General features: G+C 43.5%; 1 protein-coding gene across 1 annotated transcript; it reads left to right on the top strand.

Annotated features, from left to right (window-relative positions):
• Positions 1 to 5,228: 5,228 nt before the first annotated feature.
• NEDD9 (neural precursor cell expressed, developmentally down-regulated 9) lies at positions 5,229 to 50,856 on the top strand. Its single transcript, XM_068557501.1, has 7 exons — positions 5,229 to 5,396; positions 23,784 to 24,230; positions 42,165 to 42,266; positions 42,752 to 42,853; positions 43,654 to 44,898; positions 46,257 to 46,346; positions 48,553 to 50,856. The coding sequence occupies exons 1-7, from the start codon at positions 5,385 to 5,387 to the stop codon at positions 49,060 to 49,062; spliced, it is 2,508 nt and encodes an 835-aa protein (XP_068413602.1). The 5' UTR covers positions 5,229 to 5,384; the 3' UTR covers positions 49,063 to 50,856.
• The last annotated feature ends 21,233 nt before the right edge of the window (positions 50,857 to 72,089 follow it).

Genomic DNA, 72,089 nt, shown 5'->3' on the forward strand with positions numbered 1-72,089 from the left:
TTTTTTTTGAAATTGGTATCGAACTAAAAATGGTAAAACATGGCTCTAGAGTGGGTATTTCTATGTTGTTTCTCTGTGGCTGTGGCAGAATCTATACTTATCTGAACTCAGGGATGGATACATCTTGCACTCTTCTGGAGCATGAGTCAGCAAACTTGTTCCATGGAGGACCAGATAATACATTTTTTCGGCTTTTCAGTGTTTAACCACCTCTGTCGCAGCTGCTCAAGTCTGCTGGTGCGGCTCACAGACAACGTGTAAATGAATGGGTGCGCCTGTTCCAATAAAACTTTATTTATAGACATCTCATGAAATATTATCCTTCTTTAGATTTTGTTCCAACCATTTAAAAATGTAAAAGCTATTCTTAGCTCGTAGGTCATATAAAAACAGGCGGCCCACAAGCCGTAGTTATCTGACTGACCTGTGTCCAAGAGCCAGGACTGGCAACAGGCCTTGAGCTGGTTCTGAAGAGGTCCATCCTAGCTCCAGGTCTAATAAATGTAAACAGCACTCCCGCCCTCAACCACGAGTTTCCCCACTGCCTTCCTAAGCAACAGGCAGAACCTCAAGATTACACAAGTCCTTTGAAGATGCGCGGGTCCTCTTACTCATTCATTCAGAAAGCATTTAAGCTTCTATAAGGTATAAGCCTGCAGGGCACACAGAGTTGAACAAGATACCAGCTCACCTGGAAGCTGGGGAAACAGACATCAACAAATCATCATGATACAATGTGGTGAGCCTTAGGCTAGGGCCCTGGTCCGAGTACAATAGGGGCATAGTACAGGGAAGGAGGGATTCGTTCTGAAAAGACGAGGTGGGCAGGGTTGGGGGTGTAGACAAGGAAGCACAAAAGAGTGAGTGTTGGCACTGGGCTTGATAACAGAAGAGTGAAAGGAGGACATTCTGGGCAGAAGGACCCGTCCGTGCAAAGTCAGGACTGTACAAGCGTCTTGGATTCAGTGAGTTCGCCCCTCCACCGTGCCCCAATGTGTGGCTACAGTGTGGGATGTGGGTTGCGAGGGGAGGTGAGATGAGGCCAAAAAGCGAGGGTGGGATCCGATTATAGTCCAGCCCAAAGCGTGTGGATCCTGTTTTTAAGGCATTGGAGTGTTCCTGGAGGTCTTTAAACATAGTAGTAACGTGATCAGCTCTGTATTCCAGAAACTAAGCAGGTAGCAATGTGGAACATAGACCAGAACAAGGAGAAATTTCAAGCAGGGTAACTAAAAGGAATGGCTGGAATAAATCAGACAGGAGATACAGAGGACTGACCTAAAGCACTGTCTGTGGTTAGCATCTAACCTGGTGGCCCCCGGGCAGGGCACCCCCAGAGCAGCAGCTCCGTCCTCTCTACCAGGGGCTGGACTGGATGATTCCCAAGGTTGCTTCCTGCCCTCGCAGGCTCTGACTTTCCCCTTCACTCTCAGCGAGCGGCCACATGGGCTCCTCCGAAGTTGTGGATGGAAGAATCTCTTCCCTCTAGCATCCTCTCTGATTTTTTGCTGTATCCACACCAGTGCCCAGTGGCAGCTGGAAAATGGTTTGGATGGCCTCTGTGCCATTTCCCTTCCTCCGGCCTGCACGGGCGTCTGGGGAGGCCGAGAGAGTGCCGCCGAGCACAGGCTAGTGTCCGAGCCCTGGGGTCCTGACCCATTTTATGAGGCCACCCATGGGAGCATTAGGGTGGCTACATAAACCAATCGACAGTGTTTATATAGCACAGTTTAAATGGTATCTTTTCATCCGGAAGGTCAGGTGATAGATGCGGGGGGGTGGTGCTGCTTCTGTATTCATGGAGAGCATTTGTGTTTCCCCAAAGGGTTCTGAAGGAAACACAGCAGATGACGCTAATAAAGTAACAGCTATCAGCATTATGTCAGCTTCATTAAGAAAGAGCTCAATATTTTTTAACTAGTAGTCTACTGTCCCTGAGTGTTTAAACAAACCAAGGGTAAAAACAGAGAAATAGATCATATCATTCCCTGCTCAAAACGTTCCCATGACTTCCTGTCACACTCAGGAGCAAATCCAAACAGCTGCCACCTCCCTGTCTCCCTCCGTCCCCTGGGTACCCCTCTCTCCCTCCGTCCCCTGGGTACCCCTCTCTGGGCATCCTGTTCTTAAATACACCAAGCTCACTTGTATCTCGGGCCCTTCCCATGGGTCACTTCCTCTGTCTGGAACGTTCTTTCCCCAGATCTTTGAGTGGTTCCCTCATGTTGTTCAGATTCCTGCTTCAATATTACCTCCTTAGAGGGGCTTACGTGACCACTCGCTCTAAAATAAGACTCTCCTCACCCACCTTGGTCTGTTTTCCTCTAGCAATTTTTCCTGCTTAATTTTTCTTCATGGCATCTACCACACCAAAACTGTACTATATATTCCTTTAATTATTGTCCTCCACTCCTACTAGACTGTAAGCTTTGTGAGGGTAAGACCTTTAACTGGGCTGTTGTTGTATTCTCCCTACCTAGAACAGCCGTGGCACGTGGTTGGTTCTGAATTGATATTTGTTAAATTAGAAAGCTGCCCGGTGAGAGGATGGCACAGAGATGGGGGCATTCCTCCATCTTTTTCTGAATGCCCACCACACTTATAATATCAATAATAGTCTAATAGTGATAATAGTTATAATTAACATGATAATTTAAAATTAATTTATATCATATAACAATATTATAATGATATAGGATGTTAATGTTATATGATATAGTAATAAAATAATGTATAATAAATTTAATATTAAAATAATAATAATGTAATAATACTAATAAGCCATCATTTACTAAGGTCTTACTATGTGCCAAATACTATTAACTTCTATCCACATTAGCTCATTTAATCCTCATTATAACGCTAGCAGGTTGATATTATTGTCTATTTTACACTTCAGGACACCAAAATTAGGAAGTTAGAAATTTGTTGAGATTCTAACACACGTTTACCTGACTCCAACACCCTCATGCTTTTCTCTATATTACTAACAATTACAACGAGCCAAACCACCTTGAAATAAACTTCAGGTAGGTTTTCAGGTATATTCTGTACAGGACAGAAACAGGAAAGTAGGAGAGCCACGTGGTGTGAATTAAGCCTTTACCTAGAGAAAGAAAAAGCCCTAGCATATGCTTTGGGAAACTCGTTGAAAGCATTAAAAAGGGGTGAGATAGTGTTCACTATTCAGTGGTACTCATCAAACAAAACAGAAGGCGGATTCAGCTTTACTGCTTAGGAAGCCAAAGGAATGTTATCTAGATCTCCTGGAGGCCACAAGACTCATCTTACAGATGAGAAGGCCTTTGACTTATCCAGGCAGACACCAAAAACAATTTCCTGCCAGCTAGACTCTCACATAAGTCTGTGGGACCCTTAGGAAGATCCTTGCAGTGTAATATGTCGCATGCTTAACGTGTATTCAGAAGGACCTTGCAAAATCACTCAGGCTCATTTTCACTCTAAGGCTAAATGAGGGAAAGAGGTAGAGTGGAGGTCCCAAACCTTGTGTCAACCTCACTATGACCACCTTGGTCGGGGCGGCAGGGTCCTGTCCAGGGAATAGGTGCCACATTAAACTGTGATCTAAACTCTGAGCCCTGTATCCGGAAACCACTTTTGTAGGACAGTTGCTCTCCTGTTCTTTCTGCTTAGATCATAAAAGTAGAATTTTTTTTTAATAAATTTATTTATTTTTTGTTTTGCTTTTTTTTTTTTATTTTTGGCTGCATTGGGTCTTCGTTGCTGTGCGCGGGCTTCTCATTGCCGTGGCTTCTCTTGTTGCGGAGCACGGGCTCTAGGTGCGCGGGCTTCAGTAGTTGTGGCTCACGGGCTCTAGAGCACAGGCTCAGTAGTTGTGGCGCACGGGCTGCGTTGCTCCGCGGCACGTGGGATCTTCCCGGACCAGGGCTCGAACCCGTGTCCTCTGCATTGGCAGGTGGATTCTTAACCACTGCGTCACCAGGGAAGCCCCATAAAAGTAGAATTTTAATCCATTGGGAATTGGGAAGGAAAAAAAAATCAAACTGATTCTGATCCAACCCAGTCAGGAGAAAAAGGCTGATTTTTCCATCCAAGTCGTGTAGTCTGGTAGGAGTCCTTCCCATTCGGGGACAGCTATTGTCTGCACTCACCGAGTCTCAATCCTGAGGTCCCATGAAACGGAATTTTCCCCTCACTGCTCCATCCCTCAGAAGAGTTGCTGAAGGTGACCATTTCTGTTCTCTCCGGGGTGATCCTCTCTCTCTATAGAAAGCATGAAGTTGAACCAAATGTTCTGTGCTTCACTGGGAAAAGACTGAGTTTTTTACATTAGGCTCGTCAAACAGTGGGCATTTTTTGTTCCCTGGATAATAAGTGTTGGTGTGTTAATGGGTCATCTTCAAGAGAGAGGTCAGAAGGAAAAACTGCAGTGTTCAAAGCTGGAGCTAGAAACGCCAGCCATCAAAGAACACAGTACTTGGTGAACAGTGATGATGTATAGGGCGTGCACTGGCCAGCCCCATCTAAGAGGTCACAGCTAACCTTTATCCTCAGCAAAACCAGAGAAGGTCTCTGAATGTGGCTGACACTCAACTCTGTGAGGCCCTCGTGAGAAGCCGGCCAGGGAACCCCTGGTGCCTGAGCTACCAAGTTCCTTTTCACTGAGGGAGAATTGTATTCTGGCTCCTTGCAGACTGACATTGCAAGTACTTTGAACATTGAAAAGAACAAAAAAAGCAAACAGCCGCAAGAAAGGGGAGGGGAGGGAGGAGAGAAAGAGAGAGAGAGATATCAGCAGGGGTAGTTAGTAAAAAGGGGCCCGGAGACAGAAAACCTTTTGTTCCCCGAGTTTGTTTCATGTCGAGATTGTGAGGTGAACGGCTTTGAAATGAAATGGGTTTATGAAGGAGTTGCTAGGTCACAGGAAGCGCGACTGTCAGACTGCTTTCTGAATTCCATTTCTTTAAAATTTGGGTTAAACTTAAAAAGAATTTATCTCCTTTTCCAGGGGTTTTGGGGGTGGGGGTGGAGTAAGGTTCGGGAAGGTTCCTGACTTTATTTTCCACCCTTTCTGACAATGTAAAAAGAAATGATCACATTACAAGTTCTTTGTCAGTTTTCAGGAGTTAAGGGTGGGCGGAGCGTCCGTATTACCTTGGCCCACTAGCCAATGGCGGGGCGGTATGCAAATGAGCTCCGTGCTTGGCCTGCCTCAATCAAAACAGTGAGCTCAGAGGCTCGGCGGGCGTAGCGGTGCCGGAGCTCCGCGCTGCGCTGACAACTGGCTGCAGCCGGGCCGTTCTCACTTTCATTTAGCCCAGCGCTCGATGGAGGGGCGGACACGCCAGTGCTTAATGCAGTCTAACTAGTGTAGGAAAACGCCTCAATTCACCGCTGCCGAGATGAAGTATAAGGTAAGAGAGTGCCTTTTACAGAAGGTTTCCGTGTGTGTGTGTGTGTGTGTGTGTCCGTGTGTCCTCTGCAGGACAGCTCCTCTGCAGGGACCCCTACTGTTCCCGATTGTGTTCTGTTCTGAGATGGGTCTCAGTCACTGGGCTTGGCATACAAGCAGGCAGGCAGAGATCCAGCCTCTAAGACCCACGCCGGGAGCTCACAGCACACCCGGTCCACCTCCCCTGAAAGTCTGGCGGAGCTGCAGTGGCCACTGTAGATCAGAGGGTGTCTTAACTCCAAGCGGAGCGCGCCTTAGCTCAGCACTCCGCGCCCGGGCCTGGCCGCCACTGTCCCGGGAGACGTAGTAAGAGAGGAATCAGAACTGCTGAGCCTCTCAGCCTGGCTCTTCAAGCAGTTTTCAGCCTTTGCTTTAAAGCGTTTGCTTCGAGAAGCAGTTTGCCATATGTACTTTTAAGTGGGAGAAGTTCAAAGCCCCAGGTACCCTTATACAGCTGATGATGGAGAATTTTGACATCCGTAAATGACATTGGATTCAGAACCAATGAGTACTTGCCATTTCTTGAAAACACTTTCATTGGCGTTTGAATGGACTGAGGGTCTGAAGGCTCCAGCGAGCTTATCGTCCCTGAAACTCATAGTAGTGTCAGACACTCAGCAGCATATTTTCCCATGCATTTCGCACCTTTGTGTGTTTATTCTCGGCAAAAGGATTATAACTTATTTAGAATATCCCCTTTTGTCTAAGTTGCCCCCATCTAACCAGGCAAGCAGCTTCCAGAGGCCCTATTCAGAGCAGACTGCAAGGGATTGGATATGAATTTTGCTTGGAGGATGAATACGTGTGTTTTAGAATAGATACAGTACCAGTGCGTTTAAACAAACATGCTGTTATTAAAACGCGTTTAGGCAAGGTGGTTATGCTTTGGGATTGGCAATTTGAATTACCTGTCTGACCTTCAAGATTGTGCTAGCTGAGAGCTACTTTGCTTTCTTTCCAAATTACCTAGGTTCTGGCTCATCCTTTTTTAATGTGAGGTTGTAAATACTCAGTTCTGGCTAATAGCCACTGGCTAACCTCAGTGATAAACCTGTTATTCAAAAGCTGTAAATCTTGTTCAGTAGCTCTAAATCTAACTGTTGAAAGTCTCTATTGTGATGCATGAGTTATAGTTCTCCTTGGAAAGGTTAGAACTCTCTGAAGGCAGAGGTATCAGTTATCACTGTACTATCAGCTTTCCATTTTCTACCTCAATAGGAGAGATCAGGGGAATGGATAATCCTGAAGATTCTTAATATTTTTGACTTTAGGATGCACCCAGAAACAAATCCTTCTACCTGGCAGGAAAGCTCTCTTTCTTGAAATGGTTCACCCGTATTTCCACAGTTCCCTTATTTTGAACAGTGATAGGATATCATAATGTCCTATCACCAGATATTACTTAGCCTTCAGTGAATCTTTGCCCCTCTTCTGCCTATTGTGAATGCCTTTAGTTTCATAAAAACCAGCTTGAAGGGGAAAAAAAGAGAAAATACGTTCCTACATTTATTATTGGAAAGTATACATGGCTGTTTTTAACGTTGAGTGCCGCAATCTGGGAAGTGACAAAAGTGACAAAGTCTAAAGTCACTTTTATTCAGTGACCTCATCATGTTTAGTTTTACTTTTGTGGAAAGAAAACATCATGGCAGCTGATGCTGTGAACTGTGGTTGCCATTCATGGGGAAAACCTGCCTCTCTGCCGGGTCTTACCAGTGTCGAACACCCTGCCAAGTGTTGTAAATGTATGATTTTTATTAGCTTGTGCACATCTTCACCATCAAAACTACTGACTTCCCCAACTAACCAAATGACAGATTGACACCTTGTGGTGACTATAAAAGGAACCAATAGCTGAAGCAATCTACTTTCCCTTTCTTATAAAGCCTATTTTCTCTCAAGTTAATAATGGACTTTATTTCAGGAGAGGATTTTGTAATTTTAAGTAGAGGAGGTGGCACAAAGGTAGACGAGTGATAAATAACATTTCTTAAGACTCACCATGACAATACAGGATTCCATATTTAAATCTCCAATTAACTCCATGAGGTGGTGTTAATACTTTATACTCATTTTCAAATGTGGAAATTGTGGCAAAGAGAGGCTAAGTAATTTATCCAAAGCCACACAGCTAAAAAGTGGCAGACCTGGGATTTGAACCAAGGTGGTCTGGCTCCAGAACTTGTGACTTTAAACCACTGTTAAAGAAAGAACTCTCTGTGACCTCCCTAAAATGTGCTGTGTGACTGGTGTTTTCTTCTCCCAGGAAGTTTAAGACTCTATGTCATCTACAGTATTCCTGCACATCAAGGTAACGACTATATAAAAGACCTTTCATGCTTATTGAATAAATCATAAGAACTCAAAAAAAAGTACTCCTGCAGAATAGATTCTTTTTTTTTGTTTTTTAAGACAGTAACTCTACAAAGCAAAGTGAAATGCATGTTTGGTAGTGGTGTTTAATTCGAGCCACTTAGGTAGTAAAACCAGATAATTATTAGATTGTAAAATCCTGGAGTCAGGAATTACCTTCTAGACACTATATTGCTCTAAACACTATAAATTTAGCACAGTCAGACTTAAAAATGCTCACTGAGAGATTTATAATCCAGCCACTCTTAAGATTTTTTTTATATAAATTTATTTATTTATTATTTTTGGCTGCGTTGGGTCATTGTTGCTGTGCTCAGGCTTTCTCTAGTTGCGACGAGGTGGGGGCTACTCTTCGTTACGGTGCGCGGGCTTCTCATTGCAGTGGCTTCTCTTGTTGCTGAGCACGGGCTCTAGGCACACAGGCTTCAGTAGTTGTGGCGCACGGGCTTAGTTGCTCCACGGGCATGTGGGATCTTCCTGGACCAGGGCTCGAACCTGTGTCCCCTGCATTGGCAGGCAGATTCTTAACCACTGAGCCACCAGGGAAGTCCCTAAGATTTTTTTTTTTAACCAGATTATCTGGTTTGGCTACTTCAGGGACCATAACTAGAGAACAACCAAGCCTCCACTCATTTTGAGCTTTTACACGCAGCTCCAGCTCAGCCGGCTTATACTTACGGTAATCTTGAGCACTGTGGAATGCAAGCTATTACTCTGGTGAATTTTTTTTGGTTAGCCTATATCTAGTCTATTTTGATTGCACTGTATGTATTTCTGTTTGTTCACAGAAAGGGTGCAGTCACTCTCATATGCACGTAAAGTTCCATTTCTTTTTAAAGGATTCCGTCTGAGGTTCTCTGACAGTAAATTGCGGGGGACTTCATTTATCAAGAATTTTCCCCAAGCTCCTCGGAACATACACAGCATGTTCTGGCTACTGGGGTTGGGGGCTATGCCTCGGTGGCCGTGGCTTGCTCGGGGAAGGCTTCCCTCCTGAGGGTCTGGGGGTGGGTTATCGCTGCTGTCTGCCAGGAGGGTAATTGGAGGGTGGGTGCACAGCTGTGTTTGAGCAGAGGCCCGAGGCCCCACCCACTTTGTGCAGGCCCAGGCCTGGTCAGTGCCCCACGGGCCCCGCCTGTTTGATCTCTAATAGCTGAGCAGCTTCTGTGGCTAGGCCAAATTTCTGTACCCTGTGTGCCTACATTAAAATGCTAAATTACTTATCTAGTCTGCCATTCAGCAAACTCATTCATGAATGTTCCGATTGAACGTTAGAGCAGGTAGAGCTTAGAACACAAGTAAGAAAACTGCATTCTGAAATTCAGATTCGTGCGTCGTGAATGAACATGGTAAAGTAGGTTAGGGAAACCAGGAAGTGTGTACTATGAAAAGCTTTCTAGGGGACTTGGAAAATATTTTTATTTTCTCAAGGTGGCTTGAGAACATGTGATCGAGTGTCTTTGATTTAGTCGGCATGGTCATTTATAATCTATATAATTTCTGATTCTTTCCTGGCTTCAACATTTTGGTTTTAAATTTTTTATTCTCTTCTAAATGATGTGTTGCACACCCTCCAAATGAGGGACTCCTGCCCCCTGCCTCCTTTTTAAATCTTATGTGAGATCTATGCATTTAAAAGCACCAAAAGATGCTTTGAAAAAATTATTTGGTTACGTATTTACTTCTTAACTGAGCAAACCCATTTTCAGAGCTAAACGATTTACCTATACAGAGATCAGAGTCTTTGTAGAGCTGAAGATGTTCTGAGAACACCGATCTAGCAGGTTGCACAGTAACGAAGATTCCTTCAGCATCCTTTCCTTGCTGGAATATACATCAGTCCTCTTCTGAGAATTCATCAGTGGCTTCTACTCTGTGCCCCCCACTTCTAAAAAAACTTCCTCTCCACTTTTCAAGCCTCTTTGCCAATTCCGTCCCCTTTCATGCCCTTATGACCTCATCATCTCTCATTTTTTTCATTCAGGCATTCTTTATGCTTCTCTAATACCGACTTCTGTAGGGCTTGCCTCCCCACCTACACAGACGTGACACACTTAAAGCACATTCTGTACCCCCTACCTCCCTCCTCTCTTTGGACTCTGCTATGGGAAATCTTGGTCCCTTGCTGCTCCCGTTCATTTGCCCCTGTCTCTTTGTGCCTACGTGACTTGGTTCGTCTGTCACTTCCCACGAGTCAAGCCTCCTCATCCATCCACAGTATAAAAGAATCAGAAGCCTAAACCTTTGTCTCCCTGACTGTCCTATAATCCCTACAATAGGCTTTCTGTTTCTCACCTCTGCCCTACTCTGTTAGCACTACCTTACTCATTAACCTCTTTCAATCAAATCACTATCTAAATGATACCTGGAACTCACATAGGTTGCCCACTGGGGCTGTCCAGTTTTAGGTAAGCCCCACTGAATACGAGAGACTCACCCTCTATTTGTATGTAGAAGCAGATTGACAGACGAGCTCCTTGAATAAAAAGTATGATCCAGGATCTGCTGTGGCCTTGGGGGTGGGAGGCGGAGGTAGGGACTTGGTCTTCTGTGTTCTTGCAGTAGAGACAAGATAGAATATGAGGTTTGGGGAAAGGCATTTCTGTTTCCTGTGACTTGATGCTCTGTAACCTTGGGCAAGTTAAGCTCTCTGAGCCTCAGTTTTCTTATCTGTAAAATAGGGATAATAACTGCCTCATAGGATTGTTCTAAAGCCTAAGCAAGACATTTTCCATGGTAAGGTATTTACCATGGCTCCTGCATAATGGAAGTAGACAATGCTAGTCGGCCCCAGCTCTCCTTATATAAGTAGGTGCCCAATAGATGTTGAAAGGATAGTGTGGACTCAAGACTTGGTGACAGGATTATGTCAAAACCCCAGTCACTAGGTTAAGATAATCGAGTATTATTGAATATTCCATGGGCCTGGAGATGTCTTGCAGAAATGCAGATGGAAGACATAGGGATTTACCAGTACACCTCTGTCCCCACTTGCTAATATTTTAATGACTTGGCATCTTCATTGTTATTAATAAGATTTGATATTCCTGAAATTATAGGACCTTGCTCACAGTAGGTACTCAACAAACATTGAATTGAATGTTGAATTACATATAATACTTACACAAATAGCCGTTAAAAGAGTCTCGCTGTATGGCATAGTGGATTTTGTTTCAAATCCCACTTTTGTTACTTCCTAACAGTATAATTTTAGGCAAGCTACTTCAGGTCTCCATTTCCTCATTTATAAAATGGCAGTAATAGTACCTGTCTCATCAGATAGTTGTAAGGATATAATATATGAAAATCATCTGTTTCTAGTACATAATAGGCATTTTTAAATGGCAGGTATTATATGATACACCGTAAGATACATATAATATATATACTCAGATATATAGGTGCAGAAGCATTATATACATAAAAATGTAAGAGGAAACCTTTGCTGCAATTGTTTATCCACAACAAAAATAGTACCGAGGGAAAGAGAAAGTCATGACTGTAAAAAATCAAAGGTGACATGCCCAGGAGGTGAGTGGGGCTCAGGGAAACCATATCCCTAGCCTACTGCCATCAGTTAAGAGTGATGGAGATGTAAAGTAAGAGGTGTTGGTGATATATTTTTAGATCATTTTAGGGTTAGAAAGAAACTTAAACAAATTGGTTTGAAATCCCAGCCCCTGGGACCACGGAATTACTCTGCAGTAACATATAGACTTAATTACCAAGCCTCCTTGCCAAGATAAACAAAACGGGGCCACTGGGAAGAAATCCTCTATTTCCAACTTAAAATGAAGAGAATAGCTACCAGTTACCTAGGCAATGGATGACTGCAAAGAGTATGGGCATGGAAAAGGGACGAAAAACACACAAAAAAAACCCTGTTTATACTTTGTCAGCAACACCCCCTCTGTCTTATTTACTTTGAACATTCCAATCATCCCCCTGAGGGAATTCTTACTAGTTAATGAGGACTCCGCAGGCCTGGGGAACATTACAGCTTAGCTGCAAAAGACTGTCTTCCTGAGGAATCTTCATTTTAAGATAAATGCCTTATTGGTGACCTTTTCCACCCTCCACTGGAAAGAGTGATTCAGAAGGTAGACAATGTGATCTAGGTGAATTGAGGCATGTGCTTTGAGGAAGATGGAACAGGCACTCCAGAAAATACGAGTAGTGATGGTGTGTGACCGTGATTTTTCATGGTTGAGATGGAGGGTGGGACAGCTGATCATGGAGATAATGAAATTGCCGGTGGAATGTTTTCAAATACATATACTTGGGCCTCATCATGGACTACTAGATACAGGTTTATTCTTTTAAAAAAAAAATGGCTAGTCCCTTTCCCTCAACCTCTTCCCCAATCAGTTTAGCACATTAATTGTGCTAAATGGTATTTAGGTAGGTGGTGCATGAGCCTTATTCAAAGGCTGTCATTCATATGGAGGCATCTTATTTCTTTGCAGATCTTGGTGTGTATGTTGCAAACGAGAATTCCTCCTGGTAGTTCTAATATGTCAAGGTAATAGTTATAAGATGTTACCAAAAATGTTCCTTATGTGGAATGTTGATGTTTATGATTACCAGAAATAAAGACTGATCAACCATGAATATGTAAAAGTGCAAGCACTGCACAAAAACGTTTGATAGCTCATTTTGAATTTAATTCCTTTCTTTACTCTTTGTGTGTGGGCAGGGCGGGGGTGTGTGTGGGAGGGTGTTATTTGTGAAACTCAGTAGAAAGTTGCAACCACCAAAAGGCATAAATGGTTATGATTTGAACCAGATCTTTCTATTTAATTAAAGCAATATTTATTTAGACAGTATGATATGTCATTAATATTTTTCCTAATTTATGTTAGTTATGCTGTCTCTTGTATGAATTAGCCTTAATCTCATTGATTTGTGGTAGTCAGTTTGTTGCCCTTAATTTAGCACCTCACTCCCACAGAAGATGGGGCTGACTCAGGACTCAGCCTTCTCTGTCCCCAGGCTCTGTGCTCTACTGAAAGACTGAGCTGGGATTCCAACCCCAGCCCCCAGTAACCATAACAAGCAACGCCAGCCACTGGGAAGTCAGGAAAGTGGACTTGTAGACACTCCAGCCTTCTAACAGGACATGTCAGTGATCTGTCCATGAGTTTGTTGTTACTGTTTTTTGTTTGTTGTCATTAATCATCCATGGTATGACTTAGAGTTAGCAGGAAATGGCTTGAATGGACCAGCAAGTGCTGCAGAGCCATCACAACAGCATTGGTAGAGCAAAATTTTGAAGTCTTTTTTCCCTTGAGTGCTCCTCTGGGTTAGAACTTCCATGTTATTCTCTGATTCTCCAATCTTTTCCACTCAGAGCTAAGTTCCATGAGCATCCCCTTAAATGGGGGGGAGGGTAAAGGAAGGGGGGGATGGGAACACCGTCAGCCCAATGGCATTCACCGTGAAGCTGGACTGCTCGACAGTCTCACAGAGGCCAGGATGCCCTTGGAATAGATCTCGTTTCCTTATGAAGATCGTCTTGTCAATGAGAGAACAGTCCATTGACTAAACCTAAGATTCTTATCAGTAGTTACCTTTTTTTCTCCCAAATCCTAAATTCAGCCAAGGCAGATCCATTAGCAAGATATGTACTTGGATGCCTATCTTTTATTTTTAGTTTAAAATATATATCATTTCTGTAGGTATGTATCCATGTTTCACAGACCCAAAAATGGGACAGATGGTCTGACAATGGGAAGGATATTTGAAACGGGGACCGTCTTGGAAAGTTTAGGAACACATGGTCGTTCTAGACAGTCAACACGAGCTGCTTCAGAGATCAATCAGCCGTCAAAGGCATTATCCCTTTTGCCTTATGCCAGCCTTTTATCTAACTTGTTTTCAGCTTCTTGTCAGGAAATTATCTAAGAGGCTTTTTTAAAGTGGATTCCGGCAAATTTTTCATATTTACCTGTAAAAAATACTTACCACGCGACATTTGCTTGTAAATAATGAGGCAGTCCTTTTCTTTCTCCTTGCAGGAGTAGGAATCTTTAGCAATGAAGGAAAGCCCATTTTGAAATACGGACTGTGCAGAGAACACCTGAGGGCGCTAGGCAGCGAGGGGGGATTGTGTTTCAATTGCTCTTGTTGAAACCTGGCAGGATAGCTCCGTGCCTCACAGCCTGCAGCGTCTGTATCAAGCCTCCTACCTCCCTTATTAAGATCTTAATTACAGATGCAGCTTACTTCATTGCTGGAGGGAAAGAATTTAGTTTCTCTGAACTGTGTCTGTTTTTTGGTGTGGCAGGTGTAATCATGATGAGATCATTTCTGGTTTGTTTTCTTTCCCCGGAGGAATTTTTTTTTTTGAGGGGGAGGAGTACAGTTCTTAAGACACAACTTCATGAGCTCATAATAGCGCAGTAATCATAACTGTGCTTTGATTTTACAGAGACCCTTTCTTCCCCATTTTGCAAATGGGGAAACAGGCGTAAAAGGCAGTGCTTTCATTGTCATTAGTCTTACAAGATGAGGACCAAGATTAGACTCTATTAATTTAACAGTGTCATGTCCATCCCTCTATCTGGGGTTTCTCCACCTCAGCACTATTGACATTTAGGACTGGATAATTCTTGGTAGTGGGGACTGTCCCTTGCATTGCAGGATGTTTAGCAGCGTCCCTGGCCTCTACCCACTAGATGCCAGTAACACACACACACACAGTGTGACAACCATAAATGTCTCTGAACATTGCCAAATATCACCTGGGGGGACAAAATCCCCCCTAGTGAAGAATCACTGGTATAATCTCCCCTACTTCCTTCTGCTTAAAAATAATTACCTTACTGGTTTTATGTAATAGAAGCACAAAAATACAATCATAAAGCTGCTTGCCATAATTTTATCATGACCGAGGTTGGGCTTAATGTTAACAGTTCCTAACCAAAAGGAAGCTTCCTCTTCTACGCTTAGCGCGAATTTGTTCAAGTGAATACCACAAAATACTAAGAAGCATAGTGTCTCACTAGGTCACGTATAAACCATCAGACCATCGCGAAGGCAACCTGAATTCTCTGAAGTCTTCCTTTGGCTTTATTTTCCTAATAGTCCTCCTATTTTATATAAAATATATAAATATATAAAATAGCTTTCTTCAGGGCCCAGTTCTAAATGCATGTTCCATTAATAATGGGCCTTGAAGAAAACTCTTTTATTCTCATAAACTGCTGTAGCATATGTACCTGCAGGAGCTTGTCTATATCCCCAGCCACTAAACAATTTCATCAGTTTCATTTTGAGGTTTTCTTCTCCTCCATTTGCTTCTGCCATCTTTCCTCTCTCTTCTAGCTGAGAAGCTGCAGCTTCTAAAAATTCTTTCTTGGTACTTCCCTGGTGGTGCAGTGGATAGGACTCCACGCTCCCAATGCAGGGGGCCTGGGTTCGATCCCTGGTCAGGGAACTAGATCCCACATGCATGCCACAGCTACGAGTTCGCATGCTGCAACTAGGGAGCCTGCCTGCTGCAACTAAGACCCGGTGCAACCAAATAAATAAATATTAAAAATTCTTTCTTGAGGCAACTCTGCAACTGCAGTGCTGACAGTATATGATTGTACACACCCTCTCAGCCAAGTGTGCGAATCCATTTTTTAAAACTCTTTGAGGACCTCACAAGTTAAGTAGGATAATAGCAATCAGGCACCGAACCTAGTTGAGGGGTCATCTAGAAGAGTTCCAGCGAGGGGTGACGTCCAAGTTACATCAGCTGGGTTCTGGCTGGGAGGCAGATGAGGGTTGCTAGTATGTGTACATATTGGCATTCGTGGGTTTAGATATAACTTCATACCTTGGGGGTTGCATACCTTGATGTAGAAAGATAAGATATATGGGAATGTAAAAATAGGAAGATCTTTCCCTTCTTTCAGATACTTTATTAGATGTTAGAACTTATGTGTTTTGACTGTTGAGAAATAATACAGTTTTTGGAATATACTGTAATATTTGTGGGCTAGAGTCTCCTACTCCTTTATAACTTAATTCTCATTTCACTTCCCCAAGTACCTGGATGTTAGAGGGATTTGTCTAGACAGGCAAATAGAAGTGATTTGATGCTAATACTGTAATGTTGGCTGAAATCCAGATGGTTGTTTTACCATTAATAAACCTATCTTTTGGGTGAGTGGGTGTCAGGCCTTCATCATTATATGGCGCCTGTCAGATTTATCTAGGGACAGATCCTGAAAAGCGTTTGTGCCTGCCCCGTGTTTTTGATCCTTTGCCAATACACTATGCTTAAATCTATCAAAACCAGGCAACCTGGGACAAATGCTTATAAATTCTGAGGCTTAATAGCAGCATTACTAAATTCTAAGATGGAGAAGGTTCTCAGGAAGCATACCCTAGTCCAGTGGAAAAAAATCCTAGATTAAGAAGGGAACCAGATGCTAGTTCTGGCTCTGCTGCTGATGTAATAAGAGACCCTCTGGGCTGTAGAACAAGAAGACTGGGTGAGAGTGATCCCTGGGATCCCTTCGTAGTGTAATATTCTAGCCTAGTCGGTCTGGTCAAGCCATGGGTGACTTCTGGTTCTAAGTATCCACAGAAACCTAGGTGTTCTCCCACCTTCTTTCAGACCCTCAGGAGTTACTCAAGAAAACCCCAAAGACCACAGAATTGTGGAGAATTGATTTCTTAAAGACATATGTATTATTTATGATCATCAGAGTTGTGAGGAAAAACTAATTTATTTTTCTCACATACTATTAGCAATCAAATCCATCCTCCGCAAACGGCCAAGAAGCAATAGAAGTTGGCTGTGAGGTCACACATACGTGTGTACACGCACATAAAGAGGATGCCATGGCTAATGTTCACAGAGCTGGACCATCTTAGAGGATGTGAGGACTTGGGGCAAAGTAAATGACATGAATATTTAGAGAGAGTCCAAGATACTCATGTAAGCTTTATAACCACCATAGGGGTTTAGAAGCACTTTCCAGAAAATGAAAATCATTGGCTGAAATGTGGTCCAGGTGCTAAAGGGCCCTTTGGTGGCACGTGTTGGACACACCTCCCCAGGGGTCAGGAAGTATGCCTGGGAACCTCACAGGATGTCACACTGCCTTTCTGTGGCTAGTTCAGATCACATAATGAAAAGTGTGTCAGATTGCAATGGACAAATATTGCTGAGAAAAAACTTGGATGTGCTCTGCATCATATCTTCTAACTCCTAAACCTAAAAGCCTAGTGTCTACTACTTAACAATCTCCAGAGGATTCAACTCTTTAAAAAATTCACCATTCCAGATATCCAGTGTAAACCAAGTATTCCAAGAATCAAAATCCAGACACTTGTAGATATCCGTGTTTTCTGACTATGGCTGTGTCCTTCTCTGGGGAAATCCCGCATCCCCCTGTATCCTAAAGATGAGGGTAGGAGGAAGCCAAAGGGGTTGGATGGCCCTCAGACGGAAGCTGATTTTGTTTTAATTGAAGTAGATTTGATTTGCAATATTGTGTTAGTTTCAGACGTACAGCAAAGTGATTCGGTCATACATATATATATGTATATATCTATATTCTTTTTTTTGATTCTTTTCCATTATAGTTTATTACAAAACACTATATTCAAAATCTTGTAACAAACTATAATGGAAAAGACCTAAGCTGATTTTTGTCGGCAGACAAATGTAAAAACACAGACTCATTTCTTTCTCTTCCCCAGTGTGTCCTGAGACTGACCCTGCTGACGCTCATCCCTCAGCCACTTCCTTTGGGACCGATTTTCTTGACAATGGCCATTTCCTTCTTTACTGTGTGTGTGTCCATGTGTGTCCCTGCCAGAGTCCAGGGCTAAAGTTTGGGGGGTTGGGTACAGGAAAGCCACATTGTTGAGAATGTGGCAGCCCTGAGGCTTGGCAGGAGCTCCTGCATGATAAATATAGAATGAAGTAAAATAATAAGAGGAAGCTGGGCCATTGATGATGCTATCAGTCCGGTGGGGGAGGGGGGGGTGACACACCAGACATTGTGTCTCATTTTTCTTCAAACAGCAGCATGAATGGTCATAGAAATTATGTCACACACCTCTCTGTATTTGGAATAGCAGATAGTTTCCCTGGCAATAGGAGTAATAAGCTTTCTTGACATTTTGATAGTAGTGGGGGGAAAAAAAAGGACAGGGAAGAGCAGGGTGGTGTGGAAATGATCATGTGACCTGGAGCTGTCTTTACTTGCTGTAATACTGCACAGCATTTTCTTTCCAGTCCTTGGGCATAGCCTGGGAACCAGGAACTGCAGAACCCAAACGTTCTGGCAAAGCATGAATGGTGCTCAGTCATCTACCGCCAGATGTAGGTTGCTACACGAAAGGGAGAAAAGGCTCTTACAGAGACCATTGTATTTAATCAGACGGGGATGGCTGGCTCCTCTTGGCCTTCCTGTTTGCTCAGTGGTTGTGGCACTAGATGCAGGCTCCCCATCTACGTCATCATCCTGTTTTAACAGGGAGGGACGGGCCCTTTCCTGCTCGCCGTCTCCCACGTTCTCTGGCCGTGAGGCTTAGGTGACTTGGACATGCCATTTATCTTTCTGGTTCTGTTAGTTGATCTTCCCATGTCCATTTGAAAATTTCAACCGAATATCTTGCTGACATCTCTAGAAAACCATTTCACCCTCTCTGTAGAGAACCAGGAAATCAGAGTCCAGAATCCATTTCAATTTAGCAAACACTTAATGAGTGTGTATTTTGTTTCACACACTGGTTCTGAAAATGCCAAAGAAAGAACAGCTTCCCTGAACTTAAGGAGTTCCCAGTCTTGAATGGGACGGTACAAGTCGTACTATAAGAAATACTATCACAGAGAACTAGAAAGGAAAACAATGAGATAGATTTTGGGAAGAGAACTCTTCTGGTGATGTGGAAGATGAGTTTGGAGGTGGGAAGAGGCTGAACGCAGGAAAACCAGTTGGGTAGCAATTGTCATACCTTCCCCCCGCCCCCCCCAAAAAAAGTTGCTGAGGACCTGAGCGAGGAGTGGCAGTGAGGAAGAAAAGCCAGGTCCCAGCTGACCAAGGTTCAGGTTGTGAAGTGACTCAGCAAACCTCTGAGGCTCTGATCTTGGGCGGCCTTATGCGTGCTCTTAACTGAGAGAGATCAGGAGAAAGGGGTTTTGCACTTGTTGAGTGAGAGGTGAAGATGATACTCATTAGACAACTGGAAATATAGGACTGGAGAGCAGAGGAAATATCGAGGCTGGAGCTGTGGATCTGAGTGTTACCTGCGTGTTTAGATGCCATCGGCATGGATGAGATGTCCTGTAGAGAGCAAACTCAGAGACGAGAGATCCCTTTGGAACGTGATCACTAAAGGGACAGGAAAAGAAATTAGTCTGTGAAGGAGGAGGAAGGTGAGCGGTCATGAGAACAAGGGAAGAGGGAGGACCGGACGTGGAATCATGGAAGCCGAGGACAGTTTCTTCTCAAAGATCGGGGTGGGGTCAATGCTAGAGGCTGCTACAATTAGGATCCCTCAAATAAGATTTGCGACTCTAAATGCAGATTTCCCATCCTAATTAGAACCACAGCTTTTGTAGCACATGCCTCTGACTTTATTCAGTACCGTCCTAATTCTGGAGCTGGAGACAAGAGGCCCGTGTTCTTAGCTCTGTGACCTTCTAGCCAGCTGACTTGGCAAATCATTAACTTCTTGGGCCTCATTTTTCTCATTTGTAAAGTGAACGAGTTGAAGTGTAATTGTTTGAAGTGCCTCTGGCTTTCAAGTTCTATGACCCAACTGTTTTGGTGCTTTGCCAAGCTCTAGCTGCATTTCTAACTGCCAGCCTCTGGAGGCTCACCATCCAGCTGGATATAGAATTACATAGCTCTCTTATCTTTCCTTGACGTGTTTCTGTGTTGACCTTTCCTGCCCTGGAGATAAATATCCCAGGGAGGGTGGGAGAAGGAGTAGGTCTTGAATAGACAAACTGCCTCTCCTGGGTTTTCGTAAGATGTTCAGATAATCACCTTCTGACTTTGTGGCCTTAAGGAATCACAACTCTGCCCTGAAGGAAAGGGTCCCTCCACCTAGTCCTAGCCAGAGAAATTAACTCTTGATCTGCCTGTGCACTTCTGAATGAGACGGTTTGTGTGTTCTGGTTGAAGTTAATTTTGCTGTTAGCTCCTTACTAAGCTCTTGCCTCAACACACCAAGTATTTTCAAAAGCCAAGCTCTTTACCCGTGTTATTCCGTACTTTCTGATGGATTGTACTCTTCTGGAATCTAATGAGATTTATCCATAATTTGTCCAGTAATAATAATAATAATAATATAATATTAATAATATAATATTAATAATATTGTGATAATATTAATATAATGATATAGCATTAAAATTAATATAATTAATTATATATAATTATAATAATATAATGCTATATCATTATAATTAATATAATTAATTATATAATAATACTAATATTATATATTATATTAATATAATTAATTATATAATAATACCGATATTATTATATATTATATTAATATAATTGCTGATTATATTAATATAATATATAATAATATTATTAATTACATTTGTAATTTATTATTATTATTATTATTATTTTGTCTCAATGTCTCTTGAATGCAACCAGTAGTTTCATTATTGTTGTTTATAGGCAAATACTCAACAAGAGGTTGCAGTGACCAGAACTCATTATTAATTCAGAGAAGTACTGCTTCAAGATACAGTTCTCCTGAAGTGTAATTGTGAGCAAGAGAAATATCAGATGTGTATAAAAATATATATAAAAACAACATTAGAATAGGCCCAACCTTTGATTGAGAACTGTGGAGGTAATCTGCTAGGGAGCTTAAGATCAAAGCACCATCAGCACATTAAATAAATAGTCATATCTTCCCAAGTCTCCCGTGATGTTAAAGTACTTGACTTGAATTAACTCCCTGAATCCTCAGTGCAAACCCATGGCATAGGTATGCTTTCCTCATTCTCATTTTACAGATGAGGAAGTTAAGGTGCCAAGGGGAGAAGTAACCTGCCCACGTCACACAGCCAGGACCCCAAACCCCAGGAACTGAGTTATTCCATAGACATGACAAAAAGAATTGTCACCTTCAGAGCTTTACTGTAAAATGGAACGGAGCCCAGTTAGGAGGACATTGTGTAGCAGAGCTAAGGAGGCTTAGAGTTCTGGAAAGAGAACTGAGCCAAGAGACCACAGTTCTCTTCCCATCTCTGACTCCACCGGTGTGGCCTTGGGCAGATGATAAACCGCCCCCCCACCCCAGATCTGTTTCCTCATCTGTAAAACAGGGAGGTCAGGCCCAGGTGTTCTCTGAAGGTCTCAGGATCCGTAACCTCCTGTGTGGGAGAGTGGCTGGCTGTAGACATTGGCTCCCTGTAGCTGGCACAGATATTAAATAACTTATTCCCATTCACCCGAGGCTGAGAATAACTCTCAGCATGTGAGGTGTCAAGCTGGCACCGGGTGCTTCCACTAGCAGCCATGCCAAGCTCTCTGAATCCCAATCTCTGGGAGTGGTGGGGAGGACAGCTAGTCAGAAATCACCTTGTGATCATCTTGTGCATCCACAAGAGGCTCTCCAGGTTTTCCTGGAGAAGCAGCTCTGGAGGCCCGTCTAGAAACAGTGTGCTGCTTAGCTGGTGGTGGGAAGGTCACTGGGACAGGAGATAAAGAACATCCAGAACAGCCTTCGTACAGGGATTTCGATCCGCCTGAGTCGGGCATGGTCTGGGGCTCTACTTCAGTGCTTGACGGAGCTCCGTGGACGTGACCCAACTCCGAATGCCTGGAGTTCATGTATGCTGATGAGGTCTGTGGTCCTTCATCTTCTACTGTTTTCTGTTTCTTTTCTTTCCCTTCTTGGTAGCCAATATAATCGCACAGCTCTCCACCCTCGGCTCCCACAGGACTGGTCCCACCCCCATCACTTCTGATTTCACCTCAGGGCCTCCTTACCAGCCATTCCCAGTTGTTGAATGGGCCCCAGAGAAAGGGATGGAGACCAGAGCTGTCAGCTCCCCTCCTGCTCTATCATCACAGTACAACTTGGGTGGAGTAATTTCCTTCTGATCATTTAGGTACAAAGGACCAGCATCTTGTCTTCTTCAACTCGATGACTTTTCTTTCAATAACGGAACACCCAAACGATGGAAGAAGAGAAACAAGGGATTTTAGGATTAGGACACATCCTTAACTGGTTCCTCAAACCAGGATACAGTGCTGTATGGTTTTACCTTTCAGTATGTGGACGCTTAATTGTTAGAAGGAACACAAAGCTTCCTAGAATAGAGATACTAAGTAAAACGTTCACCTGGAACATGAGGCCCTCAGTATCCCTTTAGCTTCCCTTACTGCTCACCTGTCCACACCATAGACTTCCTGGATCAGAAAACTGTCAAGAACAAGGACGTCAACCTTATTCTTAAGGAGCATCTCCAGGCTTCCTGGGCGCTGAGCTCTAGGGCTTTATCTCCTTTCCTCACTCACTAAGAGGACTGTGGCTAACAGTAAAAGTAGGAGCCCCCCCCAGCTGCTGACTGGGGGCAGACCCTCCCATGGCACAGCGCCTGCACAGCAGAGAACCAGCCCACTGTGCGAGCCCCGCGGTTACGGGGCGGAGTACAGGGGGAGATGATTAACGGATGTCAGTGATAAAGGAATGAAAAGCATGAAGCTGAAAGATCGAATCCACATTTTCAGAGAGGAAAACAGGGGGCAGAAGTCCAAACAACAACAGCCCCAAGTGCCACGAATGTGGAGTCACAGCACACTCCGTCCAGTCAGCGGTCTTTTCTCCCACAAGTGACCATCATCACAGTGACACCTAGTGTGCCCCAACTTTCTAGCGAGGCACTAGAGAGATCACTTTGAGTTTTCTGACGGCTTGCTATGAATTTACAACATTCCCCGACTCCTCTGTGTGCCGGGAAGGAGCAGGCGTGGGGTGATGGCTGCCATCGTGCTGCGAAACGTGACTGATGCCAAGAAATGAAATCTTTGGAGCCTTTGAAAGGCTTCCAAGAATGTCAGCATGTACTGCCTGCCCGCTCTCTGCTGAATGCCTACTTTGGCTGTCTGCTTAGTACTGAAAGTGCCAGACAGGCCTTCACACAAAGAGAGAAAGTGTTTGGGGCCCATGAAAGGGGAAAGCAGAGCCTTTCCGATGTGAATGGTGAGATTCAAGAAGTAGGAAATAAAGTGGCAGGGTGAGGAGGGGCCCTCAGGAAAGGTAGGAATAAAAGACCAAAGAGGAAGAGATTACGTATCTATCTACCTACGCGGGGTAACTTCTTTGTAGCTCCCCACGATCAAATCTGGAGATGTAGACTACCATCACACTACATTCCGTGCTTGATTATCATGGAAAGATCACTTGCTTGTAGATTCTCCCCGTATCCAAGGACCTCTTGATCAACTGAGAATAAGAATTTTTAAGCCCTGCCAAGGCAGAGATCAGTGTACCTCTGTTTCCATTTTAACACTGAATATCAATGCCATTTGTGCTGTTTGTTATTGGGGATTTTCTTTGACTCGTTTTACCTCCAATATATTACCGAAATAAGAGATGTCTGTTGTAGTGCATCTGAATATCTTGGAATTTTTTATTCCTTCGACTGGGTTTAAGAAAGAAAGAGGAATGTTTTGTAGAATGAACCGTTCTCTAACCCTTAGCCATGCTACTCATAACTCCCTGGGCACAGCGTGTACTGCTGGAAGAAAGCTCTCTGTGGCGTTCTGAGCTTTTCCAGGGAGGCGGTCTGATGTCATTGGTGGCAGACACAGTATGTATGGATCTGTCTTCTGTCTGCACCATCTGTTTTTCTCCTTACAGGCTATTGTTCAGATTCTTCTCTTCTCTCCAGGAAGTGTGCCTCTCCATAAGAGCATGGGCTTTAGGTGTTAAAGGGACTGAGCTACTATTCTAATGTGAGTTCCCTCTGTTCTTTCCTTCCTAGAATCTTATGGCAAGGGCCTTATACGACAATGTCCCAGAGTGTGCTGAGGAGCTGGCCTTTCGCAAGGGAGACATCCTGACTGTCATAGAGCAGAACACAGGAGGACTGGAAGGGTGGTGGCTCTGCTCCTTACACGGTCGGCAAGGCATTGTCCCAGGCAACCGGGTGAAGCTTCTGATTGGCCCCGTGCAGGAGACCTCCTCCAGTCAGGACCCGCCGACTTCTGGACTGATGCACCAGCCCTTTGGCCAACAGAAGCTCTATCAAATGCCAAACCCCCAGGGCGCCCCTCGAGACACCATCTACCAAGTGCCACCTTCCTACCAAAATCAGGGAATTTACCAAGTACCCACTGGCCACGGTGCCCAGGAACAAGATGTGTATCAAGTCCCACCATCAGTGCAGAGAGGCATGGTGGGGGCTAATGGTCCCCACTTAAGTAAAAAGGTGAGTGAACAACAGACTGGATTTTTGTTCTTACTTAATTTTTTCCACTGCACTCAAAGCGTGTGTGTGTGTGTGTGTGTGTGTGTGTGTGTGTGTGTGTGTGTTCGCGCTCCTAAAATAAGAACTTGGAGCTTCCAAGAAGTACATCAGAGAAGTAAGTATATCTTCCAAGAAGTAAGAATATCTAAGTACACTAGCTTGGGTATTATTTTTCCATTCATTGGTCAGCAAAATGCCCACCCTGTGCCAGGTACTGTTGATCCGTCGCCATTATGGGTTCCCGAGCCATGCCAGGCCATAGTGTGTCATCAAGTGTTTGTCTCCAAATTTCTGATAGACCTCCTTCTAGACCTGGACTCTGCACTCAGTTTCCAGTCTTTTCTCTTTCTCCCTTGAGTGGTACAAGGCACCACATTTTGCACAAGCACAATGAGGCAGCAAGGACTCTTCTTTCACCAAAAGCTGAATCATGACCCCACTGGCCTGGCTGCACAAAGAACCCACCAGAAGTAGAGGCAGCAAGGAAGGTGGGAGTGGGTCATGCCAACCAACTTGTTCTGGAGAGTTGTCAGCTTCAAGGGTGACTCATTTAAAACACAGACTAGTGAATTTAGAAAAGAGCCATCCTCTTGTCCTTCGAGTCATTCCTATAATAATACCTGAGGTCGTGGGTGAATATAGTGGGGCTAGGGTATTTAGGAAGGCATCATGTCAAAAAAAAAAAAAAAAAGGAAGGCCCTCTTCAGCACTCTATATAATTCCACGTGCCGTAACAATTTGAGATAAGTAGAAAACCGATTTAATTTCAAGCATCTAGTATATTTTCAATGCTTGTGATACAGTGATGAATTCAAGAGTGAATCTAGCCTCCATGATACTTAGGCTGTAGTAAGGAGACATAAGCAGACACTGAATGTCAGGTGGGGAATTGTACTGTGAAGAAAATGATACCAGTGAACTTGTGGAGGGTAATAGCCAACACAAAGGTGATGTTCTTGGAAGCATTGCAGGGGAGGGCTTTTCTCTTCGGTTTGCTGGCAAATTCCAAGGGCCTACAATGGGTCCAGTGAGGTTTGGTATTAAGAAGGGGCTAATTTAACAGAGTAAGAAAAGATCCCTGAATCACAAGAGGAAAGATACAGTTGGACGCCAGAAAGAGCTTGTTGATGCTTAGAACATGACGTACACATGTGCCCTGCCTTGCGAAAACCTAATACAGAGTTTGAATTTACAGTCCCAAGTAGATTATGGAATATCTATTTGCGTGATAATGGAATCCTCTGTTGGAAAAAAAAAAAGGAGGAGGTGAGTTACTGTCGGATTCCTTAAATAACAAAGCCACGAATGTATTTTCAAATCACCTTTTATACAAAACCTGTGTTTTACAAAACACTGCTCAAGAGCACAGGTGTTACATAAGCTGAGTGTATAAACATTAGGAGGGATTCCTCAAGAAGTTAACAGTTTTCCGACTTGTATTGCCTGGAACAGTGATCCCTGTCTGGGGGTCATAGACTGCGCCCGTGACCTTTCAAAGTCCTTCTTACCCCAGGGATTTTAGATTCAAAGGGAGAGTCAAACCAGGCCTCTATCTCCAGAGCGAAAAAGAACAGTTGAAAGGTGTGACTATAAATAAATAACTTCTCTCATTCTTAGCCCTGGTTGTGTGCATCTTAAAAATAGCCCTCCCTCATCGGAGCTGGTGTGAGGCAGACAGGGGAGGCCAGCACAGGGAATGCTTGGCTGAAAGGTGGTGGGGTCTGAGCTTTCATCACAGTTTATTTTGGCAGGAAGGTGACATGTTTTTCTTTTTAGACTCTACCTTTTTAGTTCCAAGTCTGAAAAGTCTAAAACTTCGGACTTCTTCCCATGTCATTTGCTATAACTGTACTGCAGGTTTGTTCCTGGACCCTTGATCCATTTAGAGGGGAGAGAGTTTGACACACCTTCCCTTGGATGGAGGTTGGAGTGCCGGGGTTACCATTGGGCACTTGAACTCAGTGTTTTTGTTTTTGTTTTTAATTCTAAAATCAGTGGAAGGTTTTATGTTTAGCAAGAGGTAGGTGGTTCCTGTAGGGGGAAGCCAGCTTCCAGAAGGGCGCTCTGCCAGCCCTTCCAGGGGATGCCACAGACCTGGAGGAGGCTTGACCAGAGCTCAGGGGTAGGCAGTGCCCCGAGTGCTGAGCTTCGAGCCGTCGGGGTCTGAGGTGGTAACGTGGTGAGGCACGAGGGGACGGTCCTGGCTCTTCCCTGCCAAACACCGTGTTCTCTAGGACACCTGACCTCACCCTGAGTCATCTCAGTGCCCCTGGGTCTCAGGCTGCCGCCTCTATCCTGTCCACTGGACCATTGGCTCATGCCCCATGGGAGTGGGTGTGCCCTCTTCTTTCCTTTCCTCTCCCTCTCTTCCTTCTTTCCTTCCTTTCTCTCTCTCTCCCACACCCTTTTTTGCTTTCTTTCTCTCTCCCCCTTTCTTTCTTCCCTCCTTCCTTCCTTCCTTCCTTTGTAGTGGAGATGGCTTGGCTGCTGACAGGTGATTTTAACCTTCTGAGTAAAAACAACTGCTTTAAAAACTTCCATCAACATCTCCCTCTGTGAGGTTTCTGACTCAAGACCTTCTGAATGGGTGAGAATCATACTAATGACTTAAGCCAAGGCTCCAAGGGTTAATCTCAGTACAGGGGGGATCCGGCAGGGTTTTTTTTGAGTTCTCATTGTAGTAGTTTTGCTGACTTACTAAATAGCCCCATACCCATTTTTCTCTTTTAATTTCCCATCTGTAAAATGATGGTGAACCCAGAACTGGACACTCCTGGTAGCTTACGTCATAGTCCTTAAAAGCTATTAAAGGAGAGAAAGAGGAGGCGGTAGAATCTTGTTCTGAATCACTAAAGTGTGGTTCTAAAATTTTAGGGAACATAAGAATCACCCAGAGAGCTAGAGAAGGTGAGTTGAGATGCAGATTCCCAGGCCTCCCCCAGATTCTAGCCCCAGGGCCGGGGAATCTGCATTTTAGTAAGCTCCTGGGATGGTTCTGGGGGAGATGGTCCAGCACTGCACTTTGAGAAGCATTGTTACAGGGCCATGAAAGGGGTTGGATATGTTCCAATCTGTGATTCGGGACTTTCCACAGTTAAAGATTCCCTTGATGTTGCTACAGACTGTGGGCTTCAGAAGTTTTATCCACCACAGTTTTTTCTACTAATGAATCACATAGGGGGAAAAAAGACAGTGAATTCTGCCTTGTATCACTCCAACTTTGCTGTCTGGGAAACTCCAGCCCCCACCCACCTTCTTGCATCCCATCCACGTAAAATGAGATTCATCACTTATTAAATCAGTGGTTAGAGAGAGAAAGAAAATCATATAATCTCCACCCTTTCCTGAAACAAGAAGACAGCATGAGGATTGTGAAAAGAGCCTGGGCTCTGGGGTGAGGTCGACTCCTGGTTCTGTTTCTTTGGTAGCTGTTAATCCCTTGGCAAGTAACTGAACTTCTTTAGACTTCAGTTTCCTCATCTGTCAAATGGGAATAATCATAGCTATCTCCTAGGGTTGCTGTGAGAATTCAATGAAACACAGTATAGAAAGGACCTGGCACAGAGTTTTGCAAAGCAGGGGCTTAAAAAAATTAGTGCCCCTTGCTTTGTTTTTCTTTCCTTTCTCAGAGTTTATTTGGAACTGATCAGCCCTGTTTGTGTTTCATACGCTGCACTGAATAGGCAACTACTTTATTGCTAGCATATATGCTGTTCTCTTTGAGTGTGTGGCTCTCTCTTTGGTTCTCCAGAAATTTTGTACAGGGTGGAAAGAACTCTCAAAGTTATCTGGAAACCATATACACTGACACCTTGACTTAATTTCATTGGTCTTTTTCACTCTGGGTTTTGTGTGCAGGGCCGTTTTATCCATTAGGCATTGTGGGCAGAATGCCGGAGGTCTACGAGAACATTGGAGCACTGAATAAAAAGTCTTGGCTCCGAAATATGAAACACAAAAACTGCAAAATAGAAATTAATAAACGTTTAGACAAACGTGCCGGAAACAACACGATGTCAACCTCATTAATTGTTACATTTAGATGTCATAACTATTTCATTACATGTGAAAACAATTTGTAGGTTAGATTTTTCTCACTTTGCAAAGACTTCTAAATACGCCTGTGATTGCCAAGAACTCACAGGCATTTCTAAATTAAATGAGTTACTCATAGTCCAATAATTGGAAAAGCTGAATTATATTTTTAAGAAGTGTCCTCGATTTTTTAAAGGCAAAATTGTAGTTAATATGGGACTGTGGTTTGGAGGGGACGATTTAGACCCAAACTTCAAAAGCATAAGGCCTACAGAGGTCTGAAAGAGCTTAATTTCTCTACTTCAAAGATCAAAACCTGCCCCCTGACTTCATCCATTTTGTGCCTGATCTTCACAGGGAATTATGTGTGTTTCTCCGATTATTCTTTGGACTTGTCGCTTTTATTCTAACTGGCGGAATTAGATTTGCTTTGCATCCTTCTGAAGATCAGTTTGGGGCTAAATTATGAATTCCATTCAGGCAGGCAGAGGCCATGGCTGTCTCTTTACTGCTATAGGCCAAGCTCAGAGCAAACCATCAGCACACAGATAACAGCCAACGAGTGAACGCACAGGCGGAAGCGAGAAACGAAGCATTTAATTTGAGTTGACCTTTAAATAAGCTGAAAAGTGGTTCTGATCTTATCACCCCTTCACCATCACACACGAGTCAAATCCCGTGTCCAGCTCATTAGTCTGTTATGACATATGTCAGATTTTACATGGTCATTTTCCCCCAGAAGGGTCTTGGAGAGTGTCACCATCTGTTTTCTGAAATGTTAACTCTCTGTTCACAACAAATGAGCATCCAAAGCATGATGTCACGTTCAACATTTCTGAGGGCCTAACTTTTATGCATTTTGCCAAATTTAGACAACAAGATTAGTTAACATGTCTATAGTCATCTAAAAAGGAGAACCACACTTTTCCCACTGAGGAACAGTGCTTCCTTTACCTATGCTATTATGTATCTACTGCCTTTCCTCTGTGCTACCTGTGAACTCCATACCTTAAAACCCATTTCAATGTTCATCTCCTCTGTGAAGCTTTCTCTGCACCCCAACAGTTTCTCCTGCCTCTGTGGTCCCAAAATATGTTGTAATTTCACTTAATCTCAAGGGAGCTCACAGGCTCATTAAAACTTTAATGGCCCACATTTATAGTGTGTATGATGGACTGGGCAAGTACTGCTTCAGGGGTAGCACTCAGTAAACTCAAGTAACAGTAAGATTTATCTAAACCCCATGACATCATCTTTAAAGACCATTTCCTACCTTCCAAGGTGAGACATAGCCAAATATTGGCAGGAAATGATTCAAAGATTTTAACCAGGTCTTCCAGGCCCATTCCTTGAAAGGTAATATAAGAACCATAAATAGTTTATGCTACAATGTTTGTGCCTTCTTAGACACTGAGTCATCATAAATTACACACACACGCAGGCACACACACACCCAAAGCCATTGGTTAGGGAACTGAGGACTTCCTTTATTGGGATGTGAAGCATTGTGAAATCTGGTTGCCCAGAACAACACTCATATACCAGCAAACCAACTGCTATATATTAGCAGTATGATTTGTCTACCAACAAGTAAAAATAGATTAAGAGGAAATGAAAGCTCCCAGAGAAGATAAACTCTGACTTCACCTCACATTCCTTTGTTCCCTTCCTACACACACACACACACACACACACAAAATCATACACACACACCCTCAAAAATACTGGGGAGAATCAGAGTTTGACAGGGCAGAGGGTACCTCCAGTTTCTTCACTTATAAACTCAATAAAATATGACCCTGTTCCAGAATTATGCATTCCTATATAAAGATAATCCTGATTTAAATGAATTTTTTTCCTCAGTACCATGGCTCTTTAGTGTATGCAGAGAAGTGAATGTTCACCTAAAATCTCCACCCTCAAGAGTCAAGATAAAATTTAAATACACAAAATTCGAGGTCCTTGAGCATTTCAAGGGCTCTATGACCTCACTTTAAAAAGGAAAAGTATCTCTTCCCAGTTAAGTCACCCAGGCCAGTGGAATGAGCAAACCATAACACCTCCTTAGAAATGAACAAAGGTCTTTTTTGTTTGGTCAATGCCAAGGCCTTCAAACTCGGTGGCAATTGCTTATAAAGCTCATAGATAATGCGTATTTCTAGGAGCGATTTAGTAACTTCTTACAAGCTCAAAACGAAGCGAACAGAGGTAATCTTCCTTCCTCCCTGAATGATTTCATGCTAAGTGACTGTGCTTATCAGAGAGACTAGGTCAGCATCATACATAGTATGTTGGCTGGCTCAGTAGATAATGCTCTATTTGTGAGGGAGAGAAAAGAATACGGAATTTTGGTGATTTGACTGTAAAACTGAGACTTACTATTGGTTGAACGCATTTTTAGAAGCAGACTTGTCTGAGTCCCTTGTGCAAAATGCAGAGCTGGGCGCCTTCTTAAATAGCTGTGCCGTGAGCCTCTTTGTCCAGGTTCCCATCCAGAGAGGCACCCTGCTCCTGTCTAAGGGGCACAGGTGTGACTCACTCGGGACGTGTATGTCTCCCTTCAAAGCTGTGATTCCAGCAACGTGTGAAGAGCACCAAGGAGTCCCATTTTTAAAGGGACCCCACAGTAGATCAATTTTTGAAGCCAAAACAAATCCCTTAGCAAGGCCATAATCACATCTGATTTATTTGAATAATTTTTATAATACTTGCTTTTCTTTTTTTTTTTTATAAATAGAAATCCATTTTAAATTTATTTATTTTATTTATTTATTTTTGGCTGTGTTGGGTCTTCGTTGCTGCACGTGGGCTCTCTCTAGTTGTGGCGAGCGGGGTCTACTCTTCGTTGCAGTGCGCGGGCTTCTCATTGCAGTGGCTTCTCTTGTTGCGGAGCATGGGCTCTAGGCATGTGGGCTCAGTAGTTGTGGCTCATGGGCTCTAGAGCGCAAGCTCAGTAGCTGTGGCACATGGGCTTAGTTGCTCCGTGGCATGTGGGATCTTCCCGGACCAGGGCTCAAACTCGTGTCCCCTGCATTAGCAGGTGGATTCTTAACCACTGCGCCACCAGGGAAGCCCAATACTTGCTTTTCTTAAAGCATGGTGTGCTTAAACCAGTTATTTCTCAGAATAGTTATGCGTTTTCGTGTTTCAGCATGTTATTAAGCTACTCACTTCTTTTAAGAATCGTTTTAGAGCTAAAGTGGGGTGACTTGCAGGTGCCTTTGAGCTTGGTTGCACGTTAGGGGCGTTACGTGCATAATCTCATCTAATCCTCCCAACAGTCTCATAAGGTGTTCGTCACAGCCTCCACTTTACAGGGGAGGAATCTGAGGTCTGAGAAGTGAACTTGCTGAGGGACATACCTCTAGGAAGAGGCAGGATTGATATTTGAGCCCACGTCTGTCTGACTCTGAAGCTAATGAATTTTACATCCCAGCTAATGGTTGATGTTGCCAAGCCCTAAAATAAGAGGGCATATTTAAACACTTCATGAGCAATTCCAGCTCACCAGAACCCTGCATGCTAAAAAGCATCCTGTTGGTCAGAAAGAATGAAAGGCACTGCCAAAGGCTCCCACCTCAGATCCAGAGCATAGCCTCAATGCTGAGGGAGTCTGAGCTAACGACCAAGGAGATGCCTGCCACCCGGCTGCAGTCACTTGCTCCAGGGCAGGCTGACCCTCAGAAGGCCTGAACGGGTCATCGAGGTGCTGTAAAGACCGTGGTACCAACGTACTGCTACGGTGGCTTTCTCTGCCATTGGAAACACCGTCTTTTCAAATGACTTCACATTGCTCCAAGTGAATAACTTCATTTAACCAGATACAGTCAAATCTCCCAGAACTGGCTTGCCAGTGTGAAAGGGACACCCCCAAAACATAAGATACCCAGATTTCAAGTTTTGCCTCTCAAATAAGGAAGTAACTTTCTTTAGGAGTATTTATTTGTGAAGTTAGAGAAGTATTTATTTGTGAAGTTAATCTGTCTCACTGTGTAGCCTATAAACACTGTGTAGCCAACATGGCACTGGAAGGGGGGGCCCTGATGCGCTGCTGGACCCTGCTAACCGAGGTGCTCCTTCACACCCCTGTGGTCATCGAGCTGAATAACCTCTGAAACTTTAGTCCCCTCAACTGTGAAATGGAGAGTAGGGTTGGATTATCGCTTAATGGTCTTGGCTAAAATTTTATGACCCAGACATCCTTATCTGATTCTTTCCCAGAGTCACTTGAAAAGTAGTAAAACGACTTGGCCTCAAGATTCTTAAGAAAGAAGAAAAGACACTCAGGCGTTGATGTAAATTTCAGTTGACCCCTACGTTTTGGCATATCCTTCTTTTACCTTCCTTTAGGATCCTGTCCACCTTTCTATCTGGAAACCGCAGTCTCCTTTAGAGGATAGAACCATGTCTTAGAAAGCAAGGAGCAGGCAGGAGCACGGGAGAGGGGGGTCAGGGGTGCTGAGCGGGGGGCCGCAGAGTTCGCGGACTTGGTCCCATACATGAGAACCCTTCCGGGGAGCGCCTCGTTAAAAACTCTCCTCCCTGCTTTGTTACCAAGAGCTAAGACAGTGTGTCATCCTGGAACTCGTTTTCTGCCCATTTTCCTCTGTTTCACCCTCTCGGCTTGGGTGAGACCCTTGATGGGTCTGATGCCTCTTTAAGCGACAGCCCTGCCGCAGCCTTGGGTCAGCGCCATTCAGAGCTGGCACCAAGTTCTGCCGTGTGAGCTGTTTGCTCCATCCTCCATCATGTCGTTTCTCCCAGTTAAGTCACAGCGTCTTTCCTGTACCTATTTAGGAGGAGACGATACCCATAGGCATCTGGGTGCAGAAATTCTCATCCCTTTCCTCTTTCCATAATCGCATCCCTTTAAGGCTGTCTGTGGGCACCTCTCTAAAATCCAATTCAAAAATCTAGATTTAGTGCTTAGTGGTTTGTTGAATTTATTTGGACAAAAAAAGAACCAAAATGCTCGTGACTTTTATAGTTTTCACTCAAAGAACATTTCGGTCCATGAGATATAAAAAAATGGCTGTGCTGTGGCCACCTCTGTCCCGGGCTGTATTCAGCTTTGTCCAGAGAAACACCTCAAACACTTGCAGAATCCAGAAGTCATTTCCCATCATGTTCTTTCATGTTTAAACGCTTCTAGCTGCTCTTTGGCGCTTGGTCACTCCATAACTAAATATTGCTTTAGCACTTGCTACACAAAGAGCTTCCTGAAAGCAGCAGGGGAGACATGCTGGAGGCCTGACAATCGGGGCACTGTTTGTATGGAGTGGTTTGCCGTCCAAACGCTGTGTCAAAGGAAAGTGACCCAGGAGCGCCATTCCACCTCTGAGCTTTCAGTTGTGACTTTTTCCTCATTTGAAAAAAGAGCCTGGCAGTGATTTAGACGTGGCTAGCAAAAGGCTACATTCTAGCATAAAATCAGACATCAAAATGTCTTTGAAGGAAAGTAAATCACCTCCCAAAATACAGGGGAAGAAATCTTGATGAGCACGAGAGAAGCAGTAGGAAGGGTTAACGGAGCTTGGGGCCCATGAGGGTGTATGTTTAAGGCCGAGCTCAGTTTTTGTTACATTGTTGCTATAACAAATAAATAAATGGGCTCACTGCTACACCCAAGTGGGGCAGAAAGAATTTATAGAGAATTAATAAATCCAGTCAGAGAAAAGCAACAAGTAATCTTGGATTTGAAACAGACAAACCTCGATAACTTTGCAGTTTCTGGAAATGGGATCCAAGTTCTAATGAGCAGTCACTGATAATTCTGATGTTTCTTTTCCTAGGGTTTTCTTTAAAGGGAAAGCGTCACACAGATCATGGGCTTTAAGACAAAGAGGTTCTTATAAGATCGAATAAATACTGTGGTGGCTCTGTTAATGCTTTTTAAGGGCATTTAAGTGAAATAAGTCCTTTCCAACAGGCAGTTTTAGAAATCAAAATACTCTTGTTAATGTACAGGTCCCAGAGATAGTATAAATAAAACTGGGTGTCAAGGAATTAAAGAAAGACAGGTAGCAATGTAATTTTACTTTCCACATATGTCTAGAAAAATGCAAAAGATGGCTGCTAATCAGTGAGGCCTACTCTTGGATTCAGATGATCTTAGGTGCTGTTAATGGCGAGGTTATAAATCTGTACTGTAATCATTATGGCACAGTGGCACTTTTTAACTTCTCAACAATTACCCATTACGTTTCCTGAGCACCACCTGGGTTGCGCAGTTCTTGAGTAGGCCTTAGGGCAGAACACCAGGACACCAGGAGCTGGTTACACACATTCCTGCTCTGCCGGATTCATGGGTAAACTCCACTGGGCCATTATCGAGGCATTACCTAGATATCAGAAGCAAAGGATTGTGTAATTCACACCATTCCTAATGTTGCTTTGGATTGTAGAGACTTGGACACAATTAAATCATGGGATACAGAAACTGAAAAGAGTGACAAAAGATTCCTCCCTACCCCTCCAAGTGGGATTTCTTATTACTTTTTAGAATTTTGTTAAAATTATAAAAAATTCTATTTTTACGATTTTGAATTTTTTTTTTTGATACGTGCATACATCCAGTGTAGAACTATGAATGATAATAATACACTAGAACAGGACCAATGCTGCTGAAGTTCCCCGGGCTCCTCCCCTTCCCATCTTGGTCTCATCCACTCTACCCAATTCTTTCAGTCAAACAGGAGGATTTTTCTGCATCCTTTTTACTGTTTTGTTCTTCTTTCGGATTGCTGATAGCATGGAAGGAGGGAAAGAGTCAAAACACGGGCGAGTGTTGGAGGAGAGAAATGAGAATTTGTGATAAGTATGTGAGCAGTAGGGCTGGTGCAAGGGAGCACAGAACATGGCGGGACCTGAGACCCTATTAATCGGCTTTCACAGGGTCGGTGGGTGGTCAGGAGGATCTGCCTTCGTGAATGGCACAGCCTGCTCCCTTCCCACTTCCCCCAGCGCACCCCTGAATGGGCAGCATCTTGCTGAAGCTCTCCTAACCACGGGGCCTCTGTTTCTGCTATGCCCCATCCCAGGCTCCCACCAGCTCAGCTTTAAGGAGACAAACTAGATGCCCAAGGGAAGCAACACCCCCAAGTAGACTTGCTGAGACCTTGGTACAAGTGATACCGTGTGAACAGAAGTTGTCTTTATAGAAAGTGTTTTGCTTCTAGACATTCCTCATGGGTATGCGTCCTACTTCTTGGTGAGATCCTCTTGACAAACCCAGCATGTGCTCTTCCACTGAAAAGAAATGCAGAGGAGAAATTCAATAAAGTCTCTTGGGTTTGGGACTTTGCTGTCTTTCTCTTGGATAAATATCTTTATCTCTCAGATTATAAAGCACGTTTTCTCCTGGGGTTTTCCACTGGTGTGTCTTGTGCTGTTATGGTGATAACTGTGACAATGGCAACACTGATATGACCAGAGTAAAATAGTAACCCAAGTAAATACACTGATGATCACCAAGGGCAAAAGTCTCTTGTCATGTACCACTTTAATTTGAAATTCCCATTGCCTTGTAGACCTCACTGGGAACACTGTGTACATTTGTGAAGATTAGTTTCTTTTTACATGACTTAAATCTAGGAATGATTAAATTTTGTATTCTCCTATGGTTTAATCATGAAACATTTTGAAAGCAAACAGCCCTGAGATCTGTGATCACCAAGACAGAACCATCCTCATCCTGTTTGGAAGGAAGCAGGAATTGGCTGGTTTGTTCTTGTTTCTGTTGCCTTGTCTCCTGAATTCCTAGTTATCTTTGATTGTGTGTTGGACATTGTGGTTTTTTGAAAATATTTGTAGACATAATACAAGGCCTATAAAGCTGTTCAGAGAGAGTAAAAATCCAGAGAGGATTTTACTTCCTCTGCCAGCCTCACAAGCACATATAAATCTAATTTCAGGCTTTGAGATGTTCTTGCCAAGCCTGATGACTTAAAACCTAGCTTCAGCCTGTACAAGGGTAGGTTCACTTCCAGCTACTCCTTACTTTCGCATGCAGCCCTTAGGGTCCCAACCCAAACTGCAGGATGGTTATCAGGACCCTTACCTTGGTGAGCCCTAGAGTCCAATGTTTCCCTTCCCCCACAGAAGCTGACAAAACACAATGTAGCCCCTCAGACCTGTTTTAGATCAGCAAATGCCCCCAGAGAAAAAGCAGCCTCAAAATTTGGGCTTCCCTCTATGAATTCCTTCTCCACTTTTCAGTTTTGACCTGGTAATTCTTTACTATCTTTTAACTTTTGATGTTATCAAGAAGATTTTTCATATATTCTCCTCACTTTTTTAAAGCTGTCTTCATTAGGGTGATTGATCTGAATTACCTAGTCCACAGTTTAAGCCCAAAAGTAAAATCTGCTTAACCTAGGTAACAATTATGATAAAAATAGCTGAGGATTACGGGTTTATGCTTTGCCAGGTACTTTACGTACTTGATCTCATTTAATACTCCTAATAGCCTCTAACTATGATTACTTCTGTTTTACTAATGAGGAAACAGGCCAGGAAATACCTTGGTCATGTCGTCACAGCTACTAAGTGGTAGAGCCAGGATCTAGATCCAGCTCTGCCTGGGTCCAGCTTACGTTCTCAATCACTCCCCTCATCAGACCTAATCCTTTCAATGAGCCAAAGACCCAATGTGGCCTTGGCCTTTGGTAGAAGACTTCATGCAACACAGGCCTGTCACATATTTTCAGAACTAGAGAAAGCATGACTCCTGTTCCTTTCTATTGTATTTTTTTTCTGATGTTAAGGTAAAAAGCAGAGTTAGTTTTCATTTCTTTTTGTAAAACTCCCCCATATGTTTCTGGCTTGTGGCTGAGAAGAATGCAGGTGTTTGGGTCACATGCAAGCTCTAGATTGGGAAAAAGGAAACCATCTAGTGGCCCTTCTTGGCCGCCATCCAACCATGGTTTGCACCAAATAGTGGTGCAGGTGATAATTCTTCCATGGTATCTGATTTCTCAACTTTACCTAACATTCACCCTGCTTTCTTGGCCACCCCACTTGCCCAGCACTACCATGCATGGCTGATAAGACATGCCCCTTATCCCATGGGTCCCACTCATCCTAGAGCTGACTTACCTGGAAACCAACCTCATCCTCTATAGGCAGACCTGTTTAGTGTCCTCTCCAGATCCACACCAGTTTGCTTAAGAAAAGCCTTGAGTTTTCCTTTAGTTCATTAATATATTCAGTCAATACGCTTATCCAAGATCTACTGTATTCAAGGCACTCTGCTAGGCCCTGCTGTTTATATACAAATGGAGGAGAAATGGTCTCTGTCTCCACAATGCTAAGAGAAGAGAAGAGATGGTCTGAAACAGTGAAACCTCAAGGGTTAAGCAGTGTTAGAGATGTATATGCACACGTGGAAGGTTCCAAGGACGGAGATATTGTATCTGTCTGAGAAAGGCTTTGTGGGAGAGAGGCACTCAGGTTGGCCCTGAAAATTGAATTAAGTTTGCACATGAGGAAAGAAAGATGAGCATCTTAGACAAAGACACAGTGTGAGTGAAGACGCAGAGGTGTGGCACGCAGGGCATCTATGAGAAATGGAGTGGTTCAGTCTTGCCAAAGCACAGAACTGGTGAAGAGCTTTCAGGTCCTGCCCTCGGACTGAGGAGGAAGGAAGAAATACACAGATGAAAGCAAGAACCGGGCACCCTGGGGGCCAGAGACGTGTCATTTGGCCAAGATGCTGTTTGAAATATTTGAGCCAATTTCCAAAATCAGGTATCACATAAAAATCCAGATTTCTTTTTTTTTTATCATTTAAATTTTATTTATTTTTTACACAGCGGGTTCTTATTAGCTATCTATTTTATACATATTAGTGTATATATGTCAATCCCAATCTCCCAATTCATCCCACTACCACCCCACCCCCGCTCCAATTTCCCCCCTTGGTGTCCATACGTTTCTTCTCTACATCCGTGTCTCTATTTCTGCCCTGCAAACCAGTTCATCTGTACCATTTTTCTAGGTTCCACATATATGCATTAATATACGATATTTGTTTTTCTCTTTCTGACTTACTTCACTCTGTGTGACAGTCTCTAGATCCATCCACATCTCTCCAAATGACCCAATTTCGTTCCTTTTTATGGCTGAGTAATATTCCATTGTATATATGTGCCACATCTTCTTTATCCATTCGTCTGTCGATGGGCATTTAGGTTGCTTCCATGACCTGGCTATTGTAAATAGTGCTGCAGTGAACATGGGGGTGCATGTGCCTTTTTGAATTATGGTTTTCTCTGGGTATATGCCCAGTAGTGGGATTGCTGGGTCATATGGTAATTCTATTTTTAGTTTTTTAAGGAACCCCCCTCTGACTTCTCATGAAAATTGGAAAGATCTGGCAACACAGGGAGTATTTTTTCAGGATGGTGGTTGGCTGGAGCTGAGGACTGGCTGCCACCTTTCAAAAGAGTATGAATTCTGTGTCCCCAACACAGGATCCCGGCTTATCTCTCCCTTCACCCAGCCTGCTCAGCCCACAGGCATCTAAGCATAAAGCCCTGGCTCTGCCACAGGTGCGAACTCAAGCCAACTGAATGTGGAGACACGAATGACAGACCTCAGGGCTCTGTCCCAGCCCACTGACTCTCACACCTGGTGGTTTTCAATGTTCCCTAGCCCTCGCTGCTACTCCGGACACAGACTCCCCTTTCAAATTTCAGCATGCACGGCTCTCAAAATTATGAGACGCAGAAGTCTTAATACCATCTCTAAAAAGCTCGTGCTGCCCAGAATCTGAGGCTCAAAATGGTGTGAATCAAAGTGTGGGCTGGGGTAAGTCATGTATGTTTGCTTGTTTTTTTCTACAAGCGGAACTGGTAGAGAGCTAACGTGACCCCAACCTCCAGGCTTTAGATCCTCCCCTGCCGGGGTCCGGCCTCTGAGATTTATTCCATGGACTCTTCCCTTTCTAAACGTCTCTAGTCTGCCCTTCTCTGCTTCATAGCTCTTCTCAAAGTGTCCACCTTCAGACTTTTCCATTAGTTGACAAGAACAGTATACTAACGTCCAAGGAAGGTTGGATTCCTCATCTGGACAGAAAATCCATATTTGGAAAATGCAAATCCTCTGCAGGGGAGCCAGGAAAGTAGTCGGTCACAGAGCCCTGGGGAGCCCACGGTTCAGCCCCCTTTGTGGCAACGCTAAAGAACTAAGAGGTCAGTTTGGTAATTCCTAAGGCTAAGCCCTTATAACTATAAATAAATACGCAGAATGAAAGGAATGCAGGAAAGAAAAACAAATGGAGGGAAAAAGGAAATGAAAAACCTGACTTGATTTCATTGAGAAAATTAGTTTTTAAGATGCCCTTTGTGTAGCAATTACATCAGTGCCTTGCTGTGCAAATGCCCAGGAGATTTCTTCCCAAATGTACAATCCCCTTAGCTAGACCTTGGTGTTCCTCATAGGCTGAGGTTCAGTAATCCTGGGAAAGTAGAAAGGTTTTTGTGTACTATGTCAAGCAGGAAGAAAAGGCCTTATGAACCACAAAACTGGATACTTTGTAAGGTACAGAACAGTCAGCACTTTCCTCTGAGGAGAGAACACACAATTGGCATGAAAGTGACCCAAGCCATGGGGTGAGGAGGAGAAGGTCCAAAAGTAGAGGACGTCCAGCTCCTTGTTCTCTCAGGCGTCACAAAGGGGCTCACTCTGTGCCCTGCCTGTGTCTGACCAGACGCATAACCCCGGTCCCATTTCCATGACATTCGTGGACCGGTGGGAATTGGATAGTAACATCAGGATGCTGGCATTGGGGAAGGTTGTATTTTGTTGGCTTTTTCCCCCTGTGGTTTTTCACCATCTGTTTCTTTTAATGCATAAACAAGGAAAATGACTGGTTTGGAATGCAAAGTTTTTAAAAAACCAGATGACCACAGGCATCCTCTAAATGAGAAAGAGAGAGCACGCGGGGGGTTCTGTGACATTTGTCAGGAAGTGAGACCTTAAATACTGGGAAGCATTAATGCTCCCTGCCAGGGACGATCTGCAAAGGCAAGGCAGAGCCTCACTGGCGACCCGCCTTCCTGAGGTTGTCCCTTATGTTTACATGTCACCAAGCGCTATTTTCAGATAGTAGCACCACCCCATCTATCTCCCAGCCCCGCTCCCTTTTTTAAACTAAAGATGAAACCCGTCTGCTGGCCTTCAGCATAACCAGCCTTGGTTTTCCATTAGCGTTATTACTAACTTGGCAACCTTGGATAGAATCCACTCTTAGAAACTTGTAGACTGAACAAAAGCGGCGCTGTGAGCAGGTTCTATTAAACAGCCAAAACAGAGAGCTATAAATAGAGGAGCTGATGATATAGACCAAGAGAAGATAACTTCATTTCTCTCCTGGACAATAGTGAGTGAAGAAAAAAATTATATAAGGGCATTGGGAACACAGTGTATCTTTCTTGAGCGAAGAGCATCCTGCTTTAAAAAGGAAGATTTGCTCTGCACAGTACAGTAGCCACTTTGTAAAGTGGTTCTGTATGTTGCATGCCAACAAACCTTAAAGCAAGAGATTCCTTTTTGAAAACAGAGGCAGTGGAGAGATTGGATGGGATGGTGGCTGCATGCTAATCTCTTTTACCTTCATTGCAAGACATAATCAGCTACAAGCACCAGGGATTTAAAAGCAAATTGATCTCGGGCATTTAGAGCCCCCAGGGAGAAGGGCATTGTGCATTTGGCTGAGTTCCACCCATTTCGGGGTAAGATGGATATGAGCATTTTTCGCATAGTTTTGCAGGCAGCCTGACGCCAGAGTTTTCACATTAGAGAAAGGATAAAAGATGATGGTTTCTTAGGGAACAACAAACTCTTCCTAATTTGCAGTGTCCTCGCAAATGTCATGAGCAATACTTAGGTGGGTGCTGTTAGCATTCGGGGGACAGGGGTTAGGCAGAAACAAGACCCTAGTCGTTTAGAAGCTTTGGGGGGGATTAAATATATTTTCAGAGGAGTTTAAGTTCCAGTCGTTTCTCTACCTGTGCTTAGGACACAATGAAGTGTGTAGATATGAAAATGCGAGCCTGTCGGGTGAGATTTGTGTCATTGACATTGGTTCCAGATGCTCGAGCTGCGATGAGTGTACTTTACTTTTGACATCACTTGGACGTAGGTACCGTCTGGATGTTTGCTTCCCCGGTGGAAATGGGAAAATGATTAGACCTCAACTCTCTTCCTGGTCGGCTCCCAGACTCAGTATTTCATGTGTTTCATTCGTTAAAATGAAAGCTCCTGGAGGCTTCTAAGGGCAGCGCTGTGTGAGCCTTAGCTTCATAAAAGTACTCTAGTGGCCTATGGAATTTTAGTTATAATCATAATAACGTCAGATGAAGAGGCTTCCTGGGGAAGGTATGAGAAGAATTTTAAGTGGCTGAACTCTATTTACAAATAGTTTCAGAGCCTTTTTTTTTTTTTTTTAAATGCTGTGCTTTTGATGCTCCAAAGGGTTGATCTAGGACTTTCATAATTCAAACATGATTCTCCTTTCAAGTACCTTTTGGGAATTGAGACTTTATCTGACTAACTTTGAGGTGATTTTGTTACCATGAGGAATGGGGACAGAGATATTTCAGGGGATGGTTCTTCGCTGGGATTCAAGAGGGACTTAAAAGTTTACGGGCCTGGTGTCTCCTTCCTTGTCTCCTTCCTTTTGTCTCTTCCCTCTTTCTTTGTGTGTGTGTGTGTGTGTGTGTGTGTGTGTTTTGTTTTCTTTCTTTCTTTCTTTCTTTTTAGTCGGGTGAAAGATGAGGGTGGAGTGTCTCATCAGGAGGCTGGGAGGTGCCCTCAGGACTCGGCTTGGAATTTTACCCCTGTGTCTTCCTGCCACAGGTGATCACGCCGATGAGGACAGGCCATGGCTACGTGTACGAGTACCCATCCAGATACCAAAAGGACGTCTACGATGTTCCTCCTTCCCAGACCGCTCACGGGGTGCGTACCAGAAATGTGGTCACTGGGGGAGAGGGCAGCTTTCCTTCAGGGCTACAGAGGAAAGGGAAGTTCACAAAATATGTACATGTCCTGTGACGCTTTATTTAGGTTGTCTATCCAGGGGCCATTTTAGCCAATGTTATTTAAGTTATGTTTTCTGGATTTGCTTTATTAGGAAATCGAGGCTTTGATCTAACAAAGCTTTTATTGCTTATCAGTTTATCAGGCAGCGTAAAATTGAAGCTACAATTTAAAGTACAGTGTAGACAGTTCACCTAAGATCATTTTTATATTCAATCTAAGTCAAAGAATACAAAATTGAAAAAGAAAAATTCCATCAACACTTTATTACATAGAATTCAGCCAAAGGGCAAGGGAACACACAACCTGGTAAATAAATCCGTCATTAAAAGCTTAGTACATAAAAAATGACAAGCATAAGACATTTCCGTGCTGGGTAACTCTGGTAGGGTGTTTCTCTTCAGGTGTACGACATCCCACCGTCATCTGTGAAAGGCCCCGTGTTCTCAGTTCCAGTGGGAGAGATAAAACCTCAAGGGGTCTATGACATCCCTCCTACCAAAGGGGTAAGTGAGCTACTACAGAGCAGCAAAAAACGTGTGTGTGTGTGTGTGTGTGTGTGTGTGTGTGTGTGTACTGGGATAAACAAACCAAAGAGGAGAAGCTAGGCTTTGTAAGAGAGTACAGGGAGGGAAGAGAAGGGGGGAGGGAGGAAGAAACGGCAATAAAGATAATTCTAGGAATTCCATATTTAGGGGCCCCCGCTAAAAAAATGGGGAGTCAGTAAGGAGAGCCAATAAGAAGGTAATCAATTCCATTTGGCAAGCAACTCCTGTATCTCATATAGCTCATGTTTATATAGGGTGTCACAGCTTACTCAGGCCGTATATATATATGGGTTAACGCATTGGACTCATTCTGCCCAGGAAGTACAGTTATCCTGATTCTACAGATGAGGGAACTGTGTCTCAGAACATTGAAGCAGTTTACTGGGCAGCACACGGCTGACAGGTCCGGGAGAGACCCTAGGCCTCCCGACGCCTGGCCCGGGCTGTTAAGGCATCATCTGCCCTCCCGGCCTGCAGCACTGAGGAAGGAGACCCAGGAGGTGGTCAGCAATGCGGGCCCAGGAGAGCAGCGCAGGCAGGAGGGGTCCACGCAAGGCGGCGTGGAGGCCAGGGAAGGATGCACTTGTCAAAGGGCGGGGGAGGTGAGGGCAGGGCCGGGCCTTGGGAGACACTGAGGGGTGGACGGCGAGCGAGGGGGAGGCAGCACCTGGCCCTCATCCTGATGTACCGCTCAGTTTCCGCACCGTCACATGAGCCAACTGAGCAAGTAACAGCTTCGCTCTCCACTTGCTTTTCAGGGATACGCCATTCCACCCTCTGCCTGCAGAGATGAGGCCGGGCTTAGGGAGAAGGAGTATGACTTCCCCTCTCCCATGAGACACGCCGGCCGGCCCGACGGCAGACCCGAGGGCGTTTATGACATCCCCCCAGCCGGCACCAAGCCCCTGGGGAAGGACCTTCACGCTAAATGTAACGGCGACGCTGCAGGGGCAGCGGAGCTGGCGCCGCGGAGACACCAGAGCGTTTCCCTGAGCCACCCGGCCCCGCAGCTGGGCCAGCCCGGGGGCTCCCAGAACGACGCCTACGATGTCCCCCGGGGGGTCCAGTTTCTGGCACCGCCAGCAGAAACCAGCGAGAAAGCAAACCTCGAGGAAAGGGACGGGGTTTACGACGTGCCGCTGCACAGCCCGCCGGACGCCAAAGGCCCCCCGGACGTGGTGGACGGCATCAACCGGCTGTCCTTCTCCAGCACCGGCAGCACCCGGAGCACCATGTCCACGTCCTCCACCACCTCCAAGGACTCTGCGCTGTCCGCCTCGCCGGCCCAGGACAAAAGGCTCTTCCTGGACCCAGACACGGCCATCGAGAGGCTCCACCGGCTGCAGCAGGCCCTGGAGACGGGCGTCTCGGGCCTGAGGGCGCTGGTCACCACCGACTGGCGGGGCTACGGGTACATGGAGCGGCACGTCAACGAGGTGCGCGCCGCCGTCGACGGCGTGGAGCTGGCCCTGAGGGACTACCTGCACTTCGCCAGGGGCGCCGCGGCCAACGCCTCCCGCCTGCCGGAGCCGCTGCTCCACCACAAGGTGAGGCGGGAGCTCCAGCGGCTGGAGGACTCCCACCAGATCCTGAGCCAGACCAGCCACGACTTAAACGAATGCAGCTGGTCCCTGAACGTGCTGGCCGTCAACAAGCCCCAGAACAAATGGGATGACCTGGACCGGTTCGTGATGGTGGCAAAGACGGTGCCAGACGATGCCAAGCAGCTGACCACGACCATCAACACCAACGCGGAGGCCCTCTTCAAGCCGGGCCCTGGCAGCTCGCATGGGAAGGGCGGCGGGCCTGAGAGCACCACGAACTCCGCTGAGTGCCCACACGCCGGCTCCCAGGTACAGCTGCTGCATCCCGGGGACCACAAGGCTCCAGCCCTCAACAAGCCGCTGCCCCCAAGCCTGGGCAAGGACCAGCCCCCTGACTGTAGTAGCAGTGATGGCTCTGAACGGAGCTGGATGGATGATTACGACTACGTCCACCTCCAGGTAAAGAACCAGACTCCTAAGGCAGCTACATTCACACGCAGGGGCCTGGGGCTCATGCCTGTAAGGCTGCTAGCTAGACTACCAGAGCGGAGACCAAGATTAATGTTCAGAAACATGATGAATGGTTCACAGATTGGAGGCAGTGTTGTCCAGTAGGAAGAATACTGGCCTGAGAGTCCTGAGTCCTCTAGACTTTTCCGTGACACTGTGTCACCAACTTACGTAACCTCATCTCATTGCCTCATTTGCAAAATGAATGAAGCACAGGGATGGATTAGATCTGATGGATATGCCTCAGGCAAGCAGAAGGAGACCCCCCCAAGTAGGTTAGTGGGCCCGCAAATAAACATACCAGCTCCACTTCTGTTTGCATTTCATGATATGGTTCTGCACGACACTTTATTTGAAAAAAAAAGTAGGGCGAGGGGTGTTTCACGGTTAAGGAAAAAGATTTGAAAACCTCTGAATTTCTAAGGTCCCTTCAGCTCTATCCTGTGTATGTGTACGTGTGTAGAATTACTCACAGAGAAACTTAACGCCACCATAGGCTTAGCTTGAAGAGCCCTGGGCATTTGCCAATTGACCTAGAACTTAACGGCGTATGGAAATCGGGCCGTCACAGTCTGCGTCCTACAGGTGGAAACTCCACCAGGTTGACTCGGGATCCTGACAGCTTGCCCCTTCCCTTCGGGGGATTAAAACATCCTACAAGATCCATTATTTAGAATTTGCTTTACTGTCTTATTCTGCCATTCTTTTCATTTGACTGACAGCCACGAAGCATCCTGAGGATTATTACACACAGTTGCTTTGCGTACAACTGGGGAGGGGAGAGCAGAGCCACACCTTGTGCTGAAGAAAAGTATGGGGAGAGAGTAGACCGAGGCATTAAACATTTACCTGGCTGGTTGTCCAACTCTGCCTCTTGGGAAATGCTAATTTGGTGTAGAGCTGTAGATGATTGAAAGAAACTAGAAATACAGTGTGGGCCATGTTTAGACCCACGTTAAGAGGTTAATGGGTTTGCATATAATCTATTAGAAAAGAGCCCTGAGAAAAAGTACCGCTTAAGGAGGTTTGAAGGGGACCATGGTTAGCCCTCCAAAAATGGTGAAGTGGAGCGGAGAGCATGGCACCCCACATGCAAATGGGTTTCAGTTTTCATTTCTCATCTACACAGTGACTCTGGAAGTCTGGCCGAGAACCCCTGCCTGGGGTTCACAGGGCCTAACTGGGCATGCGGGAAATTGCCAAGGCAGTGGAAAATGGAAGAGTATTTATGTGTGTGTCAATGAAATTGTTAGCATAAGTGAATCATAGTGGTGACGTCATGTTTTCTTTATGTTGAAAAATAATAGGGTAAGGAGGAGTTTGAGAGGCAACAGAAGGAGCTCCTGGAAAAAGAAAATATCATCAAACAGAACAAGATGCAGCTGGAACATCATCAGGTACGTTCAATCAGAACAAAAACTACTTGGTATTGAAAAGATTTCCCACTTAGTAAGGAAAGTATAACTTCAAAAGGTCATGGTTTTGATCCTCCCAGTACACTTTGGCATAAACAAGCTCCAAGGCACATAATAGGGTATAAGAACAAAGAGAAGGTCTGTGGCCTTAGTAATCTAGCTGGGTGTACCTGGACTAGGTCCAAATAGCAGTTTTTCCAGGCTAAGCCTGTACATCTAACCTATTAAGACTATTGGGTTAAGGCGGTTGGTCTCAAGGAGCAAGACCCTCTCAAGCTGGCCCCAGCAAACGTGTTTTATAGTCAAGCCATAATAGGGGAATTCAAGAACAGAAAATGAAGATTTAGCCATGTCTTAAAGAACTAGGACTGTCAATTTCCTCTCCTTCTTGTACTAACTTTGTGTCTCTCTAAATTGACTTCCTTGGCCTCTATTTTCTGGCAGTTTCCTCTGATTAGCTACTCATTTGGCTCCCCTGTAACTTTACTGAACCCACAGCTGGACACTCAGAGCCTTTCCTATATATAGTTTTTCATCTCAGCTTCCTCGCTAATAGTCAGTCCCTTCTGTGGTTTATCAAGTTCCTTCAAAAAGAGTCTGGGCCATTATCTACCTATCTATCTCTATCTATCTCCCCTCTGTCTCTCTGTCTCTATCATCTCTATCTCTATCTCTCCCCTATTACCCAAGCCTATGGCTTGGCTGTTCTTGGTCCAATCTAAGGGGAGGAGGGCAGGATCCAGTGTTTTCAAAATATATCCAAGTCCATTTACTAAGGGCTTTGGGCAAGGCAGTTTCATTCAAAAGTTGGGCATGAGTGGGGCAAATAATAATGGGTATTGCTAACACAAGGGCAGAAAAATAACGAGAAATGGATCGAGGATTTATAGGCCTTTTAGGATGAACTGAAATGGCGTGTAGGGACATGAAATGGCGCACTGAACTCAGGAAACCAGAGTTCTGATCTGTGCTTTCTGGCCAACCAATCATATGACCTCAGGCAAGTCACTTAACCTCCCTGAACTTCGATTATTTCCCTATAAAATGAGAAAGTCCCTCTCCCCTCCGACCTAATGAGATGATATATTTATGAACATACTTGGAAAAGCATAAGCTGAATATCTTGAAGCATCGCCCTGTATCTGTTTATGTTTGCTTTGGCATTTGGCCAAGTAAGACTGCAGGGCTTCGGGGAACTTGTTGAAATCATAGTAATTCCTAAGAAGAAAACAGGGTCTACAGAAAAGGAAAGCTCGCTGTGCACTTCTCAGGGGAGAAGCTGCGTGAGGTTGACCCTGCTCAGACCCAGCCCTATTTCAGGGCAGAAGACTGAGTCCTAAACTCCAGTCACAGATAGATAGTCCTTGCCTGTAAAAGAGAGCCTCTCCTGACACTTGGTGCAATAGCTGGAAATTCTTATCATTGCAGTTCAAATAATACACCAGCTGGGGGCAGTGAGGAGAGAAGGGAGAAAGCTAACACTGAGTCTGACCTTGTGTGAGGCCCCTTCCTTTCGACCGCTCTGGGAGTCTGTGTTACGATGCACAGCCTGCGTTCAGATTCCCTTAGAGAAGTTCTCCTCCACAGTGCACGTGTATTTATACGCAGTAGTCTACCCTGTAGTGCTGGATAATAACGTTTATAAATCTGGACAGAAAGAGTAGGAGAAATAGAAAAGGGTCATGAATTGTCATTTATCTAAGTGCCTTGAAGGGACAAAGTCAAGGCTTTCCCCCAGAAGGAGCAAACTGTCAGTGACTGACTTGACAAAGAGATCCCTACGTTTGCTTTTCCCTGACCACCACTCAACATTTAATAAACATTTACCTAGTCTCCATTATACCAAACACTATTCTAAGCACTTTGCAAATATTAACTCATTTAACCTTCGTAAAGGTGTAGCTAACAGAGCTGGGTTTAAACCCTATGCTGCCTTCCAGCCTTAGGACAGAAGAGACCAATCATGTCCAATAACAGGAGTCAGAGCTGGAGGATTCCTTAGGGATCCGCTTTGTCAGCCTCTACATTTCACAACTTAGGAAAGCCAGGCAACTGGACGAGTCTTGGCATCTAATAAGCACCTCACACTGGGATGAAGATCCCCACGTTTTAACTGCAAGCCCTGGTTAATTTCCATTTCGGCGCACCGCCTCATCCTTAACAAACTCGGCTTTTTCCTTCCCTGCAGCTGAGTCAGTTCCAGTTGCTGGAACAAGAAATCACAAAGCCCGTGGAGAACGACATCTCCAAGTGGAAGCCCTCCCAGAGCCTCCCAAGCACCAGCAGCGGCGTGGGCGCTCAGGACAGGCAGCTGCTGTGCTTCTACTACGACCAGTGTGAGACCCATTACATCTCCCTCCTCAACGCCATCGATGCTCTCTTCAGCTGCCTCAGCTCGGCCCAGCCCCCGCGGATCTTCGTGGCGCACAGCAAGTTTGTCATCCTCAGCGCCCACAAACTGGTGTTCATCGGCGACACGCTGACAAGGCAGGTGGCCGCCCAGGACGTTCGCAACAAAGTGATGAACTCCAGCAACCAGCTCTGCGAGCAGCTCAAGACTATAGTTCTGGCGACCAAGACGGCCGCGCTCCATTACCCCAGCACCTCCGCGCTGCAGGAGATGGTCCACCAGGTGACGGACCTGTCCAGGAACGCGCAGCTCTTCAAGCGCTCTCTGCTGGAGATGGCGACATTCTGAGAAGAAGACCAGCAAAAGAGGGACCGACTTGGATTACTGAGGAAAACTGGAAATACTCTCTGGTTTTTGTAAATCTTATCTATTTTTGTAGATATTTTATATGAAAATGAAATATTTTAACATTTGATGGGTTAGACGACATTCGGAAATTCAGGGAACTCTAGGGGAACTTTTTTTTTCCTGCGTGGTTCTTGTGTACACACCTAAGCATCTAAGACGTAAACTGTACAGAATCCTGTCCGTGTGTGTGTGTATGACTCTGTGTTCATGTTCGTTCGTAGATGTTTGTCTGATACATTCCATTGAAAACCATGAATTAAGAAGCACCTTAGTAAGCACCTCCTAATGCTGCATTTGTTTTTTTAGAAAACATACCAGCTGGTTGTAATATTGCTCTACATATACTAGCGATTATTCTGAGCCTGTCACTCCCAAGTCTGGGAAGCATAGTATATTTGCAGGTGTGCACCTTCCAATAAGGAGGCATGCTATGCCTTGTCTTTGTTTTTGAAACCCCTTCCAAAACTGGCTGTCTTGGGCACGTTATTGCAAGATGCCTCACTTCTGGTTGAAAAAGCCCTCTTAGAAAGTTTCAGAAAGTATATGTTAATCCAAACTCTGACATGTTAGGTGCTGGAGGAGTGACACGTGTACTTAGGGGCCATGTCCCCACTTAGGGTTGTTTCAGCATGGAGAGGATGTGTTTCTGCAGGGCTTTTTGATTATTGGCATTTATGAGTGACTTGGCCATGCGATTTTCCAAAGGATGTTTTTAGATTTGCAAAAAATATATTATTTGCAGCAGGAATTCATAAAGACACATCAGACTATGATCATCCACAAAAGGAAGGATGGTCCCATCTGCCAGTTGTAAGTAGGGGCCTTTCTGACTCTCAACATTCCCTTAGGTGCTACTACCCCATTACCTGAGGGAAACTGGCCAGTTCCTTGATCACCTAAACATTAGAGCCACCAGGCCACATCCCACTCTAAGAGAATCCGATGCTTGATCCTGTACCCTCCCTAAAACATGCACATGCAGACCCGGCACTCAGAGCAGCTGTATGGAGCCCATCTAGGCGTTTCAGCTCTGTCTGGCCAATGACCCTGTGCACACTGCCCACCACCGTCTCCCAGCTCGGCACAGCAGCCATCCATTCCATAGTCTGTCCTCTCATCCCTGCTGGGGTTGGCACAGCACAAACACACCACAAGCCATCAGATTCATCACACTTCTTACCCGGGGGGTAAATGTAGTCACGTATTACCAAGTCAAGAAGCAAATTACGGTTTATCAGTCCAGTTTTTATTTAATGATGCTATTCCAGCCGATTGGAAAACGTTTTGGTTTGCAATATATGCCTTGACTTAATTGAGCTTGCTTGTTTTAAACAACCAAATCATTGGAACAGGAAAGGATTTAGGAGAGAAGGATGCATGATCTAAGTGGGATACAAAATAATCAGTGAAACTTACCCTAGAAGGTGCTTTTCAGAACCACCGCTCTTGTAGTTCTTGACGTTCTGCTCTGCCAGAAGAAGCTGTATTGTTACAAGAAAGAGTGTGCGAAGGAAGAAGCAGGTTGCTGAAAAATCAACGAAGAAGAGGTTGAAAAGTGTCCTTGTAGATTTCATTGTATAATGTGCGTTTCTAGGAGATGACAGACTTGAGCAAAGTGGTGACATTTCACGTTTTCCAAACCAAAATGTTCAATCTGTATCACTCTCTTTCCCACATTGTATATACAGGCTATTTTTAAATCATTAAAATTTTAGATGTCTGTTTTCATAGGCATTGGGTTTTCTTTTTCTCTATTTCTTTCCTTGTCTCAAAATTAAATATTAGCTTATTTTGGCACTCCTAATACAGAAAGTTAAATTATGGTGATTTTATCAATATTATAGATCTCGATTTTTGAGTAAAATTGAGTGCTATTTTTTCATTTTGCATCATTTAAAGAAAATTCTGGAATTTGTGAACATTACCAAGCCCAAATATCTGGAACAAAGCTGCTCTTCACCAGAAAGCCTATATATTTAAATGATGGGTGGAATGATTTCTGCTATCATAATATGGATGTTACTCTTCACATGGTTTTAGAATCAAAGGGAATTGCTCGATTCATTCTGGAATGGACATCAAGAAATATTTAAAAGAAAACTATATTTGATGAAAACAAGAGATTCGTAACCACATAAATTATTTTTAATGCTTGGCCCACTCTTTCACTCTGGTATCCTACTGAGAGTTACAGATTAAGTATCTGAATATACCTTGCATATACCTTTCTCCCACATCTATATACATTTTCAAAGAAAGTGTCAAGGCACTTCTTGGGAAATGGAAAGTCTTTTGAAAAAATGGCACTAGAACAGCTAGATCTCTCCGTGGAAAAACAATGAATGTTTACCTTACATCGTACAGAAAAATTAACTCACGTGGCTCACAGCCCTAAACGTGAAACTTAAAACTCTCATACTTCCAGAAGAAAACAGGGGGAAAAAATCTTCGTGATCTTAGGAAGACAAGGGTTCCTTAGGTAGAACAAAAAAGCATAAATAATAAAAAAAATGGATAAATTGGGCTTCATCAAAATTTAAAACTTTTCTAAGAAGACCACTAAGAAAACAAAAAGTTAGCCAACAAACCAGGACAAAATATTTGTACCACATATACCTCAGCCAAGGACATGTATCAGAACAAGGAGAAAAATAACTAGATTTTTAAAATGTAAATTTATTTATTTATTTTTGCCTGCGTTGGGTCTTCGTTGCTGCGTGGGCTTCTCATTGCAGCGGCTTCTCTTGTTGTGGAGCACGGGCTCTAGGCGCGTGGGCTCAGTAGTTGTGCCTCGCAGGCTCTAGAGCACAGGCTCAGTAGTTGTAACTCACGGGCTTAGTTGCTCTGCAGCATGTGGGATCTTCCCAGACCAGGGCTCGAACCCATGTCCCCTGCATTGGCAGGTGGATTCTTAACCACTGTGCCACCAGGGAAGTCCCAATAACTAAATTTTTTAACTGGGCAAAAATTTTGAACAGAAACCTCACAAAAGAAAACATGTGAGGGGACTTCCCTGGTGGTGCAGTGGATAAGAGTCCACCTGCTAATGCAGGGATCACGGGTTCAATCCCTGGTCTGGGAAGATCCCACATGCCGTGGAACAACTAAGCCCGTGTGCCACAACTACTGAGCCTGTGCTCTAGAGCCCGCGAGACACAACTACTGAGCTCGTGAGCCACAACTACTGAGCCCACGCGCCGCAGCTACTGAAGCCCATGCGCCTAGAGCCAGTGCCCCACAAGAAGAGAAGCCACCACAATGAGAAGCCCGCACACCGCAACAAAGAGTAGCCCCCGCTCACTGCAACTAGAGAAAGCCCGCGTGCAGCAACGAAGAACCAAGGCAGGCAAAAAATACATAAAATTTAAAAAAAATAAAAAGGAACAGGTAAAATTTAAAAAAAAAAACATGTGAATAGACAATAAGTAAATGAAATACAAACCCACCGAATAGAATCATTAAAGTTAAAAAGATAAGCCATACCAACTGTTGATGAGAAAGGGGAGCAAACAGAGCTCTCATACAGTGCTGGGGAGAATGCAAAACAGTACAAACACTTCGGAAAATAGGTTGGCAGTTTTAAAAAAAAAATTAAATGTATGCCTACCATAGGACCTAGGAATTCATCTCCTAGGTATTTACCCAAGAGAAATAAAAGCATATGTCCATATAAGACTTGTATAAGAATGTTTATAGCAGCTCTATTTGTAATAGCCAAAAGCTAGAAACAACCCAAATGTCTATGTGAATGAATAACCACTGTTACATATCCACACAATGGAATACTATACAGAAACAAAAAGGGAAAAAAAAGTGAAACAAAAAACAACATGAATGAACCTCAAAATCATTATGATGTGTACAAGAAGCTAGACAAAAAAGAGGACATATAGTATGTTCCATTTATACAGAATTCTAGAAAATGCAAACCACAGTGACAGAAAGCAGATCAGTGGTTGCCAGGGAACAGGAGTGGGGGGAGCAGTACATTACCAAGGAGCTCAGGAAAACTTTGGGGAATGATGAAAATGCCCATTTTCTTGATCGTGGTGATGGCTTCACGGGTATATGCATGTCAAAACTCATCAAATTGTACACTTGAAATGCGTACAGTTTATTCTTTGTCAATTATTATTTTTTTATGTAAGTGGTCTAAACAGGACAATTAAAAGTCAGAGATTCAGACTGGATTTTTTTTTAAAAGCAAGATTAAATTATATGCTATTTAAAAGATGCCCAATTTAAGTAAAAATAGACAAGTTAAAAGCAAAGAGAGAGAAATATACCATGCACATTCTAATTTTTAAAAAGAAAAGCTAGAGTGATTATATCAGCTGACAAAGTAGAATTCAGAACTTGGACAAAGAGGGGCACGTCGTCATGAAAGGGTCAGTTCATAAAGAAGACAAAACATTCTTAAATTCGAATGTACCTAGTCACAAGGTTCAAAATATTATGAAGCAAAAACTGACAGAACTGAAAGGAGAAACGGAAAATCTGTAATTACAGGTGGAGATTTAGATACTATCTCTCAGCACTTAATAGAACAAGTAAACAAAAAATGGTAATAATTGGTAATAATTGGAGTTCTCTGGAACTCCCCTACATTGCTGGTAGGAAGGTAAAATGGTACAACCATTTTGGAAGACAGTTTGGCAATTTCTTATAAAGTTAAGTATACACTTAGCATATAGCCCAGCAATTCCAAAGGTATTTAGGCAAGAGAAATGAAAATGTACGTCCATTAACAACAAGGACCTACTGCATAGCACAGGGAGCTATATTCAATATCTTGTAATAACCTGAAAAGAATCTGAAAAAGAATATATATATATATATATATATATAACTGAATCGCTTTGCTGTACACCTGAAACTAACACAACATTGTAAATCAACTATACTTCAATTTAAAAAAAATTTTTTAATAAAATATATGTCTACAAAACTAACTGCTTTATTTAGCATAGTCCCAAATGGCATCAGCAGGTGAGTGGATAAATAAATTGTGGTCTCTTCATACAATGGAATACTGTTCAGCACTAAAAAGGAGGGAACTAGTTACATATGTAACAGCATGAATGGATCAAGCTTACAAACATTATTCTGAGAAGAAGCCAGGTAAATAAAGAGTATGTATATATGAAGCTCTAGAAAACACAAATCTAATGTGTAGTAACAAATCAAATCAGTGATTTCCTGAAATCAGGATTGGGAATTAGGAATTATCTGGAAAAGAACACAAAGGAACTTTTGGGTGTGATGGATATGTTTTATCTCAGTGCGATATGTATGTTTTATATCAGTGTCGTGTGTGTGTGTGTGTGTGTGTGTGTGTATTTGTAATTTTCATGGTCCGATACAGTAGACAATAATCACATGTGGCTATTTAGCTTTTGAAATGTGATGAGTACAACTGAGGAACTGTTTTTAATTTTAGTTAATTTTAATTTAAATAGCCACATGTGGTAAGTGGCCACTGTTTTGGAACTATATCTAGATTCCTAAGGTAATTGTGTGAATGCAAATATTTGCATAATATACACTTAAAGTGGGCGCATTGTATTGTATGTGAGTCATACCTCAATAAAGTTGATTTTTAAAAGACGTAAAAATATTTCCCAACTAACTCTAATGTTCCATTGTTTTCAAATCAATATTAATATTGATATTAATAATATTGACATTTTTTCAAATCAATTTTTATCATCCACCAACTCACAGAAACCCTGGAGGGCCCATAGAGAAAGATCCAATCAGAAAGTTCAGCTTTCTCAAGAGTCCATCCTGGGCTAGGTCATGACCCACCCGAGAGACAAACACGGTTTTCTCCTCCCCTAGTCAGTTAAAGTTGATCTGGGCTTCAGATGTTTCCCCATAAACCACATCTACATTCTTCATAGTGTTTGAGGAATTATGACAAAAGAAATGTTGCTCTTCACCAGAGGACATGAAAAACAAGGATTTGTTTATTCATTGAAAGTTTCCTGCTTGGCTGGACAGAGTTGGCAAATCCGTCCTGTCCGTCAATAAGCGGCAGCTGCCCCAGCCCGAGGTGCCACCAGCCTCACAGCCTGCGCCTCTCCTCAGCATCGTGCTGTGCACCAAAGGGCAGGAAAGAAGGGGGAGCCCTGCTCTCTGCTTTTCTTCGTTTGGGACCAAAAGTAAACATGCCTCTTAAACAACTCAAGTCAGGTGATGGACACATGCCCAACTGAAAGCTTCAGGAAAAGACTTCGGAGTACAGCGAGAGAGAAAAATCAAAGTGATCTAGGCTGGGTAGAAAGCACACACCAAGGGCGGGGAGCCTGGCTGAGGCTGGCCTTCGGGAAGGAGCAGGGCAGAGGTGGGCAGGGGGCCTGCGGGACCGCCTGGGGCTCCACCGCACAGGGACGGGGGCTTTGCGCGGGGCACCTCCAGAGGACTGCTGAGCTCACAATAGGCGGATACCACATCCTTTCACACAAGAGAAAGGAGAAGTAGCAGGAGAAGCGGTCAAGAGGAGACAAAAGAGATGAGAAAGACAATGAAGACTATGGACAGATGGAAGGAGGAGAATGGAGAGAGGAGGGGAGACTGGGGGCAGCAAGAGGGGTGGGGAGAGGCGAAGAGTCGAGAAAGACTCTACTCAGTACTCTGTAATGACCCATACGGGAAAAGAATCTGAAAGAGTGGATATATGTGCGTGCATAACTGAATCACTTTGCTGCACGCCCGAAACGAACATAACGTTGTAAATCAACTGTACTCCAATATAAAATAAAAATTCAATTAAAAAAAAAGTGTCAGTGGAACAAATATCAGCTTCAAGAGATGCATATTCTAAAGCAATATTTTAGGCTCTTTGATATTACAGGTTCTCAAGTTATTTTGAGAAATAAATTGTTGGCGGATATGCTGTCGTCATTTTGGAAAATACCACAGAGTACGTGGTAATACACGGGAGTGGAGTAAAGGCTCCATGGAATCTCGCAATAGAGAAACCTGTCTTGTCTACTGTTTCCCGAAACTTTTTTGACCCTAAGATCTGCTTTCTCTCTTAACACTTATGAAAACCTGGTCGAGGACATTCAGATAGTTCGTCTTTGTTTTCCTCCCCTCTCAAAAGGCCGAGGCCTGCTAACAAGACTCGCAGAGTCAGTGTCGGTCTCGCCCCTACTCGTCAAAGTCAAGACCTCCCCCGATGATAGCGCTTTAGAACCAGCAGGCTAAGAGGCAGCATCTTGACCTCTGCCACCCACAGCCCTGAATTTACGCACGGCACCTAGAGAAACACACAAACACACTTCATTGTTTCCTCAGGCCGTTTCTCACCATCTGAATGTCCCAGAATAAAAAAGGAGAAAGTAAACGAATGATTCATTTGGATGAACTTCCCCCAGATAATCAACTCCTTTGGATGAGTTTTTTTGGTTTTTTGGTTTTTTTGTAGAAATGCTTTGTGAAGGTCAATCTTATATAAGGAGTTTAAAAATACGGTAAAAATACTTTTCAGATGGAAAACAAAAAAGTGAAAGAAAAATAAAATACATACAGATGGGAAGAGAAATCCAGTCAGAGACAGATTAAGAGGTGCTTAATACATGGGAAAGCGTCCTGAAAAGTGGCCAATAATGATACAGACAAATACATACTTTGTTCTGAAAGCAGCACTCTGAAGTGTGGAAAGTGAGGAGGAGCCTTGTAGATCCTAACAGCTCAGTTTGGAAACTCTTTTGTCGGTCCTGGGAGACAGGGCAAAGGTAGCCTGAATTCAGGAAGAGGAGTGGATGCTGAAGTGGATAGACTCCAGGTGCGTAGGAGGGGAGTCAACATGATCGGTAAAGAATTGGACGTGGTGTCTGACGGAGACGGAGCCAGGCTGAGGGTTCCTGGCGTGGGCATCTCGATGCACGTGGATCCATTGTGATGCCAAAGGAAGCACAAAGGTCTCGACGTCTCCATGGAACCAGCCTGTGTGAACTACACACTTACTGCACCATCCCCGCCGGGCACTGGATGCGGGGCTTCGTAAAGAATAAGAACAAAGGAGCAACACCAGCCAAGAAACCCCAAACTGTACTGGGAGGAGGGCTACGTTAAGCTCACCTTACTTCTTCCCAGGTCCCGAACAAGTAGGCACAGATTTATTTTGCGGCTGAAAAAAAAAGAAAGAAAAACAACCTTTAAAGTGTTTTAATGAGTAAAGGCCAACGTGCAGGGAAGAAACCTCTAAAAAGGGGCAACTGAAAACACCGAGCACTGAATTTATCTCAGTGTTGACTATTACCCTGGCCTCTAAAACAAACTCCTCTGCAGTGGGGGCAGGGGGGCGGGGGAGAGCTGCAGAGGAAGAACCCGTAGCTCTCACAACATGATCTAAGGCATCTCCCAACAACTATAATTAAGAACACTGAGTTAACAGAAAGGGCACCTTATTTTGTCTCCTCACAGACAATTTTCCAGGGAGACAAGAGTCAGCAAGAAATGATGTTAAATGAAAACATACCCGTAATTTTCTCTGGCCAGCCCATCGGTCAGGACACCATCAGACACCAGACACCACCCAGCCCTCCCCAGCGTTTCATCCAAAAGCCATTTATGAGTCTCCTTTATGACCCAGAGAGCATAACGGGGGTTTTTCAGAACGGCCTGGGCCCTTTGTGACCTAAATCCCTATTAAAGAAGTTGAATTCTCTAAGGAGGATGGTTGTGAAGGGGACATTTTAGACATCTGTAGGAGAAGCTTCATATTCCTGGGTCTTGCCCGAGGTCGAAACACCAAGACAAAGGAGTGTGCAGGTGTATTTTTAGGAGGATGTAAAAATGTAAATGGACAACGTAGCTAAGGTTGCCCTTGCCCTTGGGCAATTATTCCTACCTATCTGTCTAGACATCCAATCAACACTAGAAGAGGCCTAAGATTTGACGAAAGAAGGTTATCATTGAATAATGGGTACCCCTATCTTGTTTGCAAAAGGAAAATCAATAAACAAGAAAACAAAAGAAGTGCAAGGAGCATTAAGAAGAGGGCCTGTCGGGGCCTGCTGTGCGGAGGAAAGTTTTCTAGAGAAAAGTTACCCAAAAGGAGTGGACACGTGAGGGTCCCAGGCCGCTGCCCTTGTTGGAAGGGGCCCTCCAAGAGTCCTTTATTTCCCCGCAGGGGCAAATGGCCAGCACCCCGTCACTCCAGGTAACAACGTCTTAATCTGGGCACCACCTAGGATGGTTTTGAAGCTTTTAAGTGTCCAGCATTTTGCGGATCTAAAGCAGAGTTCACTTGGGACCCCTCGGATGGCCTCACACATCACCCCCTTGTGGGCCGGTGGGGAAACAAAAGCCCTAGGAGGACAATTCGGTTTTTCTGCCAGATTCCGCCACCAACCTGCCTGTGAAATGGGGATACTAAGCCAACGTTGCTCAGTGTTGTGAACGTAAGCTTTTAAAATAATTCCTAAGTGCTCTACAAACACGCAGCAGTACTACGACTTCTTTGTCTGCACATCTCCCCGTTCTATTGTAAGCTTCAGACCTTAGGGTCTCGAGTTCATCTTCTCCATCTCATGGCCTGGTTCACACGAGGAGCTCAATTCAGGTTTGTTGACTGACTAACTGACCAAATGAATGAATCTAACTCCCCAGATACCCCCCACTAATCCCACATTGGAGGAGCCCTTTGAAACAAAAGGACTTTGCAGGATCCTTAAAGATAATAAACACTGAAATCCCTCCAAAGGGCAGGATTGCAAGTGTCCATAAGTTACTGTTGTATTGTTTCACATTATATAAGTACTTTCCCATCACTTACTTTAGTGCCTTTTTTTGTTGCCGTTGGATGTCTGTGATTTCTCCGTTGCAAGTTCCTGAGGTTGGAGACTGCGTTTCATAGCTCCCCGTGGGCCCAGCTCCAGTGCACTCCCTTGCAAAGCTGGTGTCACCAGACCTAACCAAACCCTCAGTCCCTGGATTGTGAACCCATGGTTTTGGATAACTGCGATGTTACCTCACCCCATGTGCTCTCTCAAGACGGCTCAACATTTTTGTTACTTCCCCATCCTGATACTCAGATCTTTAGCACATCCCAGCATTTATGGACCTTTCAACTATGGCACCTACAAGTAAAAATCAATTACAGAGAAAATCAACAAAAGGCTAAATGGAAGAAAAGCTTTATTACCAGTAAGCAAATTACAGGCAGATGTATTCACATTTAAGCATTGGGGAGTGTTCTGTTTCTCCTGAGTAACAGACAAGTTTTTCTCATGGAAATGAGATTTTTTGTAACTAACTGATGTTTTCCTTTTTGCCTTTACTACCAAGAAGGTCAAAGACAAACGCAATAGCCAGTAACCTAAGGCTTGACTATCTGGGTTCTAAATTTTCTCTTCATCTAATCCTTTCTACTTAAATTATTCCCTGTCCTCTCTTTTTAGCCACTGTCTCTAATATTACACGGGTTCATGTGAAATATTTTGAGCATGTAAGAGCTTGGATGCTTATGGGGTGTGTACCAAAGCATAGATTCTGCTTCTCCTTCTGTGAGGTCAAGATGTTCCCCAGTAAGATGGACAGGGCCAGTCCTACTGGGCTTGTAGCCAGTTCTCTCCTACAGAAGCCCACTGCCGGGGGGCTGGCTGGGCAAGTTCTTCTATTGGCTATTTCTCACACCCCAAATCTATCTTTCATTGCAACTTCTCCCAGGCTTGGGTATGAACCCCGACTGGATGTCCATTTCTCCTACTGTCAGTCTCCCCTCAGGGAACTAAAGCCCTTTCCTGAAATCTGGTCTCAGACACTTATTAATATATTTGACCCTTAAATGTAGCTTTAAGGGTTAGAACCCATTCCTGTTTCTTTCAGGAGGCACGCCGGCCACTTTATCATTTCACAGATGCAAGTTGAGTCATCAGTGCCTGGAAACATCCAAGCCCTGTGCTCTACCTGAGAGCCTCAGCCTTCACAGATCACCCTGTGACACCTGCAAGCCTCACAATCAGAGGTGGACAGAGTCTCCAGTTACAGGTGGATGGATCGCAAATCCCATGGGAGGGAAGAACTGCCTTCCGCCTTGTGACTGGGGCTTCCTAGTGGCAGAGAAACATCTGAGTCTCCTCACAGACTGCACATTAGCTGCAAGGGAAAAATAGTAGTTATGCGGTGGAGAAATCAGACAGCCCCTTGATGGAGTGGGGTGGTCACAGTCAACACCACCAGTGAGGGGCAGATGGATGGGGTACCTTCTCCAGGAGGGAGACCCTGAGCCGGTTGTCACGTCACAGAGGTAACACTGAGTTCCTCACCTGACCACGACGAAACGGCAGCAAGCACAAAATGGAGACAGCCTGTCCTAGTTTTTAAAGGCGGAGGAAACCTATTCTGCAAAACTGTCAGTGTTACACGAGACAAAGGAAGACTGTGAAAGATCTTCAGATTAAAGGAGGCAATAACTGGTGGAATAAAATAATTCCTAAGTGCTCTACAAACACGCAGCAGTACTACGACTTCTTTGTCTGCACATCTCCCCGTTCTATTGTACGTTTCAGACCTTAGGGCCTCTTCAGTTCATCTTCTCCATCTCATGGCCTGGTTCACACGAGGAGCTCAATTCATGTTTGTTGACTGACTAACTGACCAAATGAATGAATCTAACTCCCCAGATACCCCCCACTAATCCCACACTGGAGGAGCCCTTTGAAACAAAAGGACTTTGCAGGATCCTTAAAGATAATAAACACTGAAATCTCTCCAAAGGGCAGGATTGCAAGTGTCCAATAACTGGTGGAATGCGTGGCACTACTGGCCTGGACCCCATCCTGGAGGAAAGAATCGAGGCCATTATTGCTGGGTTAATTGTCGACACTGAAACACAGACAGTACCTTAAAAAGAAGTACCAAATCCATGCTAAACTGACCAAGGTTGATCAGTACTCTGGTTCTGTAAGAGAATATTCTCATTCCTAGCAGATAGGCATTGATGTATTCTAGGGTAAAGGGCCACAATGTAGGCACTGTGTTTCACAAAAAGAATTTTAAACGTCTCAATAGCAAGTGATTCTCAGTAAAATGTGCTATCCTCCTTCTTAGAACTTTTCTGTAAATTTAGAATTATTTTCAAATAAAAAGTTTTTAAAAACAACAACAATAACACTTCATTCGTACCTATAAAAGCTTGGCCTCAGTTATTATTGAGGTAACTTGGGTTTAAATCTCATCTCTGCCTCTTAGCTGTGTGGTCTTGAGCTATTACTCTCTGCAAGCCTTGATTTCCCCATCAATAAAATGGGTCTAATGACAGCAGCTGTGTCGTGGGCTCTTCACAAGGCTTAATATCACAAAATGAATGTTTGTAAAGCACTTAGAACACGTCCTGGCACAAAGTCGGCACCATACGACTCTTTGGTAAATAAACTGCTACAATTCTGAAATTAAAAACACAACAAACACACAAAACAACTTTCTCCAAGCCTAAAAATTCTCTCTTGGGATCCACGGACTGACTCAATTAATATGTCAATGTTTTCATAGATTTAGCATGAACTATGTGTTCATTGTTGGGTTACCAACCAGACAAGTATGCTTCATTGAGCAGGGTTAGAAATGTGGGAAGCCTTAAGTAACTTGTGTAACTGCTTTTGTAAAAGCCGCAGAATATACTACAAATCAGATGTTGACTTAAAATAAACACAGAGGAAATAAGTACTCGTTACTCATCTGAACATACCTTTGAATATTATATTGAGTTTCCAAGAAATAAGGGGGGAACATATGATAATATCCCAGATGGCCCAGTCTTGTTTTAGGATGCAACGTAATCTGAGAATCAGAAACTGTCTTCTCACAGCCATGACTTGTTCAGCCTTCATAGGAGAATGTCTTATTACACACCAAAACCCTGAAGAAGGAAAGGGAAAATTCTCCCATTTGGAGCCTCTGCTATAATTTTTCCTGGAAGACAGCAGGGTTGGGGCAACTCAGAGACTTATTTGCAAAGATCCTGAAGACTCTTGCCAGGAAAGCCCTCATGTCCGCAGGGCCCGAGGGAGCACCAGCTCCAACCATCCCAGGGCCGCAGGCTTCTCAGGAGGCCACCTGGTTGGTCCCAGAGGTTCCAGGAAAATGACCACCTATAGCATCCAGGGGGTGGCAGTGCCTCTGACCCAGCAGGTCAGGTGACAGCAGCCTGGGGGCAGTAATGAATATTTACTTTGGTGAAGTAATGCATATTCACCTTGGGTTACCCCAGCAATACCTCCAGCTGTGCTAAACTGTATCCCCATCAAGTCATTCCACGTGCTCCTAGAACACATAGGCCCCTCATATCTCACACAGAAGTACTATTATCCTCTGACTTGATAACGCACAGCCCTGCCCCGATGGCCATGCTACAAGAAACAGCCTCACTGCTCTGTTGAAGCAGTGATGGACTTTTTTAATATTATTCTTTTAAACAAGAAGTTCATTTAAATAACAAGACATTGACTTGAAAGGAAATCTATTTCGGATTCATTTCCTTTAGAGAAATTTATTCCAACTTAAAAACAGACTGCCCTACATGTAATGATGATTGTACAAAAAATTATAAAATTGTCCTTTGTTTTACAATGATAAATAAAATATGTTGAAATTCTCCAATCAAATAAAGTAGGCAAAGGATTTTGTCGTTGTTATTGTTTGTCAGGCCATGAGAGCAAAATAACTTAATGACATAGAAAAATAAAAGTTGAATGAGTATACTGCTAGTGGGTCTTCTTACAGAAAGTCTTTTTTCCGCTCTATTTCCTTTTGATGTCAATAGAATATATCACTGACCATTTAGTAAAAAGTAATACTAATAGTATAACAGATAACATTTAACATATGCCAGTTACTTTATGCACAACAAAAGAAAGGGAGAGGGGAATGACAGAGCAGAGAAAAACGGTAAATACAAGTCAGGATGTGCAGAATCAAACTGTACTTTTCTTGGCACGTTTTCCTGCCTATGAGCTCCGGGGTGAAGTAGCACATCGTCTGTATTTTCATCCTTTATTTCCAACTGTGCAAGTGCATCTATTTCATTGATCATCTGCCCATCAAACTGGAATCTAATCTGCCTCAGTGACAAGCCCTGTCACTCACACCAGGTTTTCATTCATCCATGAGTGCTGGATTCCTCTTCAATCACCCACCTGACCTCCTTCAAATTAATTTGCTCAATGTCCCTGTCTTGACCCTTCCTGGGGGTTTGCATCAGCCACGTGAGTGCTTGAGACCCCTCAGCTGCTGCATCACTGAAGAGGGGCCGGGTCTGCACCCAACACACCAGCTGCACAGGCGGGTAGGAGGAGATGGGACAGTAGCGATGCCTCGGGGAGTAGTCTATGTTCCACGAGCGCCCCTGCACGAAGACACCCTGAGAATGTCTCTTTTGTCTCAGATCTAGAAAAGCTGAGCTTCCCCGTACGGCTATTCTGGTTGTTGGAGGACCCGGGGCTTGGTCCCTGTCCCCTTCTCTTCTCACCACGGGGTCTCACCGGGTCCCATCAACCTCATCCAAGCTACAGTCGTCTCTCTCTGAACTGGCTCCCCGTTTCCACACTGGCTCAGCTACTGTGCAGCGACCACACAGAAGACAACCTTTTAAAAACATGAATCACGTCCTGGTACCCGCCTGCCCAGCGCCCTCCAGCCCTCCTCCCTGCCCTTTGACTCCAACCTGGACTTGCCAAGCCTGTCGTGATCACTGCTGACCTCCGACCTCAGCTCAGACCGTGCTCGCCCTGACCCCTCACGTTCCAACCACAGAGGCCTCCCTTCTGTTTCTCGAATAAGCCGAAGTCATTCCTTTGCACCAGCTGCCCAGCTGCCCCTCTGCCCCGAGGCTCCCCTCCCAGATGGTCAGGATCAGGCCCTCCATTGTCACCCAGACTCAGCAGCTTTAACCTCCCAATCTAGGGTCACCTCCCAGCCATCTCCTAGCACATTCACTTCTCTTAATCTTCGCAGAATCCTGATTAATAGCTTTTATACTTTCTGCTTTTTTTTATTGTGACTTCCACCTAAACTGTGATCCTGGGCGAAAAGAAATCCTTTCTGTCTCATCCACTGTTGAGACCTCAAGAGGCAAAAGTAGTGCCTGGAATAGCCATAAGCCACCAAGCAGGTACTGAACGGGTCTTAAGGATCTCATAGACTTTGCCACCATCAGGGTTCCTCTCACTGCTATGATCCCAGGACCTTCAGGGTCAAAGGCGAGACTCACTTCTACTCCCCTCAGACCTCACGACATGCATCTCAGGGCAGCATGCTTTACTCTGGGCTTTCTCATGTTTCTCACCTAATTTTCCTCTTACCCTGATCTGCTCATCTTAAAAAGTAGTTATAAAGGGCCCAGTGGACCGCTAAGCTTTCCTCAACCCTTACTAACATGTGGTGGTATGTAAAGAAATCCTACAGGTGGCCTTCTGTTAAACATTATGAGCTCGAGGAATCAGCCCCCTGCGTGATTTACCAACCAGAGGTTGGTGAGAGCAAAACCCGAAGCCCTCCCCGTGAGTCAGTGCTGGGGAGGGCGGGGGCAACAGGAAAAATCAAATCCTCACGTCGCGGCCAACATCCGTTACCGGGTGTCGGTACAGCAGACACCAGGCTGGGGGCCCCAGGGCCAGCGGAAGTGAGCAGGGCGAGAGGAAAGTGCGGGACAAGCCTGCTCAGCTCGCCCCTTCAGCAGAAGGGACACCTTTGTTTTAAAATTGTAAATCAAACTAAACATCTTATTGCTTATAGTATGTCTTTCTTTTTAATTGTGGTTTTAAAGAAACACGTAACATAAAATTTACCGTCTTAACCATTTCTAAGTGTTCAGTTCAGTAGTGTTAAACATGTCCTCACTGTTGTGTCACAGCTCTCCGGAACCTTCTCGCCTCCCCTTACTGAGATTCGACGCCCATTAAGCAATGGCTCCCCATTTCCCCCACCTCGCAGCCCCTGGCCACCCCCACTCTACTTCCTGTTTCTATTCGTTTGCCCACTTTAGATAACTCACATAAGTGGAATAACACATACTAGTCCTTTTGTGACTGGTTTTTTTCACTTAGCATAATGTCCCCAAGGTTCATCCGTGTTGTCACACACGACAGGCTATGTTTCTTTTTAAAGGCTGAATAATACTCCGTTGTAGGCATATACCATGTTTTGTTTATCCAGTCATCCGTCGGTGGACAGCCAGGACCACCTCCTGGCTATCGTCGGATGGAACACTTCTGCTACCAGGTATCAACAGGCATTCTATTCCTCCAGGCCCCATGTCCAACCAGCGACTGAGAGACTAATCGAATTTCACCTCTAATATCACAAATCTGTCCACTTTTCATTACTCCCATGGCTAGTTCCTTAATGCCCGTTACCATAGTATCAGCGAGATCACTGCAAGGGCCTTCTAACTGCTCACCTGGCTCTTTCCCACCCATTCTCCATCCAATTTCAGTGTGATTATGCCACCCTAGGGGGCGCTCCAATGCCCCCCTTGGTGGCATTCAAGGCCCTCCTTGACGGGAGCCTCAGCCCCTGCATCCTGCCCACACTTGCTTCCGCCACTCGTGAAGCCCCTCTGCACATACCAGCCAACTCACACCTTCCCAACTTTCTCACGCTGCCTCTCCTGCCTGGCACACAATCACCACGTTTCTTCGCTGGCCTAATTCTTCTTCATCACCCAGGAATTACCTCGGGCCTCTGTCCAACTCCTAAACCCAGGCTCTGTCCTCCTGTGCAGCCTCCCAGCACTGGAGCCCCTGCTTCACAGTCTTCATTCAGCGTTTCGAGGAATCGTTTCTTTCCCCAGATTCTCACGGGCATTCTGGGTTCCCCGGTCATGTTCACAGGGCATAAGGTCATACTCTCCATCCCCTCACCGCCTTCTCTTCCATGCTAAGTAGACATTTCACAGTGAAACAGTACGTAGGAACTTCTCAAAGCTCCAGTGTTAAGCTCAAGTAACATATAAACAAATGCACTTAGAGGGATGTTTAAATTGTGAATTATAGGTACAAAGAAACTATAAACAATTTAAACTGGTGAAGAATTGCCCTGCTGTGTGCCTCTGTTTTATACAAGTCTTCATGCATGAGGGCTGAGTCACAGAACAACAAAGAATGGCCGTTCAGTTCCATGGCAGGAACCACAAACGCTAAGGTCACAGACATCCATTCTGTATCCCGTTTTCAGTAGTGTATGAAAAATTACCCTTTCTGTCTGAGGCTTTCTTTGTGTAAGCTCAAATTTCATTTCGGAAATTCTGAACAGGTTCTCTTCAATTAAAATTAATCACTTTTCCACATTATAAAAAATTTTAAATGTTTCTAAACAGAGTTGGTTGAACTTGGAGAAATGGGTGGTCAAAAAGGAATGAGACCTGTCAAATAATATTAATAATAAAGATTTTGGGTAAGTAGGGTGACATTTTTAAAGGAAAGATGTTCCTTGCTCAAAAAGGAACAAAAATAGTGTTCCTTTTTTGAATAGCAGCTTTAGGAAATGGGAATTTGGATTATCCTTGGTTCAAGTAGGAATAAAAGAAGAGAAATACGGTCATTCACATTTCTTAATGTCTTCATAGAGAGATATCTTTTACATTTACAAGACTAACTACAATCTTCTTTTCTCGCTTGTATATCTAACTTCATATCTTCATGTGAAATCTCTCAGATTGATTCCTTAAGTAAGAGATCACAATTCATACAGTACCATATTTGGAATTTGGAAATAATGCTTTCAATTCTCTTGAGAAGGCATCTATCTACAAATTCACATTTAAATAAAGAACATCAAAAAAATATTGGAAACTAAGGAACTAAACTAAACAAACTAATTTTCACTCAAAAATTAAAAAAAAAACAAATCAAAATGAAGTGGAAAAAAAGCCTCAGTAGAGATAAAAGCAAAAAGTAATAAATTAGAAAACAAACAAAAAGTAGAATTAATCAGTAAAATCAAGATTTTTGCTTTTAAAAGTCCAACAAAAAAGATAAATCCCTGGCAACTGTGTGCAGGAAAGAAAAGAAAAAAAACAACAACATGAATCTGTAACATAAGAAATGAAAAGAGGAATGATTACAGAATAGAGGAAAGACTACTATATACAACTCTGCTAATGTGTTTGAAAACCTGGATGAAAAGGACAGTTCCTAGAAAATTTAAATCATCACAGTAAAATCAGGAAGACGTAGAAAACTGCATGGGAAATAATCCTTAGGGGAAAAACTGAAAAAGTTACAAAGAGCTACCCCCAAAATATGACACGAGATTCAGATGGATTTTAAAGAGTCCTATCAAGGAAGATATAAATAATCCTTAGGTGAGTTAAACTATTCCAGAATACAGAGAAAGATGAAGAGTTTCTTTTTTATTTTTTTAAAAATTTTTAAATTTTACTTTATTTTTTTATACAGCAGGTTCTTATTAGTCATCAATTTTATACACATCAGTGTATATATGTCAATCCCAATCACCCAATTCATCACACCACCATCCCCACCCCCCCACCGCTTTCCCCCTTGGTGTCCATAGGTTTGTTCTCTACATCTGTGTCTATTTCTGCCCTACAAACCAGTTCATCTGTACCATTTTTCTAGGTTCCACATATATGTGTTAATATACGATATTTGTTTTTCTCTTTCTGACTTACTTCACTCTGTATGACAGTCTCTAGATCCATCCACGTCCCAACAAATGACCCAGTTTCGTTCCTTTTTATGGCTGAGTAACATTCCATTGTATATATGTACCACATCTTCTTTATCCATTCGTCTGTAGATGGGCATTTAGGTTGCTTCCATGACCTGGCTATTATAAATAGTGCTGCAGTGAACACTGGGGTGAATGTGTCTTTTTGAATTATGGATTTCTCTGGGTATATGCCCAGTAGTGGGATTGCTGGGTCGTATGGTAGTTCTATTTTTAGTATTGTAAGGAACTTCCATACTGTTCTCCATAGTGGCTGTATCAATTTACATTCCCACCAACAGTGCAAGAGGGTTCCCTTTTCTTCACACCCTCTCCAGCACTTGTTGTTTGTAGATTTTCTGATGATGCCTATTCTAACTTGTGTGAGGTGATACCTCATTGCAGTTTTGACTTGCATTTCTTTAATAATTAGTGATGTTGAGCAGCTTTTCATGTGCTTCGTGGCCATCTGTATGTCTTCTTTGGAGAAATGTCTAGGTTTTCTGCCCATTTTTGGATCGGGTTGTTTGTTTTTTTAATATTGAGCTGCATGAGCTGTTTATATATTTTGGAGATTAACCTTTTGTCTGTTGATTCGTTTGCAAATATTTTCTCCCATTCTGAGGGTTGTCTTTTCAGCTTGTTTATGGTTTCCTTTGCTGTGCAAAAGCTTTGAAGTTTCATTAGGTCCCATTTGTTTATTTTTGTTTTTATTTCCATTACTCTAGGAGGTGGATCAAAAAAGATCTTGCTGTGATTTATGTCATAGAGTGTTCTTCCTATGTATTCCTCTAAGAGTTTTATAGTGTCCAGTCTTACATTTAGGTCTCTAACCCATTTTGAGTTTATTTTTGTGTATGGTGTTAGGGAGTGTTCTAATTTCATTCTTTTATATGTAGCTGTCCAGTTTTCCCAGCACCACTTATTGAAGACACTGTCTTTTCTCCATTGTATATCCTTACCTCCTTTTTCATAGATTAGTTAACCATACGTGCATGCGTTTATCTCTGGGCTTCTATCTTGTTCCATTGATCTATGTTTCTGTTTTTGGGCCAGTACCACATTGTCTTGATTAATGTAGCTTTATAGTATAGTCTGAAGTCAGGGAGTCTGATTCCTCCAGCTCTGTTTTTTTCCCTCAAGACTGCTTTGGCTATTCGGGGTCTTTTGTGTCTCCATACAAATTTTAAGATTTTTTGTTCTAGTTCTATAAAAAATGCCATTGGTAATTTGATAGGGATTGCGTTGAATCTGTAGATTGCTTTGGGTAGTATACTCATTTTCACAATATTGATTCTTCCAATCCAAGAACATGGTATATCCTTACATCTGTTGGTATCATCTTTAATTTCTTTCATCAGTGTCTTATAGTTTTCTGCATACAGGTCTTTTGTCTCCCTAGGTAGGTTTATTCCTAGGTATTTTATTCTTTTTGTTACAATGGTAAATGGGAGTGTTTCCTTAATTTCTCTTTCAGACTTTTCATCATTAGTGTATAGGAATGCAAGAGATTTCTGTGCATTAATTTTGTATCCTGCTACTTTACCAAATTCATTGATTAGCTCTAGTAGTTTTCTGGTGGCATCCTTAGGATTCTCTATGTATAGTATCATGTCATCTGCAAACAGTGACAGTTTTACTTCTTCTTTTCCAAATTTGTATTTCTTTTACTTCTCTGATTGCCGTGGCTAGGACTTCCAAAACTATGTTGAATAGTAGTGGTGAGAGTGGACATCCTTGTCTTGTTCCTGATCTTAGAGGAAATGTTTTCAGTTTTTCACCATTGAGAATGATGTTTGCTGTGGGTTTGTCCTATATAGCCTTTATTATGTTGAGGTAGTTTCCCTCTATGGCCACTTTCTGGAGAGTTTTTATCATAAATGGGTGTTGAATTTTGTCAAAAGCTTTTTCTGCATCTATTGAGATGATCATATGGTTTTTATTCTTCAGTTTGTTAATATGGTGTATCACATTGATTGATTTGCGTATATTGAAGAATCCTTGCATTCCTGGGATAAATCCCACTTGATCATGGTGTATGATCCTTTTAATGTGTTGTTGGATTCTGTTTGCTAGTATTTTGTTGAGGATTTTTGCATCTATATTCATCAGTGATATTGGTCTGTAATTTTCTTTTTTTGTAGTACCTTTGTCTGGTTTTGATATCAGGGTGATGGTGGCCTCATAGAATGAGTTTGGGAGTGTTCCTTCCTCCACAATTTTTTGGAAGAGCTTGAGAAGGATGGGTGTTAGCTCTTCTCTAAATGTTTGATAGAATTCACCTGTGAAGCCATCTGGTCCTGGACTTTTGTTTGTTGGAAGATTTTTAATCACAGTTTCAATTTCATTACTTGTGATTGGTCTGTTCATATTTTCTATTTCTTCCTGGTTCAGTCTTGGAAGGTTATACCTTTCTAAGAATTTGTCCATTTCTTCCAGGTTGTCCATTTTATTGGCATAGAGTTGCTTGTAGTAGTGTCTTGGGATGCTTTGTATTTCTGCGGTGTCTGTTGTAACGTCTCCTTTTTCATTTCTAATTTTATTGATTTGAGTCCTCTCCCTCCTTTTCTTGATGAGTCTGGCTAATGGCTTATCAATTTTGTTTATCTTCTCAAAGAACCAACTTTTAGTTTTATTGATCTTTGCTATTGTTTTCTTTGTTTCTATTTCATTATATCTGCTCTGATCTTTATGATTTCTTTCCTTCTGCTAACTTTGGGTTTTGTTTGTTCTTCTTTCTCTAGTTCCTTTAGGTGTCAGGTTAGATTGTTTATTTGAGATTTTTCTTGTTTCTTGAGGTAGGCTTGTATTGCTATAAACTTCCCTCTTAGAACTGCTTTTGCCACATCCCATAGGTTTTGGATCGTCATGTTTTTGCTGTTATTTGTCTCCAGGTATGTTTTGATTTCCTCTTTGATTTCTTCAGTGATCTCTTGGTTATTTAGTAACGTATTGTTTAGCCTCCATGTGTTTGTGTTTTTTATGTTTTTTTCCCTGTAATTCATTTCTAATCTGATAGCGTTGTTGTCAGAAAAGATGCTTGATATGATTTCAATTTTCTTAAATTTACTGAGGTTTGATTTGTGACCCAAGATGTGATCTATCCTGGAGAATGTTCCATGCGCACTTGAGAAGAAAGTGTAATCTGCTGTTTTTGGATGGAATGTCCTATAAATATCAATTAAATCTATCTGGTCTATTGTGTCATTTAAAGCTTCTGTTTCCTTATTTATTTTCATTTTGGGTGATCTGTCCATTGGTGTAAGTGAGGTGTTAAAGTCCTCCACTATTACTGTGTTACTGTTGATTTCCTCTTGTATAGCTGTTAGCAGTTGCCTTATGTATTGAGGTGCTCCTATGTTGGATACAGTCTATGCATATAGATTTATAATTGTTATATCTTCTTCTTGGATTGATCCCTTGATCATTTTGTAGTGTCCTTCCCTGTCTCTTGTAACATTCTTTATTTTAAAGTCTATTTTATCTGATATGAGTATGGCTACTCCAGCTTTCTTTTGATTTCCATTTGCATGGAATATCTTTTTCCATGCCCTCACTTTCAGTCTGTATGTGTCCCTAGGTTTGAAGTGGGTCTCTTATAGACAGAATGTATATGGGTCTTGTTTTTGTATCCATTCAGCAAGCCTGTGTCTTTTGGTTGGAGCATTTAATCCATTCACATTTAAGGTAATTATCGATATGTATGTTCCTAGTACCATTTTTTAAATTGTTTTGGTTTGTTTTTGTAGGTCCTTTTCTTCTCTTGTGTTTCCCACTTAGAGAAGTTCCTTTAGTATTTGTTGTAGAGCTGGTTTGGTGGTGCTGAATTCTCTTAGCTTTTGCTTGTCTATAAAGCTTTTGATTTCTCCATCGAATCTGAATGAGATGCTTGCCGGGTAGAGTAATCTTGGTTGTAGGTTCTTCCCTTTCATCACTTTAAGTATATCATGCCACTCCCTTCTGGCTTGTAGTTTCTGCTGAGAAATCAGCTGTTAACCTTATGGGAGTTCCCTTGTATGTTATTTGTTGTTTTTCCCTTGCTGCTTCCAATAATTTTTCTTTGTCTTTAATTTTTGCCAATTTGATTACTATGTGTCTCAGCGTGTTTCTCCTTGGGTTTATCCTGTATGGGACTCTCTGTGCTTCCTGGACTTGGGTGGCTATTTCCTTTCCCATGTTAAGGAAGTTTTCGACTATAATCTCTTCAAGTATTTTCTCTGGTCCTTTCTCTCTCTCTTCTCCTTCTGGGACCCCTATAATGCGAATGTTGTTGTGTTTAATGTTGT

This window comes from Eschrichtius robustus, chromosome 12 (genome assembly GCF_028021215.1).
Source record: "Eschrichtius robustus isolate mEscRob2 chromosome 12, mEscRob2.pri, whole genome shotgun sequence".
Classification (NCBI taxonomy): Eukaryota; Metazoa; Chordata; class Mammalia; order Artiodactyla; family Eschrichtiidae; genus Eschrichtius; species Eschrichtius robustus.

Bases quoted from the DNA above. Each gene is read 5' to 3' on its own strand.
- NEDD9 (XM_068557501.1), top strand. The intron at 42,854-43,653 runs GTAAGTGAGCTA...CTTGCTTTTCAG, and splicing joins ACATCCCTCCTACCAAAGGG to GGATACGCCATTCCACCCTC. The intron at 46,347-48,552 runs GTACGTTCAATC...CCTTCCCTGCAG, and splicing joins TGCAGCTGGAACATCATCAG to CTGAGTCAGTTCCAGTTGCT.